This window comes from Dipteris shenzhenensis, chromosome 6 (genome assembly GCF_047967505.1).
Source record: "Dipteris shenzhenensis isolate YYH24624 ecotype China chromosome 6, Dip_SZ_1.0, whole genome shotgun sequence".
NCBI lineage: Eukaryota > Viridiplantae > Streptophyta > Polypodiopsida > Gleicheniales > Dipteridaceae > Dipteris > Dipteris shenzhenensis.
Window position 1 is genome coordinate 35743685 of NC_141601.1, and position 72089 is coordinate 35815773.

Below are 72089 nucleotides of genomic sequence, written 5' to 3' on the forward strand. Positions count from 1 at the left end.
ACTCAGCTAACTCATGTGGCATACTAACTGAGCCACTAACTAGAGTACATAAAGGTAGATGTCATCTAGCTATTACTCACGGGTGGTGTACCAACTGCATCTATAGCTAACAAGTCGGTGACATAAATGCACAAAGGTCACCCTAGCATATCATGAGTGGAGCTTGATATCTCAACACTTCTTGCTGCTGCTGTTGTGCTAGTACCCAAAGTTTTGTGTTGAGTACCAGGCTGGGAAGTTTTACCTATCTACCAGTATAGGGCATGGTGGCATATTGAACAGATAGAGATATATCCTACTCCCCCACTATCTCTACTTCAAGGCGTGTTGGTGCTAATCCAACCCAAGATTTTTGGTTTTGACTGAGCCACACAAGCCTTCAACCATTTTGTTGAGGAATGAGGAGCATGCCAACACAACATTTTCAAGCCTAAGTAGCATTTGATTCTTGCCCCTATCCATCAACCCCCTAAGTCCTCTATGCCCAAGCTCCCATCCTATTATGCAAACATATTGTGGGAGGTAGAGAAGTTTGTAAGTAGCCACACTACCAAGGCAGTGATAATATCGTTGATTTATGTATGGATCCCCTATGTGTTGTTAACCCAGTTCTCCCATCACCATATGGTTTTCCCCTTCAACAACTAATTCTGAACTCCATGTATGTAACGTTCACTACTGTTGTCATCTCGAGCACACACACTACACTTAATGGATTGCAAGAGCAAGTATATTCACATGAGTGCTACACATGGTTGGGTCATTTTCGAGCATCGAGCACCCTAAAGTTGGCCTATTGAGTGTGAACAAACTAGAGCATAAACAATGCCATCTTTTGCAAGATGATTAAGTTCAAGGCTTGTTCAAGCTTGATGTCATGCAGATCAGTTTTGCATACCATAGAATGCTTCTTGCCACTCTCAAACCAGGGTTAACCTTGCAATCTCTGTAGCCCTTCTCTCAGCCTCTACATGCAAATTGTTTTTAGTTGTATCATGCCCCAACCCTCCCAACCCTTTTTGTGAGGATATCCAGATATGATGGATGTTCTGTGACCTTAGCATCCTTATCAAAAGGAGCACCCCTAGACCTCTCGTCACATGAGCCCTCCTCAGCACCTCCTCACCACTCTGATCCATAGACCCTGCCCTCTCAATTGACATTGAAGTGACCTCACTTGAGCACTCATCCCATCTCCGATGCTTTTCTTGAATACCATAACAAAATAATAGAAAAGATAGGGAGAGATTACTCATGCATAGCTACTGAAGTGAGAGTGCATTCCAAGACCTAGCTCAATATACAAGTCTTTGATTAATCGGCATGCTTGTTGAGATGTTTAGATCATAGGCCTTAGAGTATTTTTGGATGATGAGAATAAATAGATAGGTGTCATCTCTCATATCCTTAAGGATTCCTCTTTGCTCAATGTGAAAATGCATTTTCATTTCATTAGCAAGATTTATTTTCCTTTCGATGATCATATCATGTTATCTTAGTCTCGGTCGATCGAGCATTAAATACTATTTTTGCTCTAGCGTCATGCACATCCGAAAAAAACACACTGCTAGGCATGTTATATGATCCAGCACTTATGGGACGGGTGTGCCACTTTGCATGTAAGTCAATTCCACCTAGTTGAAGGTGTGTGCAAAGTATTATGCCCATCGAATATGCTTTGCATTGTCGATTAAGCATGAAACACCGTTTTTGCCTTAGTGTCATGCACAACCATAAAAAAACACGGTCCTAGGTGTGTTAATCAAACAAGTACTTATCGAATGGGGGCTCCAGTTTGCAAACAAGTCTGTTTCAACTAGGTTGAGATGCGTGCAAAGTATTGTCACCATTGGATATGCTCTGCATGGTCGATTACACATTATACAACATTTTTCCGGTAGTGATATGCACATCCGTAAAAAAACACGCCCTTAGTATGTTATCTGACCAAGTATTTATCGGATGGGTGTGTCGCTTTGAGAACATTTCAATACCACCTAGGTTAAGGCATAGGAAAAGTATTGTGCCCATCAGATATGCTTTGCATGGTCGATTGAGCATTAAATACCATTTTTGCCTTAGTGTCATGCACATCCGTAAAAAACCATGCTGTTAGGTGTGTTATTCGATCAAGTATTTGTGCGATTGGAATGTCACTTTTGCATGTAATTCAATTCAACCTAGTTGAAGGTGTGTGCAAAGTATTGTGCCCATCAAATATGCTTTGCATTGTGGATCAAGCATAAAACATCGTTTTTGCCTTAGTGTCATGCACAACCATATAAAAACACGGTCTTAGGTGTGTTATTCAAACAAGTACTTATCGGATGGGGGCTCTACTTTGCACGCAAGTCCGTTTCAACTACTTTGAGGTGCGTGTTAAGTATTGTCAGCAACGGATATGCTTTGCATGGCCGATCACGCATTATACACCGTTTTTCCTCTAGTGATATGCACATCTCCAAAAAAACACGCCCTCAGGTGTGTTATCCGATCAAGTACTTATCAGATGGGTGTGCCTCTTTGAGAACATTTCAATACCAGCTAGGTTGAGGTGTAGGAAAAGTTTTGTGCCCATCGGATATGCTTTGCAGTGTCGATCGAGCATTAAATACCATTTTTGTCTTAGTGTCATGCACGTCCATAAAAAATCACGCTGCTAGGTATGTTATTCGATCAAGCACTTATGGGATGGGCGTGCCACTTTGCATGTAAGTCGATCCCACTGTGCAAAGTATTGTGCCCATCGAATATGCTTTGCATTGTCGATCAAGCATAAAACACTGTTTTTGCCTTAGTGTCATGCACAACCATGAAAAATCACGGTCCTAGGTGTGTTAATCAAACAAGTACTTATCAGATGGGGGCTCTAGTTTGCACGCAAGTCCGTTTCAACTAGATTGAGATGCATGCAAAGTATTGTCACCATCAGATATGCTCTGCATGGTCGATTACGCATTATACAACGTTTTTCCCGTAGTGATATGCATATCTGCAAAAAAACACGCCCTTAGGTATGTTATCTGACCAAGTACTTATCAGATGGGTGTGCCTCTTTGAGAACATTTCAATACCACCTAGTTTAAGGCATAGGAAAAGTATTGTGCCCATCGGATATGCTTTGCATAGTCGATCGAGCATTAAATACCAGTTTTTCCTGAGTGTCATGCACATCCATAAAAAAACACGGTGCTAGGTGTGTTATGTGATCAAGTACTTATGAGATGGGAATGCCACTTTGCATGTAAGTCAATTACACATATTTGAAGGTGTGTGCAAGGTATTGTGCCCATTGGATATGCTTTGCATTGTCGATCAAGCATAAAACTCCGTTTTTGCCTTAGTGTCATGCACAACCATATAAAAACACGGCCCTAGGAGTGTTATTCAAACAAGTACTTATCAGATGGGGGCTCAACTTTGCACCCAAGTCCCTTTCAACTACGTTGAGGTGCGTGCAAAGTATTGTCACCATCCGATATGCTTTGCATGGTCGATCACGCATTATACACCGTTTTTCCCTAGTGATATGCACATCCGCAAAAAAACATGCCCTTAGGTGTGTTATCTGACCAAGTACTTATCGGATGGGTGTGCCTCTTTGAGAACATTTCAATACCACCTAGGTTGAGGCGTAGGAAAAGTGTTGTGCCCATCGCATATCCTTTGCATGGTCGATCAAGCATTAAATACTATTTTTGCTCTAGTGTCATGGACATCTGTAAAAAAACACGCTGCTAGGTATGTTATCCGATCAAGCACTTATGGGATTGGAGTGCCACTTTGCATGTAAGTCAATTCCACCTAGTTGAAGTTGTGTGCAAAGTATTGTGCCCATCAGATATGCTTTGCAGTTTCAATCAAGCATAAAACACCATTTTTGCCTTAGTGTCATGCACAACCATGAAAAAACATGGTCCTAGGTGTGTTAATCAAAGAAGTACTTGTCGGATGGGGGCTCCACTTTGCACGCAAGTCCAATTCAACTACGTTGAGGTGCATGCAAAGTATTGTCACCATCAGATATGCTTTGCATGGTCGATCACGCATTATACGCCGTTTTTTCCCTATTGATATGCACATCTGCAAGAAAACACGCCCTTAGGAGTGTTATCTGACCAAGGACTTATCGGATGGGTGTGCGTCTTTGAGAACATTTCATACCACCTAGGTTGCAGTGTAGGAAAAGTGTTGTGCCCATCGAATATCCTTTGCATGGTCGATCGAGCATTAAATACTAATTTTTGCTCATGTCATGCACATCCGTAAAAAAACACACTGCTAGGTATGTTATCCGAAAAGCACTTATGGGATGGGTGTGCCACTTTGCATGTAAGTCAAATCCACCTAGTTGAAGGTGTGTGCAAAGTATTGTGCCCATCGGATATGCTTTGCATTGTTGATCAAGCATAAAACACCGTTTTTGCCTTAGTGTCAAGCACATTTGTAAAAAAACACAGTCCTAGGTGTGTTATTGGATCAAGTACTTCCGTTTGTGCCTCAATATCATGCACAACCATAAAAAAACACGCTTTTAGGTGTGTTATCTGACCAACTACTTATCAGATGGGTGTACCACTTTGCATGAAATGCAATACCACAATTTTTGAGACTCATGCAAAGTATTGTGCCCATCGGATATGCTTGCATTGTCGAACAAGCATCAAACACTGTTTTGGCCTTAGTGTCATGCACAACCGTCAAAAAACACGGTCCTAGATGTGTTATTCGACTAAGTACTTATGGGATGGGCACACCACTTTGCATGTAAGTCAATAATACCTAGGTTGAGATGTGTGCAAAGTATTGTGATGATCGGATATGCATTGCATTGTCGATTAAGCATAAAACAACGTTTTTGCCTTAGTGTCATGGACAACAACCAATAAAAAACATGGTCCTAGGTGTGATATTCTAAAAAGTACTTGTTAGATGGGGGAGCCACTTTGCAAGAAAGTCAATTTCAACTAGGTTGATGTGCGTGCATAGTATTGTGTCTATCGGTTATGCTTTGCATGGGGGATCACACATTATACACCGTTTTCCCCCTAGTGTTATGCACATCCGTCAAAGAACACGCTCTTAGGTGTATTATCATACCAAGTACTTATTGAATGAGCGTTCCACTTTACATGGAATACCATACCACCGCTTTTGAGGCACGTGCAAAGTATTGTGCCCATCGGATATGCTTTACATGGTAGATTGAGTATTAAATACCGTTTTTGCCTTGGTGTCATGTACAAAAAACACGATCCTAGGTGTATTTTTCAAACAAGTACTTATCGGATGGGGATGCCACTTTGCACACATGGTAGATTGAGTATTAAATACTGTTTTTGTCTTGGTGTCATATACAACTGTCAAAAAACACGATCCTAGGTGTATTTTTCAAACAAGTACTTACCCGATGGGGATGCCACTTTGCACACAAGTCAATACTGCCTAGGTTGAGGAACGTGCAAAGTCTTGTGTCCATTGGATATGCTTTGCATAGTCGATCGCACATTATACACCATTTTTTTCCTAGTGTTATGAACAATCGTCATAAAATACATTTGGAGGTGTGTTATCCGAACAAGTACTTATGGGATGGGTGCACCACTTTGTATGCAAGTCAATACGACCTAGGTTGAGGCGTGTACAAAGTTTTGTGCCCATCGAAGAAATGTAGATGCGATAATATTAGAAAATTCTTGGTATGTGTATATGTGTGTGTGTGTGGGGCAAACAATTTTGATACAACAAAGTAAACACCTAGTGCACAAATTATGCACTTCATACCTTGAATATTGTGTCAAAATAAAAGTTGAAATAAGCTTGTTGATGAGGATAAATACGCCCTTGAATAAAAGCACAGTTGTTGTATGACCACAATAGGATCGCTTTGACACCTGTGATTTTGCCCACATGTAAGTTTGCAAATAGTATAAAAAATCATATAATAATATATTAATAGTTTGCAAATGTGTATAGCAAGTGAGTAATGGGAAGTGGAAGTGGGAGTGAGGAGGGAGAAGTGGAATGGGAGAGGGAAGTAATAGGGGTGTATGATAATAAGTATAAAAAATAGTATAATAATATATTAATAGTTTCAAATGGCAAGTGAGTAATGGGAAGTGGAAGTGAGAGTGGGGAGGGAAGAATGGAATGGGAGAGGGGGGGGTAATAGGGGAGTAGGATAATAAGGGAGTGAAATGAGTGAGGGGAGTTAATAGGGGATGAAAAAGAGGAGGGTGAGATGGGGAAAAATGGGATTTTGGGAAATGGGAGGAGTATGGGACATGGTGGAAATGTGGGATGGGAGTGGTGGCAATGGGGGAGGAAGAAGAAATGGATGGGGGGAGGGCCAATGGAAGATTGGGATGAGGGATGGGAGTCCAATGGGAGAGGGGGAGTAATGGGAGCCAATGGGAGAGGGGAGAAATGAAAAGCCAATAGGAGAGAGGGGAGGAATGGAAAGCCAATAGGAGAGGAGGAGAAAAACCTAATTTTTCTTATATATAGTCTTCCTTCTTCATTCATTCTCCCCTCATTTCATTCATTGAAGCAAGAAAGCAAGGACGAGCAAGAAAGCAAGGAAGGAAGAGCAAGAAAGCAAGAAAAAGCAAACTTACAAACTTTCCAGGTACTTGCAAATTTTTTTGATTAATTCTTTATCTAGATTTTTTTTAAAAAATTTGAAGAGAGAGAAAGAAAGAAAGACAGAGAGGAACTAGAGAGAGAGAGAAAGTTTAGAGAGAAGGAGAGAAGCCTTGGAGGCCGCGGCCTCTAGGAGGAAGAGGGAAGTGGAGGGGGATGAGAGGGAGGAGCCAAAGAGGGAGGGAGAAGTGCGGGGGGGGGGGGGGGGGGTCGAGGGAAGGAGGGAATGGAGGGGCGGGGGGGGTCGAGGGAGGGAGGGGATGGAGGGGAGGGTTCCTGGCGGCTGCGACCGCCAGGATTGGAGGGAGGGGAGGGAGGGCGGGGGTCGAAGGAGGGAGGGGATAGAGGTGGGGGGGCGGGGAAGGAGGGGATGGAGGGGGGGGAGGGGAGAGAGGAGCGGGGGGCGGGGTCGAGGGAGGGAGGGGGGGGTTCTGGCGGCCGTGGCCACTAGGACCCTAGGGAGGGGAAGAAGGGGATGGAGGGGGGGGGAGGGGAGGGAGGGGCGGAGGGCAAGGTCGAGGGAGGGAGGGGGCAGGGGAGGGGAAGGAGGGGATGGAGGGGGGGGAGGGGAGGGAGGGGCAGGGGGCGAGGTCAAGGGAGGGAGGGGGCGGGGGGGTTCTGGCGACCGCAGCCACCAGGACCCCAGGGAGGGGAAGGAGGAGATGGAGGGGGGGGAGGGGCGGGGGGCACGGTCCAGGGAGGGAGCGGGGGGGGGGTTTTGGCGACTGTGGCCACCAGGACCCCAGGGAGGGGAAGGAGGGGATGGAGGGGGGGGGAGGGGAGGGAGGGGCGGGGTCAAGGGAGGAAGGGGGAAGGGGGGTTCTGGCGACTGCGGCCGCCAGGACCCCAGGAAGGGGAAGGAGGGGATGGAGGGGGGGGAGGGGAGGGAGGGGCAGGGGGCAGGGTCGAGGGAGGGAGGGCGCGGGGGGGTTCTGGCGGCCGCGGCCGCCAGAACCCCAGGGAGGGGAAGGAGGGGATGGAGGGGGGGGGAGGGGAGGGAGGGGCGGGGGGCAGGGTCGAGGGAGGGAGGGGGCGATCGGGGTTCTGGCAGTCACAGCTGCAGGACCCCAGGGAGGGGAAGGAGGGGATGGAGGGGGGATGGAGGGGGTGGAGGGGAGGGAGGGGGGGGAGGGGAGGGAGGGGTGGGGGGCGGGGTCGAGGGAGGGAGGGGGGGTTCTGCCGGCCATGGCAGCCAGGACCCCAGGGAGGGGAAGGAGGGGATGGAGGGGGGGAGGGGAGGGAGGGGCAGGGGGTGGGGTCGAGGGAGGGAGGGGGGGGTTCTAGTGGCAACGGCTGCCAGGACCCCAGGGAGGGGAAGGAGGGATGGAGGGGGGGGAGGGGAGCGAGGGGCTGCGGGTAGGGTCGAGGGAGGGAGGGGGCGAGGGGGGGTTTTGGCGGCCACGGTCGCCAAGACCCCATGGAGGGGGCGGGGTCGAGGGAGGGAGGGGGGTTCTGGCGGCCACAGCCGCCAGGACCCCAGGGAGGGGAAGGAGGGGATGGAGGGGGGGAGCAGAGGGAGGGGCAGGGGGCGGGGTCAAGGGAGGGAGGGGGTGGGGGGGGGTTCTAGAGGCCACGGCCGCCAGGACCCCAGGGAGGGGAAGGAGGGGATGGAGGGGGGGAGGGGTCGAGGGAGGGAGGGGGGGTTCTGGCGGCCGCGGCTGCCAGGACCCCAAGGAGGGGACGGAGGGGATGGGGGGGGAGGGGAGGGAGGGGTGGGGGCCGGGGTCAAGGGAGGGAGGGGGGTTCTGGCAGCCGCAGTCGTCAGGACCCCAGGGAGGGGAAGGAGAGGATGGAGGGGGGGAGGGGAGGGACGGGCAGGGGGCGGGGTCGAGGGAGGGAGGGGGTCGGGGGGGGATGGAGGGAGGGAGGGGATGGAGGGGGGGGCACCGCCAAGGCGGGAGGGAGGGGAGGCGAGGGAGAGAGAGAGGGGAGGGGAGGGAGAGAGAAAGGGAGAGGAGGGAGGGGAGAGGAGGGAGAGAGAGAGGGGAGGGGAGGGAGAGAGAAAGGGAGAGGAGGGAGGGGAGAGGAGGGAGCGGAAGGAGAGGAGAGAGAGAGAGAGAGAGAGAGAGAGAGAGAGAGAGAGAGAGAGAGAGAGAAGGCGGGGAGAGGAGGGAGCGGAAGGAGAGAGAGGGGAGAGGAGGGAGGGGAGGGAGAGAGAGAGTGAGGGGAGGGAGAGAGAAAGAGAGAGAGAGAGTGAGGGGGGGAAGGTATGGGAGCAAGAGAGAGAGTGAGGGAGAGAGAAAGCGAGGGAGTAGAGGGAGAGAGGTCGAATTCTTATAAGAGCGACAAATAAGATTTGACTTAGGAAAAGAATGAAAGGGACTTACGAGAAGAAAGTATCAAGAAGAATGTTGAACACAAATTTGAATTCTTACAACTAAGAGTAGAACTATCACGAGCTCTTCAACACAAATTTGAATTCTTACAACTAAAAGTAGAACTATCACGAGCAAGAGCGACAAATAAGATTTGACTTACAATCACGAGCAAGAGCGACAAATAAGATTTGACTTACGAGAAGAATGAAAGGGACTTACGAGAAGAAAGTATCAAGAAGAATGTTGAACACAAATTTGAATTCAAAAGGAACATACGAGAAGAAAGTATAAGAAGAATGTTGAACACAAATTTGAATTCAAATTTATAATGAATTCAAATTTCCCTCTCTTTTTTAAAAATTCAAATTTATGCGTGGGAGGAGTGGGCTAGTTTTTCTTATATATACTCTTCTTTCCATTCATTCATTCTTATTCTCTCCTCATTTCATTGAAGCAAGAAAGAGAAAGAATAAGCGGAGCCTTACTTTTTTCACTTTTTCCAGGTACTTGCATTCTTTTTCACTCATCTTGTAATTCTTTTTCTTTACTTACAATTCTTTTTCAATTAGTTTCTTGTTAAAGTTTTTGAGTTCTATTTCTTAAAATTCATCTTGTAATTCTTTTTCTTTACTTACAATTCTTTTTCAATTAGTTTATTGTTAAAGTTTTTGAGTTCTATTTGTATTAATTTCTTATTAAAATTTGTGTTCTAAATTTGAAAAGAGAGATAGAGAGAAAGAGAGAGCTAGAGAGAGAGAGGAGAGAGAGAGAGAGAGTGTGAGAGATAGCACTAGATTAAGAGAGAAAAGAAAGGAGGGAGAGAAAGTAGGAGAGAGAGAGAGAAAGAGAAAGAGAGAGAGAGAGAGAGAGAGAGAGAGAGAGAAAGAGAGAGAGAGATTAAGAGAGAGAAGAGGGGTGGAGGGAGAGACAAAAAACTCTTGGCGGCCATGGCAGCTAGAGGAGGGGGGTTTTTTAGAAGGCATTACAGTTCTTTTTAAATTAGTTTCTTATTTGAGTTTTTGAGTTCTATTTTAATTAGTTTCTTATTTATATTTGACTTTGTAAATTTGAGAAATGAGAGAGAATAGGGAGGGAGAGAAAGAGAGAGGAGAGAGGGAAAGAGAGAAATTAAGAGAGAGAAGAGGGGCTCTTGGCGGCCGTGGCCGCCAAAGGGAGAGAGAGAATAGAAATGAGAGAGAGAATGAGAAATGAGAGAGGAGTAGGGGGGGAGAGAAAGAGAGAGAGGAGAGAGGGAGAGAGAGAGAGAGAGATTCAGAGAGAGAAGAGGGGCTCCTTAAATGAGAGAGACGAGTAGGGAGGGAAAGAAAGAGAGAGGAGAGAGGGGGAGAGAGATTAAGAGAGAGGAGAGGGTCTCTTGGTGGCCATGGCTGCTAGAGGGAGGGCGGGAAGACTCAGAACCTGAGGCTGAAGATGATCAGGATGAACTCACATCAATCAAAAATCTTAATTTGCATCTTAATGAAGCAGTTACAGATGATGATGTGGGATATATCTGGAGTCAAAGGACGTGGTTTGTGAATGCCAAAGATGTGGAAGTTGCAGCTGTCTTTACTAATAGCCGAAACATTGATATATCCTATGCACTGCAAATATACGAGGCTTTGAGAGATGATAAGAAACCTGTGGCAAGCAATGTGGTCCTATGCCCAATAATGTTTTGTCCAATCAAAAATAGTTTTCTGGATCAAATAACATTTACAGGGCCTACACATTTCGAGGAGACCTTCAATCGATTCTTTAAAGACACTCTTAAAAATATTCCACATGAACAAGGCGAAGAGGCACAAGGTGAGAATATGCTAAAGGAAGCAAAGAAGGAATTCCTACTTCATTGCAAATTCCAACCCATTGATGGTCAACATTGGGCTTATGCTTGTAATCAGATCGCAAAGGAAGCAAAGGAGGTCAAAAGACTCACTTCAGAACAATTTGCAAAGATAAGTTCATTCCATTATTATCCTACAACAATATGTATATTCAAGCATGAGATCAAGTATTTGATTGAGTCCGAAAGACTTAATCATTATGTCCATGGAAAGCGTAAGATATCCTCAACATCAGAGGTCTTACAGAAGGCAAGGGTTATATGGATAACATTTGGTTCTTCAAATCCTGATTTGAAGCGAAGGTCACAAAAGCAGACGCTCACACACTCACGAACTTCTATACTTCTTTGAGTGCAGTTGTGCCTAGGGGAACTCAAGAGCGAGGAGAAAATATGACAAGCCTCAAGGTGGTGAGGGACAAATATGCCGACTACACTTCTATCATATTTTGTCCTATTGAAGTGTTCAATGAGATGCTTGAAACATGCATTGCTTGTGAGCGTGGACAGTTGACCTATGAAGCTCCTTTGTTTATCTCCAAAAAGTCAAAGGTAATGGATAAGAAGGAGTTGACAGCAAGGATGTGGAGGCCTATAAAGTACTTACCTGACAAGTATGCATCCATGGCAGCACAACAAATTTTAAAGAAAGAATGGTTTTTTGGAAAAAAAGACAAAGACCACTGCATGGAAGAATGCATCAATGTACAGGTGAGGCGTGATGCAGTGCATAGTGCCATTAAGTATTTGCTATCAGAGAAACAAATTCCACTTACTCATTGTAACATTGACTATAATGTGGTGAAGCATATAGCTTCTTTGTCAACACCCAAGGTAAAGCTATGGGCAAACAGGTGGATTAAAAAGGATGAAGATGGGTCATAAATAGTAACCTCTTACATGAGAAAAGAAATCCCACAACAGGTGGTTGCATATGTGGAAAGATTAATCAGTGAGATAAGGATGCCGACAGATATGCACCAAAGCTTTCAATTCAATGTAGAGGTTACGACAGAGTCTAGAAAGCTTGTGAACTTTAGGGGAGTCTCAGAAGATGACTTCATCAAGAATGAGTCAGCATGGGGTAAGCCACAACTATTCTTTGTCAATGAAGTTTCTAGCGATGATATCCATAACTTCATTGATAGAATAGTATATACCACCATTAGCAAAGTGGCAATTTGCAACATTGTCATTTTGTTGATAAAAAAGACAAAGAAGCCATGCAGGTTCGAGCATATTCATCAGATTTAAAGATCTATAGTGGTGTTTATGCAGCAAAGAGAGGCAAGAGAGAATGTGGCATAGCGATTCAATCTCTTGAATCATTCTTTTTGTGTATGCGGAGTCCCAACCCTGATCACTCCTTACAAAAGAACATAAGAGGAATTCAAATAGTTTGAGATTGATGCTAGAAGAGCAAGATATTCCCAGGTCCATACATTATCAAAAAAACAACTATGGAAGTCCTGCAAAAGGTGGGAGTCTCTTGCTTACCATGATGGAGAATTTGCTACCGACAGGTTGGGAGGTCACCTTCTGCAGGATGGGATATTTATTTGAGGATCTCCTCAGAAAAGGCAACTCCACAAATATTATTGAAAACAAGCATTTCATGGCTTATTTTCAGCTTCAAGCAGATCTAACCACAGGCTATGAAAAAGAGATAGACCACAAGGACACTGATGACATGGATGATTACCTTGAAGATCATAATGTCCTAGTTGATGATGATGAAAAGATGGACTTACATGACCCGTTCAGAGAGAGGTTGGTGGATGAAGACAAACATGGTGATGCCTTCTTTGATAATTATGGCTCACAAGGTTATGAAAAAAGGCCACTACGACAATACTTAGCGGTATGAACTCTCTATTTCTCAACTAAATACAATTTTTTAAATAAGATTTAAATTTAAAGATAATGAATCTAATCTCTCATATTTGTTTATAGGCAATAGAGGGAGAAGAAATGGATGAAGTCAATATGGAGGCACTCCCTTCTACTTCAGCAATGCAATCACCTCTAAATTTGATTGAAGAATCCCATGAGCACAAGAGCTTTAAAGACACCATGGAAAAGTAGAATGACTGCAAACATAGAATACAAGCTATGACAGAGACCCAATCTGCAAATTTAGCTGCATTGGATAAAATGGATAGCTCATTTGAAGTTAGGATTGTTTTGAAACGAGAACCTCAGTATTTGAGCTTTGGTAGAGAGGAGGTTTCAATCCTCTCCAATCCTTTAAAAGAGGTTAATGACAATGTTATCCTGGCCATTCTCAGATAACATTTGTTTATTTGTTGCTACTTCAATGAGCTAACATTTATTTATTTGTTTACAGTGTAGTTATATATAAGTTTCCTAGTGCAGAATGCAAATCAATTCTATGAGCTAACGTTTGTTTATTTCTTGGTGCAGTGTAGTTATTTCTCAGCTTCCTAGTGCAGTGCAGCATCATGTCTACATGCTCGATGCTCTCCTTTCTTCTATTCTTAGCTCTCCTCAAAAGACTATAGAAGATGTTTGTACCTGGTTAAGCCCTTTGAATTTAGATGGGGTGTGAGTCATCTTTATGCCTTATCATGAGGAGTAAGTATCAAATCTAACCTTATTTTTACTATTTCTTTGGCAAGTTTGTGTAAAACAATAATCATTTTTATTCTGGTCGTGTAGCTCACATTAGAGTCTGATCGCCTGGGACCTTGAACTCAACCGTTTGTGGCTTGTGAATTCAATGGAAGGCTATCATGCCAACTTCCTAAGGTAATTATTCTCTTAATATTTTTGTTACTTTCTTATTTTGTATCTCATGATCATGACATATTAATATATTTAATATGTCATGATGGACAATGCTGCATATCGGCTAGTATCTGCTATCAGAACAACCACGGAGCAACAAGACCAAGAAGAATTCAAAAGATGTCTGCCAGTGGAGCAAAAAGATGGGCACAGCTATGGGTGGAGAGTTGCCTACAACTGCATGTTGTTTCTTAGAGAGATTTTTGATTTGGAGTTACCAGTCAAAATGGAATCATATACAGAAGCCGATCTGCTAGCATTTCCGACTGAGAGTATTCAGCATCTAATTACTACCATTGGGAAACAACCTGAAAATATGACTACATTGCAGCATGTATCTTTATACTTGTATGCTTGTTCAAGCCTTTAATTGGGATGTGTAAATCTCATATTTTATATTTTACTCTAAGAGGAGAAGAGACTGAGTCTAATGAAAGCATGCTATCTTTATACTTCTATGATTATTTAAATCTTTTTTTTTATTTGGGATGTGTAAATCTCATAACTTTTTAAATTTTTCCTCCAAGAGGAGGAGATACTCACTCTAATGAAAGCATGTATGAAACCTTACTTTTTAAATTTTTGCTCCAAGAGGAGGAGAGACTCACTTTAATGAAAGCATGTATGAAACCTTTTCTGCTTGTTTAAGCCTTTATTTGGGATGTGTACATCACATAACTTTTTATATTTTTATAGTAGAAGGAGGATATAGAAGACATAGCAAGTGAAGAAGAATACGATGTAGACTACTCTCTCAATAAGATGAGTCATGAAAATATGAATCTATTGGAGCAGATTGGAAGTTCATTCACTGCTGTGTTGTTAATTTGACAACAACCTTATTTTTTTGAATTTGGTGAAGAAGAGATTTCAATCCTCTTGAATCCTAAGAAAGAGGTTAATGTCAAAGTCATTACAACCATCCTCAGGTTTGATGCAGCCTTTTCCTTGGCTTTATACTTTGCTTATTTTGATTAAACCCAAGAAGCTAATATTTTTTTTTTAAATATAGTAATGTTATAGCAAATTTTCTGCAAAATATACAAAGCGTTTCATATATGCTCGATCCTCATATTTTGGAAGTGCTTAGCAACAAAGAAGAAACCATAGAGGATGTTTGCAAGTGGTTGAAGCACGTTCCTATGAATGATGCACGAGTTATTTTTACAGCATATTATGAGAAGTAAGCAGCAAACCCTACTTGTTTTTTCTATTGCATTGCTAGAATTGTCTCAAACAGAGTAATTATTCTTTATTGATAATGCAGCTCACATTCGAGTCTGGTAGTCGTGGACATCTTTGCTAAGAAGTGCTTCTTTGCCAACTCAATGACATCCGTCCATGGCACTATGTTAGAGTAAGTATAGACTACACTTGTTGTCACTTCTTGACATGTAGATTGATATGCAATGCACATATTCACTGTTGTTATATGTTTTGATGTGCAGAGCAGCTCGAAAGTTAGTAGGTGCTATCGACACAGTAATGCGGCAATGTGACTTGGCACAACAAAGAGAGTATATAACATGTCAGGTATCACATCAAGAGAATAGCCACATCTATAATTGTGGATGGAGGGTGGGCTACAATTGCTTTTTGGTACTTGGTCAAATTTTTGAGATACAAAATGACACCACACTGTCAACATATATGGATTTGCATCTCTATGCATTTATAACATGTACCATTCGAGCAATCATTAAGGGCGACATTATGGACCCTCCCACAAGGCAAATAGATAATGGCTCAGAGGAGTGCGAAATGAATGCCATCAAAGAGTCAAAGGGGATGGAAGACCTCAACTCTACAAACATGGCTTCATTGGAAGAATTGGGAAGCTCTTTTAATGTTAGGGTTATGATTCAACATAGACCTCAGTATCTTGAATTTGGGGGAGAGGAGATTTCAATCCTCTCTAGAGCTTCAAATGAGGTCAATAACAACGTTATGATGGCCATTCTCAGGTTTGATACAAACTTTTTATCTGCTTGATAATTCAATATTTTGATTAAATCTAATAAGCTAATATTCATTTATTTGTTGGTGCAGCATAGTTATCTCACGATTTGGTAGAGGCATACAAAACCATGTGTATATGTTGGATTCCCTCCTTTCTCCTATACTTAGCGATAGCAGAAAGACGATAGCCGATGTTTGTAAATGGTTACAGCCTTTACATTTACATGGCGTGCGAGTCCTATTTATGGCATATCACGAGATGTAAGTATCATGGCAACCTTTATTTTCATCTTATACTGGCAACATTGCATTAAATAATAATGGTTCTTAATTATTCGTGTAGGGAACATTGGAGTCTGGTGGTTTGGGACCTTGAAGACAACTATTGTTGGTTTGTCAACTCAATTGCAGGCTTTCATGGCTCAGTGCAAACGTAAGTATTCTATTAATCTGTTGTTACTTCTATATTATGTACCTTATGTAATAGACACACTAAGTTTTTTTAATATGTCATGATGAGTAGGTCGATTGAGAAGTTGGTATCTGCTATCAGAGAAACAAGATAGTACAAAGACTCGGTAGACTTCCAAAAGCATTTAGTAGTAGAGCAGGAAGATGGACATAGTTGTGGGTGGAGAGTTGCCTACAACTTCATGTTGATTTTCAAAGAAATTTTCTCACTTAAGCCATAGATCTTATCGGAAGACTCTTTGGAGCTCAAATATTCAGAGGAGGATATACAATTGTTTAGGGCTGAAATCATTTGAGACCTAATTGCTGCCATTAGAATACAACGTGAAACTGAAGCAATATCAGAGCTTGCATTTGAGAAAGAGGAGACTGACTCTACTATGAAAGCACTGCACACTACAGAAGAAGTAGAGACTCAGTGTACACCTACAGCACCATAGCCTCCACTGGAAGCATCAGAAGAGTTGCCACAGCCTTCGCTTGCATTTAAGGAAGAGGATACTGAGTCTACTCTAAAAGCACTACATACTACAGAAGAAGAAGAGATTGAGTGTACATCTAGAGCACCACAGCCTCCATTGGAAGCATCAGAAGAGTTGCCACAGTCTCCACTAGAAGCATCAGAAGAGTTGTGATGCATGTATGATGTTGTGTTTGTATATATGCATGAGGAGCATATTCTCATGATGTTGTTTACTCCATGAATATTATGGCTGACATTTATTTGTTGCAATGTATGAATCATGATGTAGTTTTTGTTGATTATACACCAATTTCTGACTTATTACTTAAGTGGCATTTAGTCATGATATTTATATATTTATTTCATGCACACAATTTTATGATATGAATGTGTGATGATGTGATTATTAGGAAATATAACCTTCTGTGATGAGAATTTTGATATGAATATGTGATGATGTAATATTTGTAATATATTTCATGGCAAAGTATCAATTCCCAATGCTCCACTCACTTAAAGTACATCATTCCCAATGCTCTGCAAAATTTTATTCAGTTGGATGGTCTCCACTCACTTAAAGTAGAGCATTTCCAATGCTTCTCTCACTTTATTCCAACCCTTATTCTTATCATAGCAAACACATCGTGCCTTAGTGCACTTGTATTCTTCCATCGTAGTCCTTCCACAAACACTCTCTTATTTCTTACATCCTAGTCCTTCTGATTAACTTGTATTCGTCTTTCACTTTATGTCTTCCCTCACTTTCTATCACTCTTGAAGGAGGGGCAGCTCACTGTGCATCCCTTGCTATTGCTCCCTCACTCTCCTTCTTCTACTTTCCCTCTAAGACAATGACTAGTTACTACCTGACTTCATTTACTTAACTCAAATTCTGTCTTAGATCTCTTTTGTATGGACCAATGAAGGGAAAATCATTCGAGGAGGATATGTTATGCACATGGCTCCTTGATTTGAACTCAGCAGAAGAGGTGAATATCCTTAGCTTTCTTTTTCGCTTCTTTTAATCACGTACTTCTTATGCGAATGAGTTAAATTTTTGTACAGGATATGGTGGTGGCTAGAAGCTGTATTGAAAAAAATGGTGAAGATGAGGAAAGCCAAGAGAGAAAAGAAGAGTTGTTGAATGCTTACAAGTTGGTGGAAGATTCAAAACAAGTTGTGAGGAGAGTCCGTGAGGAGATTTGCGATGCCAGCCCTAGTTACGCATGGCCTGCAAGTTTAAAGTCTACTTGTTTTCATGAAGCCAATGCCATAGTAGGCACTTTCGAGGACATATAATCTCTCTAATGTCTTAATAGTCAAGTGATGGAAATTTAATTCCATAGACTTATGTGTTTTCTAAAGTAACTGTAATAGACAAGAAATGAAACTACAGTTCCACAAAGACTTTTTAGTTCTCTAATGTAAAGTTGTAATAGATAAGAGAGACAAAGATGACATCTTCAAGGTTGAGCTAATGGAAGGTATTTTTTAACACCATATGGCTTTGAGTTATATGATCTACTTCTTGTACAAATGTGTCATGCTTTTTTTTAAATGTACTCTAGTTTTTTTTCTAATTTCATTTTTTAAAATCTTACTTTTTATCTCTTTTAACAACATGAAGTCCTCTTTTTTTAATGTACTCTAGTTTTAATAACCTGTCACGTCATTTTTTCTAATTTGATTTTTTAAAATCTTACTTTTTGACTCAAAGTTTTGTTTTATAAGAGCCTCTTTTTTTTTAAATGCTTTATCCGAAATTATCTCACAAAATGAATTTGGACAGTGCACTAGTCCAAAATTAATGAAATAGGTGTTTGCAACAAGATTACGATAGGGTTGTGCATGATCTTACACTGGCTTTCACTAAGTTTTTAAAAAGCAGTCCTTGTCATGAGGGATTTCCAAACTAGAGTGGAAGTTTGGGAAACGGCCCATGATAATGCTATTGAGCAATTTAAGCAGCTTCAAGAGATGTTGAGGGGCTCTGATGAAGTTGCTACATGGAGTGAGAAAAGAGTGGAGCAGATAAAGGAGAACATTCGCAGCCTTAGGATGAGAGAGGAAGGAATCAAGAAGCAACTTCTTCATGCATAGAGCCAAACTGTGGTATTGATGGCCAAAATAGTTAAAGTGGATGCCTATCCTATTATGTAGTAGGGTCCAAAATGCATGGTCTGCCATACCCCTATCATGGATGGTTGAATGATCTGATGACCTACATGCTACCACCCTATGCATGTTTTTTTCTTTGGGGTGTTTGTGCATGTAAGCTTGGTATGTAGAGTATGCCATTTGCCATGGCCCAGATCAAATGTGCTTCCCTGCTACAGCTATCTACGATGAGAAAGTAGATGTTGCAAATCAATTTGCGATTTGGGCAAAATTTGCAAAAGACAAGGAGCTTGATTTGAAGAAGGCCAAGCCCAAGCCTCTTATTGCAAAGAAAAGGATCTTGAATTGAAGAAGGCCAAGAGACTACAAAGGAAAGGAGCTTGAAGGGAGGAACCAACCCCCTTCAAGAAAGGAGGAAGAAGGGCCGAGCCTGCCACTAGAGAGCTCAAAGCAAGGAAAGAGGAAGCGACATGAAGGCAGGGGCGGGGCCCTTGAAGGGAGAAACTAGCCCCCTTCAGGAAAGGATCAAGGAGGGCCAAGTATGCAATCAAGGAGCTCAAAAAGGTGACATGCTCAAAGCAATGTGGAACTAGCCTTTGAATGGAGGAACCAGCCCCCTTCAAGAAAGGAGCAATGAGGGCTGAGCCTACAATTAGGGAGCTAAAAAAGGTGACCTAATCAAAGCAATGTGGAACCAGCCCCCTGAAGGAAAGGAGTTTTTGAGATTGAATCTATGTAATTTGTATGTAAACTATTGAATTATTAATGTTCTCCAAAGTTACTTGGGCAATGTATCTACTTTAGGATAACACTTTGCAACAATGCAATTCGTTCTAGTATATAGCACTGGTTGGTTGCAACTCGGAGGTTTGTTGCACACTAGGATATTAACGGCCACCAAACGGTGGTTTGCTTCTATTATTACTAGGATATTAACTTAACTACCACCAGCATAGTGGTTGGTGGTGGTTGGCTAGACACTAGGACATTTACTGCCACTAGCATGGTGGTTTGCTTCTATTATTATTATTACAAGATGAATGGCATACAATTCATTCGTTTAGGAATTATGAATTTGTGGATTAGTTATGGGATTTTATATTTCTCAATGTAAGTGTAGTTGTTAAGATATATATATATATATATATACATATAATAATATATGTATATGTATATACATGCAATATTAAAATATTTCCAAAGTGATGTTTTCTCAGCTATGTGACTAGATAGATTTTTCATTTGGGATTTACAAAAACAATTACAAAAACAAGAACGGTGGTTAGTTAGTATATTTCTTTTCATTTCTAAATTTCACAATTAGAAAATAACAATATAATGCTTTTCATTTTTGAATTTCACAATTTCAATCAGTATAACTGCTGTGTGTCTTGAACCAATAGCGGGCTGGTTTAGGACATCACATTAAGTCCAATCCATCCCGGTCTAGAAATTCAGTGGTATATGACCCGAATAGTAGGAAATTAAATTTAACTAATTTAAGTACTAAGAAACATAGTAATTTCAACCATCGGGCTGGTTAACAACTAATGTCTGTTCAAGCACGTTGGTTCAGGACAATCATATAACTGGTGATTAAGCTAAACCAGCCAGGGTTGCATGATGTTCTAACCACTGGGCTGGTTTAGTAAAATACAAATATATTTCTTTTCTATTGGCAAAATATATTGTTGTTAATTTTTGCTCAACCACGCCATAGGGCTAATCAACAACTAATGTTTGTTCAACCACGCTAGTTTATGACAATCACATAATTGGTGTTTGAGGTGAAGCAGCCACAGTTGCATGATGTTCCAACCATCGGGATGGTTTAGGACAATCACATTAATTCCAAGCTTGGTTTAAGAAATGAAACAAGTAAACTATCCCAAAGTTCAATCACAAATAACCACCGGGCTTGTTTAGGCACCATTTACCTATGTTGTATCAAGCATGTGTATGATGTGCTTGTCAAACACCTTGCATCCCATTTGCTTTTTATAGATGTACTTTCTATTTGGAGAAACTCTTGAATTTTTGCGCCAAAATCTCATCACTCTAGCAATGACTTCTGCATGTAGGGTGTCTCTCCTTTTCTTGCATTCTATTGAAGCCCACAGACTTCTCGTCGAATTGGGATGATTGTGCATTGCTTCTGCTCTATGTTCAACCAATGGAGCCGTGACATTGGTCCTTCTAATTGACAACATCTTTGACATTATGCAGCCAAGCCATTTTTCCTTTGTTTCAGGGGACATTAACATAGCTAATGTCACCCTCTTTGCAACTAGTTGATCTAAGCTATGCACACTTTTCATTTTCTGTAGGCCATTTCTCAGGTTAGATAGCATCGCCTATTAGGTGTGCATCTCCCGAGGTGTTGGTAGAGTTGTTACTATACAAACTTTAGGGTATAGGCTAAAGATTGTGAAGACTCAAGACTGGTATTCACCTGAATGGCCTGATGTTGCTGCATCAAATGCTCCCACCAATCGTGAGACCATAGATCACGTTCTTTGGTCGAATGGTAATGATTGAATGCATGCGTCTACAATTGCTTCCTATTGATGCTCTACAAGGAGTCTTCTTTCTTATCGTCGTTTCTCCCTTTACAAATGTTGCAAAAGTGTCTTCCATTGCCGTTTCAATACCATGCCATTGCTTTCCTCGACCCGCAATCCATTCCTTGTGCCTTGACTAATATTTTCAACTTTCTTGTCTCGTAGCCTTTGTCTTCTTCTCTTGTAAGACATGGTGAGCTACATGTTGCCATTGATGCCATGGCCATGATTAGTCCAGAATAGACCTAGAGAAACTAGCTTGTGAAGCAAGCAAAGAATAGAATACAACTTACCCCAAAGAAGACAATGCCAAACCAGAGTTTGCGCAAGGTTACGTTGAGTTCCAGGGTGGGAAAAGTTTGCAAGTACTTAATATTCCAAGATTCGATGGGTGAAAGGTGTGGAAATTCAAATTTGTGGGGGTAGCAAAATTTTTAGCTGTTGGGTTTCCCCCCTCTGTCGCTGACGATGATACACATTAGCAAAATTGGATATCCCAAACAAGTACAATGTGGCCTAAAATTCTTCAAAACACAAATAGGCCAAAGAGCATGCTATCGGGTTTGATGCTGTCTACTATGAAATGCAATGACCTTTGGCATGCTTATGAGCCATATAGCAAGAAAGTGCATGGAAAAATAAACAATTTGAAATTGTAAATAGTGTTGGATTTATTAAAAGATCTTTGCACATGAACAAATTGCACATATAAATTTGTAAAATTTATCAAGGATTCTACCTTTTGTGGATTAAACGCATATGCAATAGACAAACATGCATATGCAATAGACAAAACTAATGCCTAGAATCACATTCGCTATCACTAAAAAGAGGTTTGCAGGTTTGGCCACATTGACAAGAAATTGTCATGGTCACATGATGAGAGATTCCAAATTATTGAGGGCAATGATAAGACGGATAAATAATTCATTGAGATAGAGGGAGAAGTCACATTTGTATATGAGAGGCTAGGAAACAAATATTAGAAAGTGCATGAATCATGCACTTAATGTTGAACAAAGGAGCCTTTATGCAAGTAATATAAGTCTTTGTTTAATAGACATGCTTGTTGAGATGGCTATGTCATAGGATTTTGAGATTGTTGGTTGACAAGAATAAACAAATAGTAGTCTCTCATCTTTCCTTAAGGCTTCCTCCTTACTATATGTAAAAAGGCATTTTCATTTCATTAGCAATATTTTTTTTTCCCACGATCATAACGTGTTGTCTTAGTCTCTAATTGTCTACATGCCTTTCCAAAGACTTCTTCTTTTCCAATAATTTGATAGTGAGATCACCTCACAAACACTACTTGCACTCAGGCTCCATTTGGGCCTTGGAATCATTTTTGTGAGCTAGTCAATACCTCAAGATTATCAAGCAACAAATGGCACAACACTGTGTATAATAAGTTACATATACACCAATTTGTTGCCATGCCAACTGTATGCCTACCTAATATTATACTACTCTAGTTTCTCTTAGTGGATAATTTTGCATTAGTTTCACCTAATATGAGCTTTGAGCTTATTGTTCAAAGTGCTGACATAGAAGACATGAAGCATGATCAAGACCCATGTATGGACATGGTGGCATGTGATTGTCTAAAATATATTGATTTGAGCTAGATTCTAGCAAGATAGATTGAGGATACGATGCCTAATAAAAAATTTAAGAGACTACAAGACATTAGCCATATAAAATTTAGTCGCTTTAAGGTGATATGACATGGATGTGTAGAAGTTCATAATATCTAAGTTAGGAGGCCAATGCTCAAAGGTTTGGAATATCCCAAATTTGGAATCAATGTGATAATTTCCTTGAGGAAAATAAGGGAACAATGTTTTTGGTAAAGAAGAACTATAAGTGGTTTAATAAAGCAAGATATTTCTCTAAAGATGAAGCTCAAACGTGACCAAAGTCAGTTTGTAGGGGGCTTGTTAGCATTTTACATAGATACAACATTATGTATTCTCTTTCATCTTCCATAGCTTAGGTTATTTGATTGATAATCTTCAAAGTTCAACATGAAAGTGTGTTTTTCAACACCCTTTTTTCATTTGGCTCATGAAAACATTGATAAGTACCTTAAAATTTGTTTAAAAGTCTCTTTGAGTGATCATAGACTTAGCAAAATGATAAAATATGAAAATCAAATGGTTGCTTGGATTTTTTACACAAGAATATTTTATGTGGATGTATTTGAAATGTTTGTTGACTATGAGAACATATTCCGATGCAAAATTTTGAACAACTCACCTCAAAACATGTTGGTACATGTTGGAATCTTTAAAAGTAAAGTTTGTCTAGATTTGAATAGTTCACCATAGTATATATTGGTCTCTTTAACTTTAGATATTGTTAATGAGATCCAAAAGAGTGAGATAACAATTTATTGTAATAACAAGTCCAAGGATGCTATGGATCACTAGTTGCTATTATGGAATGTTTTAGCAAATCTATGAATCAAATGCATGTGACTTGACAAATTGACCTCACATTAACAACCACAATGCACGTTTGCATACAATTTTTATTGTATGATGAAAAAGATATGTACAGGCCCACTTAGGGTTCCTTTCCAGAGCATTTTGATAAAGTTGACCATTTCACATGAGGATCTTAGACAATGTTAAGATTGTCTCCCAATGTAGCTTGAAGTACGAAAACCACTTTCATCCCTCTACTCATAAAATAAAGCCTAGATTTTCTCTAGCTTAGTAGTTGTGTGTGCCTCAATCATACAACGGCCCTCTCAGAAAGAAAAAGAGAAAATGGTAATGCATGTGACCCTGACAAATCGAGCTGACATTAACAACCACAATGCATGTTTGCATACAATTTTTGTCCCATGATGAAAAAGCTATGTACACATCCAATTATGGTGCTTTCCTAGAGCATTTTGACAAAGTGGAGCATTTCACATGAGGATCATAGACAATGGTAGGATTGCCTCCCAATGTAATTTGAAGTAAGGAATCCTCTACTCATAAAATAAAGCCTAGCTTTTAAGCTTTTCAAGAAAAAGAGAAAAAGGTGAGACAAGTGATTTGGGAAAGTGAACGCAAGGCCTAATCATGATTCTTAATGATGATTCTTAATAAGTGATAATTGATGATACTAATCATAGGGTCATGATTTTGGGCAAAGGCAAAAAATCTAAATATATGGGGTCAAGAAAAAGGTGGAACTAGAAACTTTACAAGTGGTAACCGCAAATGCTATTCAGAAGATAACTCATAACCATAAAGCCTATTTGCAAGAATGATTGGGATTATCATGGATCATTGGAATTCGTGGGTGAGGGACATGCATCAACTTTAGTGGATGAAGCAATAAAGCAGAAGGATTAATGAAAGACACATATGACATGGGCATGACAACCTATGTGTGGAGCATGTTAGAAGAACTATGGCCATTGCAATGCTGTTGTGGATGTAATGATCGAGCTAAAACCACTACAAGGAAGATGCTAAGAGGATGGGAAAATTTGGGCATGGAAATTGTTGAGAAGTGATCGATTTATATATATAGATCGACATAAATAAATAAATATATGTATATGTATATATGCATATACATACATACATACATACATACATGCATGCATGCATATATACATACACACATGCATACGTATGTACGTACATACATACATACATACATACATACATACATACATACACACATGCGTACATACATACATACATACATATATACATACACACACACACATGCATGCATGCATACATACATACATACATAATACATACATACATACATACATACATACATACATATATATATATACATATTCTATATATATATATATATATATATATAGAGAGAGAGAGAGAGAGAGAGAGAGAGAGAGATTATTTTTAGTCTTTGAAAGACCTAAGGGTCTATGAGTGGTTCAAGATGTAGCCTACAGATGCGTATGGGAAGGGGAAAGAGAGGGAGAGTAACACGGTAAGCGTACATGAAAAACCAAGTTTTAATGTGAGGAGAATGGAAACTTTGGAAATTAGCCTTAGAATTTAAAATTAGAAGACTTTCAAAGAGTCAAATTTCAAGGCATTGTAGTTATATGTTGGCTCAAAACCTGCAAAATTTCAATAAAAAACCTCTAAGATTTTCAAGTGGATGGTTTTCGGATGTGGACTAAAAAATGCTGTGTGCTTACTAGTAACCCCCTGACACTTCAAGGTTTTTGCATGTGGAAAGGAAAATCTTTTGTGTTTGTGGTAATATCCCTAACAATTCCACTAATATGTAATTGATATGGACCCTTCCACTAATATGTAATTGATTGGACACTTCCACTAAGAGCCTTTTCACATGGGAGGGGTGGTTTGCAAACGAACCTATCCCTTGTGAAGGCTTACTTGAGAGGAGGGGCTCGAGTAGCAAATAGGTTCTTTCTCCCAAACCACCATGTGTGAATCGAAATTGACATCCACATTCTTTGCAAACGTCCTTGGCAACAAAGAGATTGTAAGGCCTCGAGAGGGAAATTATTGCATTCCCCGCTAAATTACCGCCCGTGAACAAGCTATTGAGATGTAATTTCCCATTTTTCAACGTATGAGGGGACATACTACGTGAACAAGTATTGAGATGTAAATTCCCATTTTTCAATGTATGGGGGGACGTACTATGTAATTGAGATACTAATATGTAATTGATATAGATCAGGAATGAGAACCCCGCGTGAAAAGCACGTTCTCAAATCTCTCGCTTCACATCTTCACTTTGAATGTAATGCACCTCAAGCTCCTCATCCTGGTTCTCTCTTCCTCATCCTGCACCTTTCTTTTCTTCAATCTCTTCCATCCCTCATCCTTCACAGGTTGTGTTTGTTGGTCTCGAATCTCGGTTTCCTCCTTTGCCGTTTTGGTGATTCATTGTCAATATCGCTGATAGAGGGTGCGGCCATCTTTGTTTTGTTTCGTCTGAAGTACTACAGAAAGCTGCGCATCATGAGTACTGTTTTTCTCTTTGGTGACCTTGAATCCGTTGCTGCTGCAGTTTTGGTTCCTGCTCTTCATCTCGCTCTTCATCAACCGCTTCAATCTCCATTATTACTCTTGCACCTTCGCTTCTCATCCTCTTCAACCTCTCAGACATGGGATCAGATCAGTACGCTGGAACTCACACCGCACGTAGAAGCGCCGTTGTCTCTTTAGATCTGCCCGATAGCGTGCCCGTTGGCCGCAAACTTCGAATTGGGGGTTGGAAAGCGGCATTTTTCATCTTGGGTACTCCTCCTCGACTCTAATTACCCTCATCCTGCGAACAATACTCACCCCAAACTGAAAAGGACACCGGGAGCATGAAACAGAAGTTGCCAATTGCAAGAGTAGAAGATCCAATATTTTTCATTCACCTGTTTAAATCTGATTGCAGCAACTGAGGCGGCTGAGAGGTTGGCCTTCTACTCCGTTGCGGGAAATCTGGTCACGTACTTGCTCTCGGAGCTGTATCAACCTTTACCGAAATCAGTCAATTTCGTCACTAACTGGATTGGAGCTGCCTATGTATTCGGAATTCCTGGCGGCTTCGTCGCCGATTCTTATTTGGGTCGTTTTCTCACAATTGCGATCTTTTCTATTTGCTACATTTTGGTACGTCCAATTCCGAAGGAGTGTTTTTTAGTTTGAATTTAGTGAACCTATCGATGCTCAGATGCTGTTCTTTTAATCTTGAGCAGGGTCTAATTCTCATCACACTATCGGGGTCTGTTGGATCCCTCCGACCGCCTCCTTGCGATATTAACACGGGCAACTGCAAGCCTGCTTCAAGCTCTCAGCTCGGCGTTCTGTATGCTGGAATGTATATGATCGCTATTGGCACAGGAGGCATCAAGCCATGCGTCTCTGCGTTTGGGGCCGACCAGTTCGATGAAGCCCATGAAAAAGAGAAGCGAAATAAAGCCTCTTTCTTCAACTGGTTCGTCTTTTCCATAAACATAGGTACACTGTTTGCCATAACAGTAGTTATTTACATCCAAGATAATGTCGGATGGGGCCTGGGTTTCGGCCTTCCCCTGGCTGGGATGGCCATCTCCTTGGTTACATTACTGAGCGGCACGCCTCGTTACAGATATATGGCTCCCAATAGCAGTCCGCTTACCCGATTTGCCCAGATTTTAGTTGCAGCGATTAGAAAGCGGAACGTGAAAGTGCCTGTCGATTCAAGTCAGCTGTATGAAGTGCAGGATAAGGACTCAGCTATAATTGGTATTCGTAAAATAAGGCACACGAGGACGCTCAGGTTTGTTCTACCATCCCTCGACCTGAGTTTTAATTCGAGTTTATAGTTGAAAGCGTGCAAAGACTCGCTTTGTTGGGCCTGTATAAGTGTAAAGCTTATGCTCACAGGAGTCTTATATGTTTTCCTTGGATAGTTTCCTCGACAAAGCTGCTGTTTGTACGAATGAGCAAAGCGGCGAGGGCAGTCCTTGGAGATTATCCACCGTCACGCAGGTGGAAGAATTGAAGATTCTGATCAGGATTCTTCCCATACTGGCAACAACTGTGTTTCTCTGGACTGGCTATTCACAGTTGGTTACATTCTTTGTAAAGCAGGGCGCGACACTGAACCGCAAACTCGGCCCCCATTTCCTTATTCCACCTGCTTCTCTGCCTGTCTTTTCTGTCGTTAACGCCCTCATCGTTTTGCCATTGTATGATAGAGTCGTAGTCCCCTTCGCCCGTAAATTTACTGGCGAGGAACGAGGTTTTAAGCCACTGCAGCGCATGGGTTTCGGCCTCTTCGTTTCGATTCTTTCAATGATGGCGGCTGCCCTAGTGGAGAGAAGGCGGCTTCATGTTATCCGGGAGCATAGCCTTGAAGGGCAGCCCGGGCAACCGCTTCCGATGACCATTTTCTGGCTGGTGCCACAATACTTCCTCGTGGGCTTAGCTGAGATATTCACGTATGTTGGACAGTTAGAGTTCTTCTACGACGAAGTGTCTGACGGCATGAAGAGCATGAGCACGAGCCTATTCATCAGCGAAATAGGGATAGGGAGCTGGATCAGCTCGCTACTGGTGACTGCAGTCCAGCGAGTAACGGGCAGAGAAAAAGGGTGGATTTTGGATAACATCAATCGGAGCAGAATAGACTACTTCTACTGGCTCTTGGCGGTGTTGAGTGCGCTCAATTTTTTTCTATTCCTTGTGAGCTCGAGTCTGTACTGCTCAAAGAAGCCGGATCAAGCCACTGTCATTAACGTAGCCGAAGAACACAAATCTCTGGATCTCGTGCAGCAAGATGCCATGTAAAATTTGTTTCAATACATCTTTGTATTCTTTCGCAATTGATATATATAAACGAAAGAATGACTGTATATGTATATGAAATTAGATCATTGTCTTTCACAATTTCGTACACGAGCACATGCAAAGACATGTGATTTCTAGAATTAATTGGTCCTACTAACGTTAAATAGGTACCCATAATAGGGCTCCCCATTGAGAAAAAAAACCCTTTTAATTAATTAGTTGGTGTGACGGGGGAGGGGAGAGTGGTATATGATGCCTAAATAGTTTGGGGGGAGGAACAAGTGAGTACAAGTACTAGTGAGCATTGTGTCAACGCAAACAATTGTCAAGATGAATGGATAATTAATTTGCAACATATGATGGAAGCTCATGAGTAGAATCATTGGAAAGCTTGAATGCTATAATGCAACCTCTTGCAAATGCAATGACATTAGCAAATTGTGTATGTGAGCGTGCGCGTATGTGTGTGTGTGTGTGAGTGTGAAAGAGAGAGAGAGAGAGAGAGAGAGAGAGAGAGAGAGATATTTAATCAAAATAGAAGGGGACCACTTGGCAAGAAATGGTGTGGGACACTTTTTTTACAAAAGTATTAGTATAGAGTTGCCTAAAAGGGAAGGCAGTGCTAATAGAGAGAGATTTAACCAAAATAGAAGGAGGACACTTGGCAAGAATGGTGTGGGACACTTTTTTTACAAAAGTATTAGTATAGCGTTGCCTAGAAGGCAATACTAATAAAGGGGGGAGGGGGAGGGGCAATAATTAGTCTCATGCATGGGGAAGGGGAGAGCTTCTATATCTATCTATAGATACTTATTTTCTCCCTATTTTGAAGAATCCACGTGAGGCTTCAAAGGCTACAGCACATGGCAGTCAAAGGGGAGTCTTCTTCTCAGCAAACAGGGCTCCATGTGGCAAGAGGGGGGAGAGCTAGAAGATTGCCACGTCGAAGGATGGCCCAGAGGGCAGAATAATAGTACCAGACATGTGGCTCGAAAATAAAATTTTCACCTATAAGATGTGAGGGCATGCACTGTGCTATGGTTAGAACTATGTGACACGTGGTAGGGCTTGCGAAAGGAGAACAACACCTTGAGGCAGTTGGAAGAGTAGGCAGGTGGAGCATAGTCAGTGTGGCGCCTCTTTATTGGCTCCCGTGCAGTGTCTAACTTTGCGTACTACAACAAATGGTAGAGATATTACAGCAATTGGGGTGCAGGTCCCGAGATTGCTGCCTACATACAAGTGCAACCAGTACATACAGATTCAGACTGCTGCACACACAACAACCAATAAATGTGGAGCATGTCATTCGTGATCCGTCCCAGGAGAACACATGACAAAGTTTGAAATGGCTACATTGGACATGTGATAGAGAAACTTGGCAAGGTTTGGACCCACCAACATGGCAAAAATTTACACACTGTGCAAAGAGACCAAACAAATGATGTAGCAACGGTCACATGTGCTAGAGTAAATGTGGACACACACACACACACACACAAAGAGAGAGAGAGAGAGAGAGAGAGAGAGAGAGAGAGATTTTGTATTATGTATAAGATATTTGTTTATATTTTAACATTTCGTGTTAGTTATACACACACACACACACACACACACATATATATATATATATATGTACATATAAATATACATATATATATATATATATATATACATATATATACATATACATATACATACACACACACACACACACACACACACACACACACACACACATATATATGTGTGTGTGTGTGTGTGTGTGTGTGTATGTATGTGTATATATGTGTATATATATGTATATATATATGTGTGTATATATATGTACGTGTGTGTGTGTTTGTGTGTGTGTACTTTTTATTTTATTTTGATTTCTTTTTTGAGGCTTGAGAGAGAGAGAGAGAGAGAGAGAGAGAGAGAGAGAGAGAAGGTCACACATGGCACTCGAAGGGTGGTGCAATGTGGCACCCCTCATTAAGGGATGGATGTGCTGGCTGTCTTTGAGCTCACTTTGCTAGATCAAAGTGGAAAGGGCAAGCACGAGTCGATGAACATTCATTTGAGAGCAAACTTTACACCTTCAGGTAGGATGGAAGCATGTGGTATGTAATCCATGTTGCCTTCTTTTTCAGTCCATAGCATTTTGATGTGAGTAGAAAGTGTGCAAAGGGTTAATGATAACACCTACCGATATAGAGCAAGTATAGAGCTGATATATAATCATCTTTTTTGTGTATCTCTATCTCTATATTCTTTATTTGTGAGATTTCACTGAAAGGGTAATGATGCAACCTCTTTTATGAATATAAAGGTCAACACCTATCAACATATAATTGTCTCTTCCCTATACCTTTATCCCTATATTCCTTATTTGTGAGGTTGCACTCAAAGGGCAGTGCTCCTTCTCTTATAAAGGTAATGGATGACTAGAGTTGGAAGAGAGGTGACAAGTCCTAATGGGAAAGAATGATTGTTGTAACAGTGAGCCAGTTTTGTCTTTCACCTATTTGAGGATGCTTGCTAAATCAAATTAAGGTTAATCAAAAGCTGCCACAATCCTAACTTGGCTCGAGTTGACATGCCTCTAGCAAAACATCAGTCATGAGGGAGATAAGTAGGACTCTAGCAGAGGAGGATGCTCACTAAATCAAAATGAAGGTAAACCCAAAGTTGCCACAATTCTGATGCTCACTAAATCAAATTGAAGGTGAACCCAAATCTTGGCTTGGAACTATGCTTATTTTACTCAACATTTTAGCGAGTGAGTGATCGAGAGAGAGAGAGACTTGAAGGTGCAATGCTCGCTCTCCAATGAATGAACAAAATGAATGTTCATCTTGAAGGTCTAAGGGCTGATGGAGTAACTATAAGTAGAGGCAAGGATGAGCTGGAGCGAAGGTGAGGGGGGCTAAGAGAGCAGTTGTCTTGCAAGGAGGGGGTGAAGTTCATGAAGGGAGAAAGTCTAGAGGCCAGAGGGAAGGGGGACTATGAAGCTATGAGAGTAATTTAGAGAAATTTAAAGAGGAGAGGGTAGTGAGATAGCTTTAAAGAAGAGAGGAGAGAAAGAAGAGACAGAGGAGCCTAAGTACCATTTTTCCAATGGCAAAAGTAGAGAACTCAAAGGTGGTGGAGAGCTTTAAGATCATCTTGGATAGATATCAAGATTGTACTCACATCATCTTTCAAAACGGTTTTAGCATATAGGGAAGGAAAGATTACGTGAGAGGTCAGAGTTTCAATCCATGAGAAAAGAAAAGGTAATAAGAAACATTTTGCTTCTATGTGTAAGAAAAGTAAAGGTCATTCTATGGACCATGGCTTTCTTGATAGTAACAAACTCTTAGCATAACAAGCCTCTCTCTCTCTCTCTCTCTATTGCCCTCATTGTGGCTATCTTGACAACTGGTCATTTGATTTTGAGTCATACTCTCAACGAGTTAAAAGAATTTCTTACAAGTTTTCCTTTAATTTTAAGAATAATATTTTAAATTTTATTACAAATATCAATATCTTAGTTAAGCGTAAGCATTGCTTTTAGTTGGGAAAAAGGTTTTATGCATGTTTTAAAAGAAAACCTTAAAAGGAAATATACACGCACATATTTCTTTTCTTTTATGAGAAAGAGTTTCCATGCTACCAAAGAGGCGAGCGAGCCTCAATTTGAGAGTTTGTGTATGCATTCTCCTAAATTTGTGTGTGTGTGTGTGTGTGTGTTTGTCCTATCAAACAATCTATCCTACTACACTACTAGATTAGTTTCTAATGGCAAAGTAAACCAATTGCAAACATCCGCTCTTGCCCTTTTCAAATACTTGATGAGAGTAATCCATTGTTAACCAATCTCTTAATACTGCCTAAGTGGGAATCATTCATATCATACCGTTCCTTCTGACAAAGTAATGACGTGAAAGTCAATTTTTATACTCACATTCATGTCAAATCATTTGCAAAAAGTACAATAATATTGATGTCTAGTCTCCAATAGAATGATCAATCTTATTTAATAGTACTTGGAGATAATCCGATGTAGAGTACGCTTTGAAGTTGCCAAACACTGTCTTCATGCCTTAGAATTTTCAATGCAAGTCTGATGGAGAGGTATGCTGACTCACCTGCATCCATCCACAAACATAGCACGTTAGAACATGTACACTATGAATTGTGGGACTGTAGGATTCAATGCCGGCACACAATTGTTATTAGCGTCACTCAATCTAGATTAGCATAATCAAATCTTGGCATTTTACTATTCAATGGTAATGATTCAACACCCCCTGCTCCAAAATGTGTGCTTCCATATTGCTCCATCTAGATCCTTCATGCCTCCACATGCTGCAGACTGGGGTCCTCCCTCGCTGACTTCATTGCTTTCTTCCACTCACGCTTGTGAGCGGTGTGGGGCGGGCCCCTTGGTGGTTGACCTCCCTCGAGCCTGGCAATCTCCGCTAGTGCCTGCCTCTTAAGCGAAGATCTTTTATTGCCAAGTATCGTAACAATATTTGACTTGGCCCATTTATCTGTGAACTGGCGATTGGGGGGGTTAGGATACCTAGAGCGAACAGCAGCGAGGGTCTCATCAGCCAACGTCTTTGGCTAGTCTTTGAGGTGGATAAAGCAATCTCTGTAATTGTTAGCAATTACAGAGTGCATGAAGGCCATGATGTCCTTCCCCCGCGCATCCATCAAGATGCCTCCTGTCTGAGTGATGTCATAGAATATTGTACCATCACCCAGAGGCACGTCTAAATCATCTGAATCATCATCGTCCCCACTGCCACCCCTCCCAAAGCACTGTGCCATGCATCCCCCACCGCTCTCCCTGCTACTATGCCTGCTACCGTGTCGTATCGAGCTCGTACGCTGGCCACTCATAGTTGGACACTACACGGGACTACGCTGATGACTCGTAGCTGGAGAACCGAGTCTCGATTGCACAGGAGTATGTCGACAGCTCTGTGAGACAAAAGGACCTCCTGACAGCATGGGGGAAGGGGCATAAGACAACATGGCAGAAGGGGCATAAGACGGCATGGGGGAAGGGGCATAAGACGGCATGGGAGATGGGCCTCGGGGTTGTGTACCCAGCTAGGCTGTGCTGACTCCACTGGGGTGATCTCAGCTGGTGTGGAGTGGTTTGGAGTCTGTAGTGCCGACTCCTGGGGGGTGTTTAGAGTACCCGTCATATACCCGTATAACTCTGCAGGACTAGGAGGGTGCCCTAAAAGGTTATATAAGTCCCTCCCGAGGATCAGGTGAGTTGGAAGCGCTTCCTGGCCACATGATGAACTGGAAAAAAGAAAAAAAAATCTATTACTGATGAGGTGAGAAGAAAGGGGAAGGGAAGAGAGGATTACTATCGGAGTGCGTCTATAGACGCGTCTGATTAGCGCGTCTATTTTTGCGTATAACAGCGCGTCTATAGACGCGGCTGTCTATGTCTGCAAATAGGTTAGACGCACGTTTAGACGCACCTATAGATGCGATTTTAGATGCGCTCTGAGACACGCCTATAGACACGCTCCGATAGACAGACTTTTCTAAAAAGTAGAAAACGACATTGCGCCCGACACATAAACGTGACACTGATACCCAGATCATGTGTTTTTTGGATACGAGAAAGTACAAATCCAAAGAGAGCAAACTTTCAAAAAAGATCAACTACAAAAAGACTTACCTTGGATAGAGGTATGGAAGGTTCTTCTCCTTTTTCAAAGTTGCTTCTCCTCCTTGTTCACCCTCCTCTCCTTTAACCTTGGAAGTAAGTGTGGGTGCCTTCCTCTTAAGTGTAAGCTTGGAAGTAAGTGTGGGTGCCTTCCTCTTAAGCGTCGAAACTGTGGATCTGCTAATAGCGAAGCAAGCAAGCCACGCGAAGTATAAGTAATGTGAAGAAAAGCGAAGCGAGCGCACTAAAAGCAGGTTTAAAAGCCGCGTCTATAGGCGCGTCTAATAGTGCATCTATAGGCGCATCTAAATACATAGGGTAGACACGGTTTTAGATGCGCACCACAGAACAGACAGATGCAGTTTTAGACGCGCTTTTAGATGCGCACCACAGAACAAACAAATGCGCTTTTAGACGCGCCACAGAGTTTAAAATTAAATATTTGAAGAAGAGCAAAAATTTTTGGGTTGTTTGTTAGTAGGATGTCTTCATCTTCAACAAGTAGCTCCAGTGAGGATGAATCCCTCCGTATCCACCATCGCGAAATGTGGTTGGAGCAAAAAATCAAATGTATGTGTGATCGATGTCGAGGAAACATGTATCGTGCACGCAGGATTACACTCAATCACATCTCAAAGTATGGAGAATGGGATGCGACTGTAAACATGGTAAGGGTTTGTAAGTTAAGGTTGATGGAGATACCTATGGGTGTTCATATGTTTGAGTTATGATCCCGTTTTAATTTGATACAGGATGCAATGCCACACGCGCATATGTTGCCCTATGCTCGTCGTGAGGAGGCGAAGCGTCGGCGATATGAGGTGGGATCTTCAGGAGGGACCGTTATGGATGCATGGAGTAATGGTGATAGTAGCCCTCCGCCATTACCTCATGAAGCTGTGGAGGAGGAGGTGTTTGATGATATGGTGCGGGATTTATATGTCCATCAAGGGAGGGATGATAGCATGGAGCAGGATGATCTTTTTACTGCAGCATCGACTCCATTGTTTGAGGAGTGCACATTCTCTGTTCTACGTGCCTCCCTTGAGTTACTAAACTTGCAAACCATCTATGGATGGAGCAATGCAAGTTTGAATGCATTACTCAAGTAAGCTTTAAAGTCTATTTTGCAAACATGGTGAATTATGCTTGTGGGTCAATTACTCGAATGCTTTTCCTCATTTATGGTCTTCACGTGCAGGCTATTGTGTAAAATGCTTCCAAGGGAGAATAAATTACCGACCTCAAGAGATATGGCAAGGCAACATGTGGCCTCTCTTGGAGGATTAGATTACAAGCGCATCCATGCATGTGTCAATGATTCGTGGACTACATAAGGATGTAAGAGAGTGTCCTACTTGTGGAGAGGCAAGATATAGAGCAGATCTCAAAACTTTGGACGTGCCTCGTAAGGTTCTGTGACATTTTCCCATAATCCCTTGCATCCAACATATGTTCAAGTGCAAATCTATTGCAGAGCTCATGTCATGGCATTCCTCCCATCGATCAACCGATGGCAAGTGGAGAACTCCCGCGGACTCTCCTGCGTGGAAGCATATTGAAGACACATGGCCAAACTTTAAGGAAGAACCTAGGAGCTTGAGACTTGGATTGGGTATGGACGGTGTGAACCCATTTGGTCTCAAAAGCACGTCTTACAGTGTATGGCCAGTGATATTGGTGAATTATAATCTTCCACCTCTATGGCTATTAAGAAAGGACATGTTATGCTGTCCCTTCTAATTCCAGGGAAACATAAAGTTAAAAACCCTGATGTTTATTTGGAGCCTTTGATTGATGAGCTAGAGATACTTTGGAGAGGTATCGAGGTGCATGATGTGAGCAAGCCTCCCTCTCACGAGACTTCAACTGCAAAGCAGTCTTGATGTGGATGATGCATCACTTCCCAGGCTATGGCGAGTGTTCAGGTAAGCATTGCACTTCTAATTATGAATAGGCAAAGGATGTGGCACCCTAAACCCACCTTCAACTCTTAATTACATCTATTGTTCAGGTCTCACTACATCGGCGGGTTACCATGCATGTCCTGTTTGTGGTCCTTTGCTAGTTTCCTCACAAGCAGACGCATTGAATAAGGTCATCTATGAGAATCACCATCGATTTCTCCCACCTGATCATCCTAGATATGTTGCCCCTTGGAATGAAGTCCTCCCACAATCACTCACCACATGAGATTGGATGAGTGTTTAGGATGGTTCCATGACTCCTCCACCACTTGGCATGAGCCAGTAAGGGTTTGTAACTATTGTGTGCTATATTGGTTGGAAATAAAGATTGCCCGCTAACACCAACTTTTGTTTAGATACTGCATCTTTTATCGTTTACCATATTGGTCCCACCTCAAGATCAATCACCTGCTTGATCCCATGCATATCTTCAAGAATGTGGCATCTACCATTTGGGAGCATTTGAATGGGACACGAGATTCCGTAGGCATAGGGAAGGATCTACATACCACAGGGAGGATGCGTGAAGCTTGGTCACAAGAGAGACCAAATGGGCGTGTTTTTTTACCTCATGCACCGTGGATGTTATTAAAGCTAGAGATGGCGACGGTGAAGCGTGCTATTACTACAATTTGTACTCCCACTGGATGCATGAGGTGTTTGAAGGGAGCCTTTACAAAGAGCAAGAAAAGAGGTGTAGAGCAATTATATGGCTTGAAATCTCATGATTGGCACAAGATGCTCCAAGTAAGTATTTTATGTGCATAATATCTTTTTCCTTTCAAATTTGTGAGTGAATAATTATAAGCAACTAATCAACCACCTCCTTGTGGGTTCAGTTCATACTACCTACTAGCATTTCACGTAGTGCATCAAAGGACGTGAAAGATTGTATTTACAAGATGGGCGAGCTTATGAGGTACTTTACATGATACAAAATATGATGCGTATCAATGCTCCATGCAAGTTTGAATCCATATTGCTAATATGCTGTACTTTTTCATTTCTAGGTATGTGAGCTCAAAGGAAATAGATCCCACCACGCTTGAGAATGCTCGAGTTATGTCAGTGGAGGTGGTTTGTTTAGTGGAGGAGACATTTACATTTCCACGTTCTATTCTCACAAGCCAACTACATCTTATAGTGCATTTGGTGGATGAGATTGCTATATGCAGTACTATACATGCACGATGGTTGTTCTTCCTCGAGCGCTTCATGGGCTTCATGAGACAAAATGCAAGACCCGAAGGTAGCATGGCCGAGGGTTGGTTGGTACAAGAGTCACTTGTATATATTTTTGAGTTTCTTGTTGATGTGGATAGCTCTCTCCCACGACTATATTGGAGAGATGATGAAGACCTAAGGATGACCTCTATTGTGCCTCAAGGGAAAGGATGCAACAAAGTAATAGACACGGAGTTGCATAATAGTATCAACCTCTTTTGCGTGCTTAATAGTGATGTGATGAAAAGATGGGTGACAAGATACGAGGATGCAAAGGCAAGAAGACAAGAAGAAAGGGCCCTCTTTCGTACACACCACGGATCTCGTGTGCCATACCCTCAGTATCTAAGAGCACTTCCAAAGGATATTCATGTGGATTGGCTACTTGATGAAATGGAGAAAGCAGAGAAAGACGAGGGGATGCATATCACAATGGAAGAATGGGAGTATGCTAGGGGATGCATGAGCAAGGTCGGTATATAGAATGCTATGCATAAGTTAGGAGCTTTCAATAATTTAGATTGCTTATTTAATTGATTTTTTCTTGGTGTAGTGCACTATGTTCAATGCTATATGGTGTGAGGGCAAGCATTTTCGAACACAACAGATTGATGATAAGAGAAACACACAAGATTGCGGCGTCATTGCTAGCTTTGAGGGAGCCAACGGAGCCATGGATGATTATTGTGGCATAATCCAAGATATTATTAAGGTTGACTTTCGACGCTTCTTTGTGTATGTTTTGGATGTAAAGTGGTTTAACGACGTGGTGGAAAGAGGCCCTAATGCAACAATCAAACGCCATGCAAGTGGCTTTGTAACTATTGACTCCACAAAGTTTTGGCAAAGTAGGAAGGACACACTAGTACTACCGCAACAATGTGAACAGGTACTATGCACACATATAAAAATATTCGCTTTTAAATATTTGATGCAAGAAAAATAACATGATTGTATTTGTGTTTGAATTAGATTGTCTATCAACCAATGGTGGATAATAATAGATGGTGGCATGTCATACCTATTATGCCACGTTCCAAAGTGATATATAGTACATTTACTAATATGGAGCGTATGGAGGATGATCATGGCCATGGACGTGATGATGACCGTGATACGAGAGAGAAGGATGATCATGAGATAGGAGATATAGATATTGAGGCCATTACCCGTGAGGACGAGCCTACCATTGGTGATGCTGATTTCGATGAGCACATGAGTAGCACAAGTAGTAGTGGGTTGAATGTATTTGTAGATCTAAACACTTGTTTAGATTCTGAAGTAAATAGTTTGGCAAGGATTGATCTCATTGAGGATGAGATTGAACCGTAGCCCATCATTGATATTGGCAAAACTATTTTACATATTGTCTCATTCTCCTCACCTCACTTAATTCTTGTATATGTGGGCTTGCAAAAAAGCATTGATGTTTTTGTTAAAATTATGTGCTTTGGTAATCATGGGCAATGTTTGAAAAGTAATGATGTACACCAAAATCTCACTTTTTGTATTCTCTGGTTTGTGTCTATATATGCGTCTAAATACGTATCTGATTCCTAGTGTAAACGCGCAAATAAACACGCTAATACACACACAAATAGACGCGCTGATAAACACCATGTTAGACGGGCCAATATTTTCTCAGTTTAGACGCGCAAATAGACGTGTTAATACATGTGCAAATAGACGCGCTGATAAACGCAATGTTAGACGGGCTCGTATTTTCTCAGTTTAAACGCGCAAATAGACGCACTATTTAGACGCACAAATAGACGAGTTGTTAGACGCACTTTTAGATGCGCCCGTAATTCCTCTACTCAAGCAATGCCTATAGACGTGCCCGCTATTTTGCGCATCTACCAAGCGCGTCTATAGTTGCTTTGTGTTGTTGTGCCTCTTTTCCATAAAAATCCATTAGTAATATGCAAAAGAATTTTCCTTCAAAATACCACTTAAGGCCTTATAAAGGTTAACATGTTTCTTCAAGGGGAATCCCTTTTACTAATAATAAGTTAAGGAAAAGGTGATCCTTATGAAATGAGTACTCTCTTGAGGATTCAATTCCCTGCATCATAAACACCATTAGGTCAAGGCCATCCCATAGATCCATATCTTCTACTCTATATATTCCCTTGCAAGAGTATATGCCTATGATCTATATTTTTTGCTATTCATCAAGCCCTTTTTTTGGACTGAAAATACTTGAAAAATCACAGGTAGGTGGGTAGTCTAACTGGATAAAAGAAGGAAATTAATCCTTAATAAGAGGGAAGGACATACTCCCTTTATAACAATACTATCAGATGATATGTCTAGCCAGGGAAAAACTGTAAGGCTCGTTGTAAACTAATGGCTTTTAGAGGGCTTTTAGAGGCAGGAATTGTGAGAGGTTGTGGTGTAATGAAGTGATTGTTATCAGACCGTGTATATCTAGCTTTTCATAGCTTTCCATAGACTGGCTCTAACACTCAGCTCCCGCCTACGAGGCCGTGCAGGTCATGAATGCTTGGGGATGCTTGGGGCTGCCTGGTAAATCTACTTCTTCTGGTCTTGCAGCTAGACGCGTAGTTCTCATACTTTTATGGCTCTATGCTAGAGCATGCAACAAGTAAATGTAGTAAATCCAACCTGAGCTAAAAGCATTCGTTTCTACTGCAGAGATGCCCATTCAAAGTTACGCTCTAGTCTACTGGAATCGAAGTTATAAGCGAAGGGGAGGCCATATGAGTGCTCTACCATGTCCCAGGTGGCTGTCAATTGCAAGGCCTCAGTCACAGCATCTTCTTGTCAAACAGACAGCCGCTCGCTACGTGACTATAAGAGCTGCGCTGCCAGAGAAATCCACTAACTTGTTTCCAATAGGTATATATAGCCTGGATTTTTTAAGTGACTAACTCTAGCCAAGTATTGTGAGCTGATCTATAAGGCAACTCGTAATGCTATTTGTGCTCTACGGCTCGCTCCAACTTCTAAGTGCTACTACTGTTACCAAAGTATCAGGTGAATCAAAACATAACGCACATACCAGTAGAAGAAACAAGCGTACGTAACCCTAGGACCCCTATCCGTATATCAACTTGCTTAGCTTCTTATGAGGACAAAATGCTCTGGCCTATCGGCTCCCCTGTTCCAAGAATATGCAGATATGTCAAGCCCGTTGGCTCCTTTGTTTAACAATAATCAAGGCGTAACTTCCAGCAACCAACGTGGTTGATAACATCTATTCGATAGTTGAGTATACGTAGTTCTAGAATATATCTCAGAAGATCTTCACAACCTAGATATTCAAGGGGAATTGCTGCAGACTCCGCTAGTCTTGTTTGTTAAGGTAGAGGGAGATAGTACATAGCTTTCTTCCCCAAGTATCCATGGCGCGCATAACGAGAGCCCTCATAAAAAAACTTCGACGTAAATGAACTATGAATTAGGAACCAAATAGAGTCATTCAGTCACGTATAAACCAGCACTTCACGCTCCTAGTCGATAGCTCCAGTCGGTGGTAGTTACCCGAAGAGTTCCCGTGCCAAATATGGTTGTAGACCTGCTCCGATCCCTCAGCTTGTGTGAGACATCAGTTATTGACGTTGAGGGTCCGTCGTAGAAGTATGGGGGCAATCCTCGAGGTATCTCGACCCAGGGAATCCAGAAAGCAAGAGCATGCTTCAGGAGAGAAGCAGGGTTCCCTTCAGCTTGCCCGTCAATTATTAGTGGGAGAAATGGGGGGGATGACAGCTCATCTGGCTGTTGCGACTGTGTGCCAGCTTGTTGCTGTCCTTGGTCCTCAGAGTTTCTTCTTTACTTTTTATGATATCAGTACTTCACCAAAGTTCGAGTTGGAGGGAGAATGTACCGGTGTCCATTCTCTTTGTCACTGCCACTATTAATGGGGGATCCTTGGATTCTCTTTGTAGTTATCCTACTTTCTCGATACTTCTCCAACATAGATCTCGGAAGATCACAGATGTTGTGGACCACATATCCCATTTCACAGAGTGCCAAACTAGAGTCCATTAGTACAACATTGACCTTCATCCAACTGAAGTGGAGTATACCCAAGGTATTGGTATTTATGCAAGAAGTTAACCTCTCACTCAAGAGGAGCATTTCAACAAATACAAACAAAGTTGGTGAGTACTATTGAGATGAGGGAGTGTAAGGCATCATTGAGCCATACCAAGATTGTGAGTCCTAAAAAAAGTGGGACTTGGGATTTTTCCACTTTTCCTAATATGGTTTTAAATTATGCATAGTTTTCATATCTTCTAACTACATCCAAAAAATATATGGGCAAACTTACCTTCATTACGAAGGCAATTTGTATATAGGAGGTGAATAGGTACTCATAAATGTAGCATTTTTCAAAAAATTTCTTAGATTGATGCCATGTAGCTCAAGAAACATATGTAAGAGTTTCAAAAATGTCTTCTTTTTAGACCAAGATTGTGAGCCCTAAAAAAAGTGGGACTTGGTATTTTTGCACTTTTCCTAATATGGTCTTAAACTATGCATTCAGTCATAGTTTTCATATTTTTTGACTACATCCAAACAATATGTGACCAAACTTACCTTCATTAAGAAGCCAATTTGCATATTTAGGCCTTTCACAACCTTATTTGTCAAAGACATGTCATCTAATTCATGGGCATACCTCCAAAGTTCCAGGAATTCACATTCTTATTTCTTCGTTGTCAAGCATCTTTGCTATAGCTAAAAAAAAAGACATCTTCTTATTCATCTTGAATTTGAGAGAGAGAGAGAGAGAGAGAGGGAGAGAGGGAGAGAGAGAGAGAGAGAGAGAGAGAGGATAGTTATGTATTAAAGGCATCACACCATACAAGGCCCTCATTGGTTATATTTTCCTTTTCAAAGATGAGATTTACTTTAACAGTGCTCTTTTGACCCTTTGGATATTAAGGAATTCATCTAATTCCTCTTCTTCAAGATGTTGTAAAGACGAGCTATTTCTTGGGCAAAAATCCATCAATTATTTATTTTTATGTCTCAACATCTCTTGCTTCTATGCATGTTTCCATTGAAGCGACCTTACTCAACTCCTTAACTTTTTAATGGTTGTGTCCTTCCATACTCCACTTGATCTCCTCTTTATACTTTTCTTACCTTGTATGGGCCTCCATAGGTCGACTTGGGTGTTGATCTTTGAAGTCTTGGGTCATTCTCTTGGTTCTTCTTCCACAGAGGCTACATAGAGGGCAAGGGGGAAAGGGGCAAGGGGGGGGGGTGCATAGATAAAAGGGAGAGGCCGACATAGTGGGATCCAGAGGGAAAAAGAGGGAGGCACATGCCTTAAAAGGGGAGCCTAAATAGTGGAATTCAAAGGCTAAAGGGTGAGGTTTCACAGAGATAAAAGGGAGGGTGCAAGTTGAAAATTGTGGAGGAGAACTCCTCCTTACCTTGAAGTCCACAAATAAGTAATTCTCATTGTGTTGATAATCTTCCATTGCATATATGAATTATTTATATATATCTACTCATTGATTTTCATAAGCATAGAGTTGTTGAAACACACGTGACACCACCTTTGTCACGTGAATGTCAGGGGTAACCATGAAACGTTGACATGGAACCACCCACATGGAAACTATGTGACTAAAGAAAGGGGGGTGACCATGCAACTTTGACATGGAACCACCTACATGGAAACTATGTGGCAACCCAAGCGATTGATAGAGGTTTCACAATTTAAGTGGAGCATTGTGGTAAGGTATTTCTTTCTTGATCAGTGGGCTTCTTATGTGGTGGTATGATTCGTCTTAGCTAATGAGAGTCATCTTGATAACAAATACTAACTTTCCTTCACAATCTGAAAGATTAAAAGATATACATGATTAGAAAAGATTTCAATAAAAATTTGAGCTCTCTAAACAATATAATTTTAACATACCCCATGCTTTCATGTTGTAAAACTCCACCATTGCAGCTTGGACCCTACGTACATCCAAAAAAACATTAATATGCTCTGTGTACTCAAAGGTTCTTGGTCTTTGCTTTGCCCCTTTGGTAGTTGGTCCTCCTTTCTTTGTGCTATGTTGGACATTTGTCTTGTTTGTGCCTTCCAACATCATGCTTTCTAAGATGTGTATAAATCCACCCAACAAATCTTGAACAACAGAATTTGTTTCTTTCCTTGCATTTCTAATGTATATTGGTCTCGACAATAGAGGATTTTTAATGCCTTGACCTCGAAGTGCATTTACAAAGACATTCTACACAACTAAGTACTCTTTCCAATTAATGTCAGTAGCATCACATGCAGGGACAGCTTCCGAAGAATCTACAAGATTCTCTAAATCAGTTGCAACCTCTTGTAATATTGCATGTTGCAATGCACACCGACGAGGATCCCTAAGAATAGAAATGAATTCTTTCTTCTTAACTACACTCTTTATGGCACAAAGTTTGTTAGAGGAATTTCTTCCAATAACCTCCTCCATAAAATTTTTACAGAAATCATGATAACATTAGAAAAATAAATGACTCATTTGTAAGTAATGCTTCATAATTACAATTCATAATTACAAAATAGTCCAAATAGACATACCTTGTAGCTTTCACCCTGCGTTTCCTTGCTCCACCACCATATGTTAAGCTCTCCATTGGTTGCATGGGCTTGATCCTATGATTGTAACCTAGAGGGGTTCTTTTTATCCTTTCTAATCTCCTAGTCAATGTAGCAAGTGTTGAGATATCGAGCTCCACTCGCGATATGCCAGGGTGACCGTTGTGTATTTATGTCACCAACTTGTTAGCTAGAGATGCGGTTGGTACACCGCCCACGAATAATAGCTGGATGACAGCTATCCTTATCTACTCTAGTTTGTGGCTCAGTTAGTAAGCCACCTTAGTTAGTTGAGTTTGGTTTGAGACCCACATATAGGGTTCTTCTATTTTCTTTGTACTAGAGTTCTTTTGGCTTTTACAACTAAGAAGAGGAAAACTGTTTTCAGCCTCCACCTTTGTGTGTACTTCCCCATTGTGCTTGTGAGAAAGCCTCAAGTGAGACTCCTTCCCTCTCTCCCACTATCTTCACATGGTATCAGAGCCTTGTTCGTGGTAAGGAGCTCAAGAAAGCAAACTAAGTTCGCAGTGTCTTGGTAAGAGGACTAGTGTTGCTTTCCTTTTTCGAGTTTGGGAGCAAATCTCTGCAGGTAGCATAGCCGGAAGTGCAAAAGTGCACTGTCTCAGATTGAGACACCCTTCGCAGTGTGGCGAGAGGGCATTATATGGTGCGGGAGAGGGCGAAGTCCAAGTTGGTGACTTTATTTTTCTGATTCGAGGTCATTTCGGGGCCTGTTTTGGAGGTGGAAGTTCTCCGCAGGCACTCAGAAAAAGGCCCTGTTTTTGCTGTGCGACCACTGTTCTACAGGTTGGTGAAAAGTTGCCGCAGAAATTGCATCGTATGCCTGTGCGCAGAGATATTGGGAGTTGCAGAATCATCCTTATTGCCTGTTGATGCAAAATCGTCACTAGGAAGTGACTGTGTGGTGAAATACCACTTTCGTCAGTTTTGCAGATCTGCCCGTGTGAGGCAAAAGCTGTGTTTTTTGCAGTGACAGAATATTTTGCAGTGTTCTGTAATGGCATCTGATTCTCTTTCACAGATTGTCACTGAAAAGCTTGACAAGAACAACTTCCAGGCATGGAAGTTTAGAATGACGAATTTCTTGATGGGAAAAGGCTATTGGGAGTTCATTACAGGAAATGAAGAAGAACCTGTTCTTCCTAATGTTCCCAATCAACAAGAAATGCAGGCATTCAAAGGATGGCATGAGAGAGCCAGGAAAGTTATGTACTGGTTGTCTATCAGTATTTCGAACTCCATGATTGTGCATATTCAGGATGCAAGTATGCCAAAGGAGGCATGGGATACTTTGGCAAAAATGTACAGCACAAATACGCAAGCCAGGAAAATGCAGCTCAAACAGGAGTTGCACAATGTGCAGAGAGAAAATTTGAGCATAAACGACTACCACATGAAGGTGAAGAAAATTGCAGATGCACTTGCTTCCATTGGGTCACCAGTGGAAGATGATGATCTAGTTTTTGTGACCTTGAATGGTCTAGGAAAGGAGTATGCACAGTTCCGGACATCCATTGCCGTCCGTGAAAAATTTCCTGATTTTGAAGAGTTGTTTGCTCTTCTAATTTTTGAAGAGCAGAGAAATGGGGGTGCATCTTCTTCAGGAGGAACCTCAAAAGAAACTATCTTCTACGCAAATGCTGATAGAGGTAGAGGCAGAGGTAGAGGAGGCCGATCTGCAGGCCATGGTAGAAATCAGAATATGCAGCAAACTCAAGAAAACCAGTCCTATGCAGGAGGACATGGTAATTCTAGAGGCAGGGGGAGCCAAAGAGGCCGTGGTGGATGGCAGAGAGGCCAAAATGCAAACAGCAATGTTGAATGCTACTACTGTGGCAAAATGGGTCATATGGCTAAGGACGGCTATAAAAAGCAGAATGACATTATGAATGGAAAGTTGCAGCAAGGCAATTATGCATCTTTTAGTAGGCAGGGTGATGACAGAAATGAGCATCTATTTATGGTGCAGCATATGACCAATTCTGTGACAAGTGCAGAAGAATGAAATGATGTGTGGTATGTTGACTCAGGTGCATCAAACCACATGGCAGGTCATGCAGAATGGATGCAAGATGCAAGGAAAATGGAAAAGCCAGGATTTGTGGAGACTGGTGATGATACTGCACATCCTATTGTGCAGATTGGTAAAATTCCTTTGTCTATGCAGGATGGGAAAAAGAAATACCTGTCCGATGTATTTCATGTCCCGAACATCACCAAGAACCTGGTTTCTATTGGTCAGATGGTTGAGCAGGGCTTGCAGGTCAGATTTAATCCTCATAATGGATGCTTTGTTGAGGATATGAAAAATAATGGTCGCTTGATAGCAAAAGGAAAGAAGAAGGGCAGGATGTTTACGCTGGATGCGGACATGCCTGAATTGAGTGCAGTAATGTTTGCTTTGTCCCCGACCGGTGTAGTTGCAGATATTGATATCTGGCACAAATGCATTGGTCATGTTAATATACAACGACTTAAATCAATGCAAGCGCAAAATATTGTTGCAGGATTGCCTAAATTCAAGGTTGCAGAAATGCACAAGGTTTGTGAAGCCTGTCAATTTGGGAAACAGGCAAGGAAACCTTTTCCTAGGCATGCTCAAGAGAGTAAAAAGCCATTGGAATTAATCCACTCTGATGCGTGGACTACTAAAGCTGCATCTATTGGAGGTTGTCACTATTTTGTCACATTTATTAATGACTTCAGCAGAATACTTTGGGTGTATTTTATGAAAAAGAAAAGTGAAGTGTTTGGGCACTTCAAAGCTTTCAAAGCTATGGTTGAAAAAGAAACAGGCCTGCAAATAAAATGCCTAAGGTCAGATGGAGGGGGAGAGTACCTCTCAAATGAGTTTGCAAATTCTTGCAGGAGCATGGTATAAAGCAGCAATATTCATGCAGTCATACCCCACAGCAAAATGGAATTACAGAAAGGAAAAACAGGCATACTGGAGAGGTATCTCGGGCTATGCTAAATGAAAAAGATCTACCAGATTATTATTGGGCTGAAGCAGTTGCTACAGCAGTTTATATAATGAACAGGACTCCCACTGCAGCAATACATGGCATGATGCCAGAGGAGATGTATACTGGTAGGAAACCAGATATTTCTCATTTGAAAATTTTTGGTTGCATTGCCTATGTCCATGTGCCAGATGAGTTGAGGTCCAAGTTGGATCCAAAAGCTGAGAAGTGCATCTTTATTGGTTATTCTCTGCAGCAGAAAGTGTATAGATGTTATAACCATTCTACTCGTAAGTTTACAGTGAGCAGAGATGTTGTTTTTGATGAGATGAGCAGCTGGTATAAACCAGTAAATGTGATGATTGATGTAGATGCACAAAATGGTAATGCTGCATAGAATTCACAGTAGCAATCACAAAATATTAGTGGACCTAGAGTGTCCTCTAGCAGTGGTTCACATACTTTGCCATGGACAGGCAGATTGAGATCAGGAGAATCTCCTCAAAGAAATGCAGAGAGTGGTATGCAGGTATCACGAAAAGGAAAAGAGAAGGTAGATCAGCCCATGTTTGATGTAAATGCAGGTCACTCTTATGTGGATGGTGAATCCAGTGGCTCAGAGCAGAGCATTGATGATGAGTTGGGTATTCCTTTTGTTATTACACCTGGAGTAAGGAAGACCAGGGATGTTTTGAGAGCACCTGGAAGTGAGCCTATTTTGCGCAGGTCTACCAGGGTTAGGTATCCTGTAGATAGGCTGAAATATGATGGATTTATAGCCATTCACTATGCCTATATGGTCAAAGTGATACAGGAACCAGAACCCACTTCTTTTGAGCAAGCCATGGGAAATGCAAAATGGGAGAAAGCCATGAATGAAGAAATGGATGCCTTGGATGCAAATGCTACGTGGGAATTGGTGCCTTTGCCTAAAGACAAGAATGCAATTGGCTATAAGTGGGTTTATAAGATCAAGCACAATGCAGATGGTTTTGTGGATAGATACAAGGCAAGATTAGTTGTCAAGGGGTATGCACAAACATATGGCATTGATTATGAAGAAACTTTCAGCCCGGTTGCAAGGATGGCAACCGTAAGAGCAGCCATTGCTATGGCTGCATCAAAGGGATGGTCTTTACATCAGATGGATGTAAAGAATGCCTTCTTGCATGGTGATTTGCAAGAAGAGGTCTTTATGGAGCAGCCAGTAGGTTATGTTCATGCTATTCATCCTGAGTTTGTTTGCAGGTTGAAGAAAGCCTTGTATGGTTTGAAGCAAGCACCTAGAGCATGGTCTGACAAGATAGGATAGTATCTTGTCACTATTGGCTTTTAGATTTCCAAGGCAGATTTCTCACTCTATGTGAGAAAAACAGAGAAAGGGATTATGCTGCTTGTCATTTATGTTGATGATTTGATCATCACAGGTGATAGTGATGAAGATATCCTTCATGTGAAAATGCTATTGAGGCAAAAATTTGAGATGAAGGATTTGGGAGAGCTGCGTTATTTCTTGGGCATTGAGGTGATTAGATCACCAAGTGGGATACAGCTCTTGCAGAGGCAGTATGGATTGGACATGCGGTCCAAATATGGGATGACAGGCTGTAAGCCTATTTCAGTTCGTTTGGAGCAGAATGTGAAGCTGAGCGCAGATGTAGGTGAGATTCTAGAAGATCCTACTATGTACAGACGTATAGTAGGAAGTTTGATTTACATGACTATTACTAGGCCAGATTTGAGCTATGCTATTGGGTTGGTAAGTCAGTTTATGCACGCTCCAAGGATACCACATTTGGATGCGGCTAGATGCATACTCAGGTATGTGAAGTCCACATTGCAGTATGGACTATTTTATGAGGCTGGGATTTAGATACAGTTGCATGGATACACTGATGTTGATTGGGCTGGTAGTATTTCTGATAGACGATCTACCAGTGGATATGTGTTCTCTTTTGGGAGTGCTGCAGTCACTTGGAGCAGTAAGAAACAGCCTACAGTTGCCTTGTCGAGCACAGAGGTTGAGTACAGGGGTGCAGCAATGGCTGCATGTGAGGTAGCTTGGTTGCATAAGCTACTCTATGATATGCATCAGTCTATAGATGGGCCAGTTGTCATTTATTGTGACAACATGAGCAGCATACACTTGGCAAAGAACCCAGTCTTTCATGCTAGAACAAAGCACATTGAGGTGCATTATCACTATATGCGGGAGAAGGTTTTACTAGGTCTTATTGATCTATTTTATGTCAGCACAGAGGATCAGGTAGCTGACATATTCACGAAAGCATTGGGCGCAGAGAAGCTGCGCAAGTTCAGAGACCTGCTTGGTGTGCAGGAATTGGGATTGAGCTCGAGGGGGAGTGTTGAGATATCGAGCTCCACTCGCGATATGCCAGGGTGACCGTTGTGTATTTATGTCATCGACTTGTTAGCTGGAGATGCGGTTGGTACACCGCCCACAAATAATAGCTGGATGATAGCTATCCTTATCTACTCTAGTTTGTGGCTCAGTTAGTAAGCCACCTTAGTTAGTTGAGTTTGGTTTGAGACCCACATATAGGGTTCTTCTATTTTCTTTGTACTAGAGTTCTTTTGGCTTTTACAACTAAGAAGAGGAAAACTGTTTTCAGCCTCCACCTTTGTGTGTACTTCCCCATTGTGCTTGTGAGAAAGCCTCAAGTGAGACTCCTTCCCTCTCTCCCACTATCTTCACAGCAAGTGCTTGTTGGATACACCAAGCCTTTTTCAATAGTTTGTTCTTCTCATCTATCAATCTTGTGATTGTCTCTTGTGACCTCTCTTTTTCAATTTCTGAGTCAGCAAGTTTTTTTTGTCCTTGGGTTAGTTGTTCTTGGAGGTTATGCATGGTATCTCTAAGTATCTTTGTCTCTCCTTCCATTCTCAACAAGTGAACCTTCACCAAGTGTGCTTCAGCATTGGAATGGCCGATGCATTTACAATATCCTAGTAAGCCTTGAAGACCATTACCTACGTATTGAATCAAACTCGTCACATTTTCAAACAAAGGTGGAGCATTTGTCAAAGGATCCACTAGATACAGTCCACGAACACTCCATAAGTCAACATGCTTTGTTCCTTGTTGTCATAATTGATCTAGTGTATCTTTGCCGGCAACCTTATGGCCATAACATTAACGAGTTGTGGCATACTCTAGTGCAACTTTGATGTGCAAGGTGCTTTTTCGTGGCTTGTTAGTGCGATCTTCCAATGGAGCCATGAGAGGGATTTAGAAATAAGGCCTTGGATCAATTCAAAGAATAGAATAGCATCAATGGAAACAAGTTTGGGACAATGGAAAGATATAATAGGATCAATGGAAGCAAGTTTGGGACAAAATGATGAGAAGAAATTGGATTTGGGTGTTGCAAAGTGCTTACGATAGAAGGAGTATGAATGTGGGATTAGAAGACGTTTAGGTGACAAAGAATAGGATTTAGATGTTGAAAAGTGATTTGGCTGCATAGGCATGGTTTGGGGGAGAGTTTTGAAGAGTTTTGGGCCATTTTGGGTACTTTTGAAAATTTTTACATCTTTGGGCTAGGGTGTATCTGCGAGATACTTTTTGGGAATGTGGACCACCTAAAGGTTGTTAAGAGAGTTAACTTTTTGAGAGTGGGGGGGGCCTCCAACTAGGAGAGGGAGGTGCACTTTTGGGGACCACCAAGGACCTAGGGAGATGTACTTTTTTATCCCCATATGGGGTGATGGGACCCTTTGTAGACCTTATTAGTTGTTAATACATTTTGCTTATCCACTCCTTATGAGGCCCTTTTTGAGTCCAACATCCCCTTAATGCAGATTGACTAGATAACAAGAAGACATAAGGAGCTCCAAGTTGGAGAGGGTTAGTATTACTTTGATGAATAAAGCCCTCGAACATGCCAAAGATAAGGAAATTAGGGAAGATTTTAGTGTGTAATCCGAAAAGCACATTTGGTGGCTTACCACGTTTGAACTTCCTAAAGAGACACTCATTCTTAAAATGGGTAGATCTCCAATTCCAAGTGTCATAGATGCGCAAATGAAAGGAGAGTTGCTTCAAGTTGAAGGGTTCGGATCATTTAAAGTTGAATGGCACATGGTAGGAGATCTTAAGACATTGAAGTGTATGTTTGGAATGAAATTGAGTCCAAATGCAACATATCCGTGTCTTTATTATATGCACTCACACCAAACTCGAGGCAATAACATAGGAATACATAGAGGGAAAGAGCAAGTAAAAAGAGGAAAAGGCTTTGGGAGTGCTAAAGATGTAATGAATGACATCACAAATGATGAGGCTAACAAACGGATGTATTGGAGCAATGGAGTAATGAGCTACAATCAGGATGCTACACCCGATAGAGATCAGAACGATAAAAATTGGGATCCAAATTTAAACATTCCATTACAAAGAGTGCATTTCTGTGTGTTCCATGCGAAGATGTGGCTCATTGATAAATTGCTTTACTTGCACATTGTATATGCATGGAACATGAAACTGGAGGAGAGAGCAGCGTCATGTATAGCAAGGGTCGAAGCTTTCTCTCAAGCATGGGTCTACATGGGGGGAATGTAAAGCTAATCAAAGACGCACAATTGTTAGGAAAATCAGGAAATCTTCCAAATAAAGTGTCCATGGGAGGTCTAAGGCACGAAGGTTTTTGTTCAATCATGGAAAACATTGACTAAATTTGCATTGGAATTATTGGAAAAAGTTATGTGATTGCACGACTAATTTGAAAGTTGATCCTCATGTTAGAACCTTGAAAATACGTGTTTGGAAAGAATTGGATAATCTAGTAAAGATCTTGAAGAACCCTTCCATAGACAATGATGATGTGCAACTATATAAAGTCATCATGAAAGAGTTCATTGAAGCCATGATAGATGGATGGGGTGAATCACACATTACTCACTACATGGTGTGTTTGGTCTTTGCTATTTTCAAAATTTTAATTACAATCAATTTATCCTTGTTTACCTTGTGTTTTTTCTATGTATGCAGCACATTCTTTATGCTCATGGTCCATGGTTTCTTCGCCAATATGGTTCCTTGAATGCTTGGAGTGCCTAAGGGATGGAAAAGTCTCATTATAGAGCTCGAGGTGCTTATTTTAAGAGTATGCAACATGGAGGGGGGATTAATGGAAGTAATGCTCTTCGTGAGATGTTCTAGTGGTTCTATCATGGTATAGTCGGGTCCTCCTATGCAAGGGATAAAGCTTTGCAAACGGAGTTGGCCTAGGCAGTTCATCGAACTCAATTGAGTAAAATAAGGCATTCATGCATATCCTTGCGAGCTTCCCAAAAACATAGAAGTTAGATAGCAACCAAAAGTCGTGTTGGAAAGCATTGGATCGCTAAACCAAATGTACTTTGATGTTAATTAAAATTGCACATCAATATTTCTTGTGGACATTTGATTAATTGGCTCTTTTTTTTAAAAACAAGTGTTAAATTTTGTACTTTGCGGACCCAACAAGGGCAGGCCATGAGAAAAGGTTTGGGGAGCGACCTTACAGGAGTTCAAGGGGAATTTCAAAAACCCCTTAAGTTTTTTTCCCCAAAACAAACACCCCTCCTCTTTACGTAATTTTTTCCTAAAGTTGAATGAAAAAACTCAATGTTTTAATGAACTAAGTAATTTTTTGATAAATATCACTTGTTTACAATGCACGTGGTACACTAAAATTTTGTGAGGTTAACCCTCGAGGGGACTATTAGATATGCTCAATGCCCCACCCTGTTGGTAACCACCAGTGGTCCAAGGTGTTCAAGTTGTAAGGCCCCCATATGAGGAGAAGCCATGTGTGAGCCCAGGACACGAACAGTGGATGGGGATCCTGACTTGCATGTCAGATGAGGTCTATCAATAAGATTGTTGATGGTAGAAAGGTGATTGTCTAGGAGCCCCTTATTCTTGCTGGGGCTTGGGGGCCAGTTGGTCTCCAGTTGGGGGGTCCTAGGGGAGCTAGCGGACCCCCTAGTGGGGGTTCTAGGGAGAGAGCCCCTGAGGCGATGGTAAAGGGAATATTCCTTGAATATTCCATGGATGACTAGTTGATTCCACCAACTAGGTTGACTGGTTGGCTCCACTGACTAGGTTGACTAGTCGACTCCACCAACTATGATCCAACTGTTGAGATATTGAGCTCCACTCGTGATATGCCAAGGTGACCGTTGTGCATTTATGTCACCGACTTGTTAGCTGTAGATGTGGTTGGTACACTGTCCATGAATAATAGCTAAATGACAGCTATCTTTACGTACTCTAGTTAGTGGCTCAGTTAGTATGCCACCTAGGTTAGCTGAGTTTGGTTTGAGACCCACATATAGGGTTCATCTATTCCTTTTGTACCTAGAGAGAGAGTTCTTTTGGCTTACACAACTAAGAGGAAACCTGTTTGTAGCCTCCACCTTTGTGTGTATTCCCCCATTGTGTATGTGAGAAAGCTGCAAGTGAGACTCCTTACCTCTCTCCCACTCTCTTCACATGCTATTAGATCTCGGTTCATGGTAAGGAGCTCAAGAAAGCAAACCAAGTTCGCGGTGTCTTGGTAAGAGGACTAGTGTTGCTTTCCTTTTTGGAGTTTGGGAGCAAATCTCTGCAGGTAGCATAGCCAGAAAGTGCAAGAGTGCACTGTCTCAGATTGGGACACCCTTCACAGTGCAGCGAGAGGGCAGTATATGCTATTTTGGGGGCAGGTTCGAGGCTATTTTAGGGCCCATTTTGGTGGCAGAAGTTTTCCACAGGCACTCAGAAAGGTGCCCTGTTTTTGCTGTGCGACTACTATTCTGCAGGTCAGTGAAAAGTTGCTGCAAAAATTGCATCATATGCTTGTGCATAGAGATATTGGGAGTGACAGAATCATTCTTATTGCCTGTTGATGTAAAATCGTCACTAGGAAGTGACTATGTGGTCAAATACCGCTTTCGTCAGTTTTGCAGATTTGCCCTTGTGAGGTAGAAGTTGTGTTTTTTGCAGTAAGAGAATATTTTTGCAGTGTTCTGTAATGGTGTCTGATGCTCTTTCACAAATTGTCACTAAAAATCTTGACAAGAATAACTTACCAGCATGGAAGTTTAGAATGATGAATTTCCTTAAGGGAAAAGGCTATTGGGAGTTCATTACTGGAGCTAAACAAGAACCAGTTATTCCTAATGTTCCCAATCAACAAGAGTTGCAGGCATTTAAAGGCTGGCATGAGAGAGCGAGAAAAGTTATGTACTGGCTGTCTATCAGTATATGATTGTGCATATTCAGGATGCAAGCACGCCAAAGGAGCCGTGGGATGCTTTGACAAAAATGTATAGCACAAATATGCAAACCAGGAAAATGCAGCTCAAGCAGGAGTGGCATAATGTGCAGAGAGAAAATATGAGCATCAATGACTACCACATGAAGGTGAAGAAGATTGCAGATGCACTTGCTTCTCTTGGGTCGCCAGTGGAAGATGATGATCTAGTTTCTGTGACCTTGAATGGTCTAGGAAAGGATTATGCACAATTCTGGACATCCATTACCGTCCGTGAAAAATTTCTTGATTTTGAGGAGTTGATTGCTCTTCTAATTTCTGAAGAGCAGAGAAATGGTGGTGCATCTTCTTCAGGAGGAACTTCAAAAGAAGCTGTCTTCTACTCAAATGCTAGAAGAGGTAGAGGTAGACGTAGAGCAGGCCGATCTAGAGGCCATGACAGAAATCAAAATATGCAGCAAATTTAAGAAAACTAGTCCTATGGAGGAGGATGTGGTGACTTTAGAGGCAGAGGAAGCAAAAGAGGTCGTGGTGGATGGGAGAGAGGCCAAAATGCAAACAATAATGTTGAATGCTACTATTGTGGTAAATTGGGTCATATGGCTAAAGACTGCTACAAAAAGCAGAATGACATCAGAAATGGAAAATTGCAGCAAGGCAATTATGCATCTTGTAGTAGACAGGGTGATGATAGAAATGAGCAGCTGTTTATGGTGCAGCACATGACCAATTCTATGAAAAGTGCAGAACAAAGCAATGATGTGGTGTGGTATGTTGACTCAGGTGCATTAAACCACATGATAGGTCATGCGGAATGGATGCAGGATGCAAGGAAAATGGAAAGATTAGGATTTGTGGAGACTAATGATGATACTACACATCCTATTGTGCAGATTGGTAAAGTTCCTTTGTCTATGCACGATGGCAAAAAGAAATACCTGTTTGATGTATTTCATGTCCCGAATATCACCGAGAACCTGGTTTTTGTTGGTCAAATGGTTGAGCAAGGCTTGCAGGTCAAATTTAATCCTCATGGATGCTTTGTTGAGGATATGAAAAATAAAGGTCGCTTGATAGCAAAAGGGAAGAAGAAGGGTAGGATGTTTATGTTGGATGCGGATATGCCTGAATTGAGTACAATAATGTTTGCACATGGGACCGGTGTAGTTGTAGATATTGGTATCTGGCATAAATGCATTGGTCATGTTAATGTATAGTGACTTAAATTAATGCAGGCCCAAAATATTGTTGTAGGATTGCCTAAGTTCAAGGTTGTAGAAATGCATAAGGTATGTGAAACCTGTCAATTTGTAAAACAGGCAAGGAAACCATTTCCTAGACACGTTCAAGAGAGTAAGAGGCCATTGGAATTAATCCACTCTAATGTGTGGACTACTAAAGCTGCATCTATTGGAGGCTGTCATTATTTTGTCACTTTTATTGATGACTATAGCAGAAAAGTTTGGGTGTATTTTATTAAAAAGAAAAGTGAAGTTTTTGGACATTTCAAAGCCTTTAAAGCTATGGTTGAAAAAGAAACAGGCTTGCAAATAAAATGCCTAAGGTCAGATGGAGGGAGAGAGTACCTTTTAAATGAGTTTGCAAGGTTCCTACGGGAGCATGGGATAAAGCAGCAATATTCATGCAGTCATACCCCACAACAAAATGGACTTGCAGAAAGGAAAAACAAGCATATTGGAGAGGTATCTCGTGCCATGCTCAACAAAAAAGACCTGCTAGATTATTATTGGGTTGAAGCAGTTCCAACAACAGTCTACATAATGAATAGGACTCCCACTACAGCAATACATGGCATGACGCCAGAGGAGAGGTGTACTGGTAGGAAACCAGATATTTCTCATTTGAAAGTTTTTGGTTGCATTGCCTATGTTCATGTGCTAGATGAGTTGAGATCCAAGCTGGATCCAAAAGATGATAAGTGCATCTTTATTGATTATTCTCTGTAGCAGAAAGGGTATAGATGCTTAACCCTTCTACTCATAAGTTTACAGTGAGCAGAGATGTTGTTTTTTAAGAGATGAGCAACTGGTATAAAATAGTAAATGTGATTGATGATGTAGATGCACAAAATGGTAATGCTGCACAGAATTCACAGTAGAAATCACAAAATATTAGTGGATTTGTAGTGTCCTCTAGCAGTGGTTCACATACTTCACCATGGACCTCCCATGGACAGACAGATTGAGATCAGGAGAATCTCCTCAAAGCAATGCAGATAGTGGTATGCAAGTATCACGAAAAGATAAAGAGAAAGTAGATCATCCCATGGTTGATGTGAATGCTGGTCACTCTTATGTGGATGGTGAATTTGATGGCTTAGAACAGAGCGTTGATGATGAGTTGGGTATTCCTTTTATTGTTACACCTAGTAAGGAAGATAAGGGATGTTTTGAGAGCACCTGGTAGTGATCCTATTTTGTGCAGGTCTACCAGAGTTAAGTATCCTGTGGATAGGCTGAAATACGATGGATTTACAGCCATTCAATATGCCTATATGGTCAAGGTGATACAAGAACCAGAACCCACTTCTTTTGAGTAAGCCATGGGAAAAGAAAAATGGGAGAAAGCCATGGATGAAGAAATGGATGCCTTGGAAGCAAATGCTACATGGGAATTGGTGCCTTTGCCTAAAGACAAGAATGCAATTGGCTGCAAGTGGGTTTATAAGGTGAAGCACAATGCAGATTTTTTTGTGAATAGATACAAGGCAATATTAGTTGTCAAGGGGTATGCACGGACATATGGCATTGATTATGAAGAAACATTCAGTCGAGTTGCAAGGATGGCAATGGTAAGAGTAGCCATTGCTATGGCTACATTAAAAGGATGGTCTTTACATCAGATGGATGTAAAGAATGCCTTCTTGCATGGTGATTTGCAAGAAGAGGTCTATATGGAGCAGCCACCAGGTTATGTGCATGCTGTTCATCTTGAGTTTGTTTGCAGGTTGAAGAAAGCCTTGTATGGCTTGAAGCAAGCTCCCAGAGCATGATCTGACAAGATAGGACAGTATCTTGTCACTATTGGCTTTCAAATTTCCAAGGCAGATTTTTGACTTTATGTGAGAAGAACAGAGAAAGGCATTATGCTGCTTGTCATTTATGTTGATGATTTGATCATCACAGGTGATAATGATGAAGATATCCTTCATGTGAAAATGCTATTGAAGCAAAAGTTTGAGATGAAGGATTTGGGAGAGCTACATTATTTCTTGGGCATTGAGGTGATTAGATCCACAAGTGGGATATGGCTTTTGTAGAGGCAGTATGGATTGGACATGCTATCCAAATATGGGATGATAGGCTGTAAGCCTGTTTCAGGTCCTTTGGATCAGAATGTGAAGCTGAGTGCAGATGCAGGTGAGCTTCTGGAAGAGCCTACTATGTACAGAGGCATAGTAGGAAGTTTGAGTTATATGATTATTACCAGGCCAGATTTGAGCTATGCTATTGGGTTGGTAAGTCAATCTATGCAGGGTCCAAGGAAAGCGCATTTGGATGTAGTTGGATGCATACTGAGGTATGTGAAGTCCACATTGTAGTATGGACTATTTTATGAGATTGGGGTTCATATATAGTTGCATGGATACACTGATGCTGATTGGGCTGGTAGTATTTCTAATAGGCAATCTACGAGTGCATATGTGTTCTCTTTTCGGAGTGCTGCAGCCACTTGGAGTAGCAAGAAACAACCTACAGTTGCCTCGTCGAGCACAGAGGCTGAGTACAGGGGTGCAACAATGGGTGCATGTGAGGCAGCTTGGTTGCATAAGCTGCTTTATGATATGCATCAGTGTATAGATGGGCTAGTTGCCATTTATCGTGACAACATGAGCAGTACACACTTGGTAAATAACCCAGTCTATCATGCTAGAACAAAGCACATTGAGGTGCATTATCACTATGTGCAGGAGAAGGTTCTAGTAGGTTTTATGAATCTAGTTTATGTCAGCACAGAGGATCAAGTAGTTGACATATTTATGAAGGCATTGGGTGCAGAGAAGCTACGCAAGTTCAGAGACCTACTTGGTGTGTAGGAATTGGGATTGAGCTCGAGGGGGAGTGTTGAGATATCGAGCTCCACTCGTGATATCCCAAGGTGACCGTTGTGCATTTATGTCATCGACTTGTTAGCTGCAGATGCGGTTGGTACACCGTCCATGAATAATAGCTAGATGACATCTATCTTTACATACTCTAGTTAGTGGCTCAGTTAGTATGCCACCTAGGTTAGCTGAGTTTGGTTTGAGACTCACATATAGGGTTCAACTATTCCTTTTGTACCTAGAGAGAGAGTTCTTTTGGCTTACACAACTAAAAAGAGGAAAACTGTTTTCAACCTCCACCTTTGTGAGTATTCCCCCATTGTGTATGTGGGAAAGCTGCAGGTAAGACTCCTTACCTCTCTCCCACTCTCTTGACACTGACTACTGCCCTCATAGCTATAAAGAGGTGACCTCCCCAATCCATTGTATTAGGTCATTTCAGATCTTCCAGCTAGTAGCACTTCATCTAGTATCTGTCTAGATCACCATCTAAGCTCCAATGTGGGAGTGCACGGGTGGGAGGTGACCTCCCTAGTCCATTGTATTAGATCAGTTCAGATCAGATCAGATCTTCCAGCTAGTAGCAGTTCACCTAGTATCTATCTAGATCGCCATCTAAGCTCCACTATGGGAGTGCACGGGTGGACAGAGCCATCATCTGTACTACATCAATATTGAAGGAAAAGTTTTTTCCTCTCCAGTTTGCTATGTACTCTCTATTCTTTGTTCAGTTTGTGTTATGTTGTGCCATGTATTTTGACAGGGACGATGACAAATAGGGGGGGGGAAGGAGGGGGAAGAGGGGGAGGGGGGGGGACTAACTAATAATGATGCACAAAATAAATATACCCCTATATATATACAAATACTTTCATTTTCTTAGTACCACTAGTACTCTCTCATACTAGTACATTCCTTCCTGCCATCACATTTGCCATAGCCCCACCATCACCAACATGGTAAGAACAAAGCAGACTAGAAGACCAATTGATTCCATAACAAAGCTCCCAATCCCTCCTGATGTATACAATGCAATGATCAAAGAGAGAAGAAAGAGGAGGCAGGAGGAGGAGGAGGAGGAGGAGGAGAGGACAAAAGCCAATGAGCGAACAAATGATGATGGAAAGCAATCCAATCCTCAGAGTCAGCCCGAGGCACCTCAAGAGCTAGAAAATAGACCGGAAGAACAGGAGCGCAAAAGATGCAGATTGGAAGAATGGGCCAGAGGACAAGAAGATGCTAGGAAAATGCGGATTCAGTTGGCTCAACAACAAAGGGCACAAATGAAGAGCCAACAATGACGACCCACATGGCACAATGCTACTCAAGACTTTCCACATTCTAGAGAGGGTGGAAAATCTTTGCCAGAATTGCATCACATAGCAAAAGGAAAAGGCAAAGCTCACAGTAGGCAAGGTGGAGGTGGAGGTGGAGGTGGAGTCCCTAGAAGACACCACAGAAAGCCTGGAAGGAAGGCACTTCAAGAGATAAGAAAGTATCAAAGTAGTGTGAACCTTCCAATCCCAAGAGCTCCGTTTGCTCAATTGGTGAAAGAGATTATGCATTCCTATAGGGACGACTATCGTATTCAATCAATCACACTGGCTGCCATACAACAAGCAATAGAAGTGGCCATCGTAACTCTTCTTGAGGACACAAACTTGTGTGCAATCCATGCCAAGATGGTTACGATCATGGCAAAAGACATGCAGCTAGCAAGGTGGATCAGAGAAGACCCACAACTTAGGCCATAGATCAGATTTTTTGTTGTATTCACTATGGACACCAATTTTTGTTGTCAAAAGCAATTTTGCGCAAAGATGATTGTAAATATTTTTTGTAATATAATTTTTTGGAAGCTATTTTTCTTGTAGATTTTCAACTTTGAGCTTTCATTTTCAAGTGGAATCTTGTAGTGTATTATTTACTTCCATATCTGATGTATGTACATAATGTAATTGATTGTTGATGGTAAATAATCATGGTAGAATGTAATTAGTCACTAGTGTGTAATTAGTCAATAATCATGGTAGAATGTGATTAGACACTAGTATGTGATGGGGGATGCATCCCCCCAAAAAACAAAAATAAAAAAAAGCCCCCGAGGGTGTGATGGGTGTATTTGTTTCTTGTGTGTGTGATGGGTGTGTGTGTAAGTAATTGGGGATGCATCCACAAAAAAAACAAAAAAAAAAAGCCCCTAAGAGGCCCTGGAGTGCATAGGCATGATTTTGGGCCAGACGGGGCCTACGTGCGCATAGGCATGACTTTGGGCCAAACGAGGTCCCCGTCTGGCCCAAATTCGTGCCTGTGTGCACTTGGGCCTCTCATGAGCTATTTTTTATTTTTTTTAAATTGGGGGATGCATCCCCCATCACTTACACACACACCCATCACACACACAAGAAATACATTTAAAAAAACAAAAAAAAAGTGCCTATACCAACTCTCTCCTAAATGGGAAATGGTATAAGATTACCTCCATTTGTTGGTGACAAACTCGTTTGGATTGCCACTACTCTTACATTTTATTGTTCACTCTTGAGAAGTGGGCCCCACACCTGGAAGGGTAGGGGCCTAACACTCCCTTATTTTTTTAGGGTGCGGACTACACACACACACACACACACCTATTCCCTTGTTAGATTCTCTCACGATGTTGCTATTGAAATGATTGTCTAAGATACCTCTTTCTCTTACTCCATCATCATTAACCTTGGCTTGCCAAACTAAGAACATTAATTCATTCATATATTGACAAAATATCATGAACTTACAATGTGGGCAGCATCTTGTTCCTCCCATTCCTGACTGGGTTATATTGATGGAGCTTTTGAACTCATCAATTGCTGGAGGTGGTACCGATGATGAGGCCTCTGTAGTATTCTCAAGTCTCTGGCATTTCTGCACCCTCTCTGCCTCCAATCTTTCTTGGATCTCATGAAACTCCGTGTCTGTAAACTGATGCATTAGTAGAGTCATGCGTTTCCTCCCACACAGTTAAGATCGGATGCTCCAAAGTGTTTGCAGGTGCCAAATCTATGCACCTATCCAACCCCTCTTCTGGGTAACCTAAGTTATTACTACTCTCCCAAGCAAAGAGTGCCCCCAGTACTTTATCTTCTCTCAGTTTTCTAATATATTGAATGTCAATCAATAATAAATATTCTCTATTTTCAATCAAAATATATGGAAGGGTTTGCATCAAAACCTCATCCGTCATACCTTCTTCCTCCTCTTTTTGCTCTCCTTCCTCCTCTTCCTCTTTTGGCTAACCTGTGGGGGATGATGTCCCACTTGCTTTGGGAACCACAACCAACTTTGTCATCTACTCTATTTCTGCTATGTGCTTTCCCTTGTCCAAAGTTGCACTAGACCAATCTAGAGCAACGGTGGCTTCCGCAACCACATTAGGATTCTCCTCAACATCCACACCTTGCCCTGCTACTACTAGAAGAAGAGTTGGCTCTACATTGATGAATGGAGGTGCATCTGTGTCTTCCATTTCCAAAAGAATTACACAATAGGCTATTTCCAGGGATACAAAATGATTTCCTATAGGACCCGCTTGTAGATCCAACTCTTCAACCTTGGAAATCCTTCTAAAACTTTCTGGACTAAGGGATTTGCAAATTCTTTGCAACCTAAACTTGAAAGTGCTATCAACCTAGCAACAATCAATGAGGACATTCACAAGAACCCAATGTACTCTATCTATGTCTAGCCAGATCAGGTAAGGCTTGATTTTCTCTCTCACATAATCTACTGCATCTCTAAGAGATCTAGATGCTTGTGGAATGTGCCAATTGTTCAGATATCGAGCTCTACTCATGATATGCCAGGTTGACCATTGTGCATTTATGTCACTGACTTGTTAGCTGCAGATGCAGTTGGTACACTGCCCATGAATAATAGCTGGATGACAACTATCTTTATGTAGTCTAGTTAGTGGCTCAATTAGTATGCCACCTAAGTTGAGTTTGGTTTGAGACCCACATATAGGGTTCATCTATTCCTTTTTGTAAGAGAGAGAGTTTTTTGGCTTTCACAACTAAGAAGAGGAAAACTATTTTCAGCCTCCACCTTTGCGTGTATTCCCCCATTGTGTATGTGAGAAAGCTGCAAGTGAGACTCCTTACCTCTCTCCCACTCTCTTCACATGGTATCAGAGCTCAGGGTTTGTGGTAAGGAGCTCAAGGAAGCAAACCAAGTTCACAGTGTCTTAGTAAGAGGATCAATGTTGCTTTCCTTTTTCGAGTTTGGGAGCAAATCTCTGCAGGTAGCACAGCCGAAAAGTGCAAGAGTGCACTATCTCAGATTGAGACACCCTTCGCAGTGCGGCGAGAGGGGGTAGTATATGCTGCGGGTAGGGGCGAAGCCCTCAATGACATTATTTTTCTGATTTGAGACCATTTCACGGCCCGTTTTGGTGGCGGAAGTTTTTTCGCAGGCACTTAAAAAAGTGGCTTGTTTTGGCTGTGTGACCATTGTTTTGCACGTCCATGAAAAGTTGCCACAGAAATTGCATCGTATGCCTATGTGTAGAGATATTGGGAGTGACAATATCATTCTTATTTCCTGTTGATGCAAAATCGTCACTAGGAAGTGACTGTGTGGTCAAATACCACTTTTGTTAGTTTTGCAGATTTGCCTTGTGAGGCAGAAGTTCTGTTTTTTGCAGTGACAGAATATGTTGCAGTGTTCTGTAATGGCATCTGACTCTGTTTCACAGATTGTAACTGAAAAGCTTGACAAGAACAACTTCCAAGCATGGAAGTTTAGAATGATGAATTTCCTTATGGGAAAAAGCTATTGGGAGTTCATTACAGGAAATGAAGAAGAACCAGTTCTTTCTAATGTTCCCAATGAACAGGAAATGTAGCCATTTAAAGCCTGGCATGAGAGAGCTAGAAACGTTATGTACTGGCTATCTATCAGTATTTCAGATTCTATGATTGTGCATATTGAAGATGCAACCACGCCAAAGGAGGCACGGGATACTTTGGCAAAAATGTACAGCACAAATACGCAAGCTAGGAAAATGCAGCTCAAGCACGAGTTGCACAATGTGCAGAGAGAAAATATGAGCATCAATGACTACCACATGAAGGTGAAGAAGATTGCAGATGCACTTGCTTCCATTGGGTCACCAGTGGAAGATGATGATTTAGTTTCTGTGACCTTGAATGGTATAAGAAAGGATTATGCACAGTTCCGGACATCCATTGCCGTCCATGAAAAATTTCTTGATTTTGAGGAGTTGATTGCTCTTCTAATTTCTAAAGAGCAGAGAAATGGTGGTGCATCTTCTTCAGGAGGAACTTCAAAAGAAACTGTCTTCTACTCAAATGCTAGAAGAGGTAGAGGCAGAGGTAGAGCAGGCCGATCTAGAGGCCATGGCAAAAATCAAAATATGCAACAAATTGAAGAAAACTAGTCCTATGGAGGAGGATGTGGTAACCTTAGAGGCAGGGGGAGCCAAAGAAGTCATGGTGGATGGCAGAGAGGCCAAAATGCAAATAGCAATGTTGAATGCTACTATTGTGGTAAAATGGGTCAAATGGCTAAAGACTGCTACAAAAAGTAGAATGACATTATGAATGGAAAATTGCAGCAAAGCAATTATGCATCCTCTAGTAGACAGGGTGATGACAGAAATGAGCATTTGTTTATGGTGTAGCACATGACCAATTCTGTGACAAGTGCAGAAGAAAGCAATGATGTGTGGTATGTTGACTCAAGTGCATCAAACCACATGACAGGTCATGCAGAATGGATGCAGGACGCAAGGAAAATGGAAAAACCAAGATTTGGGGAGACTGGTGATGATACTGCACATCCTATTGTGCAGATTGGTAAAATTCCTTTGTCTATGCAGGATGGGAAAAAGAAATACCTGTCTGATGTATTTCATATTCCGAACATCACCAAGAACCTGGTTTCTATTGGTCAAATGGTTGAGCAGGGATTGTAGGTCAGATTTAATCCTCATGGATGCTTTGTTGAGGATATGAAAAATAAAGATCGCTTGATAGCAAAAGAGAAGAAGAAGGGTAGGATGTTTACGTTGGATGTAGACATGCCTGAATTAAGTGCAGCAATGTTTGCACATGGACCAGTGTAGCTGTAGATATTGATATCTAGCATAAATGCATTGGTCATGTTAATGTACAATGACTTAAATTAATGTAGGCCCAAAATATTGTTGCAGGATTGCCCAAGTTCAAGGTTGTAGAAATGCATAAGATATGTGAAGCCTGTCAATTTGGAAAACAGGCAAGGAAACCATTTCCTAGACATGTTCAAGAGAGTAAGAGGCCATTGGAATTAATCCACTCTGATGTGTGGACTACTAAAGCTGCATCTATTGGAGGTATTCACTTTTATTGATGACTACACCAGAAAAGTTTGGGTGTATTTTATGAAAATGATAAGTGAAGTGCTTGGGCATTTCAAAGCTTTTAAAGCTATGGTTCAAAAAGAAACAGGCTTGCAAATAAAATGCCTGAGGTCAAATGGAGGGGGAGAGTACCTCTCAAATGAGTTTGCAAGGTTCCTGCAGGAGCATGGCATAAAGCAGCAATTTTCATACAGTCATACCCCACAGTAAAATGGAATTGCAGAAAGGAAAAACAGGCATATTGGAGAGGTATCTCGTGCCATGCTCAACGAAAAAGACCTGCCAGATTTTTATTGGGCTGAAGTAGTTGCTACAACAGTCTACATAATGAACAAGACTCCCATTGCAGCAATACATGGCATGATGCCAAAGGAGAGGTATACTGGTAGGAAACCAGATATTTCTCATTTGAAAGTTTTTGGTTGCATTGCCTATGTTCATGTGCCAAATGAGTTGAGATCCAAGCTAGATCCAAAAGGTGAGAAGTGCATCTTTATTGGTTATTCTCTACAACAGAAAGGGTATAGATGCTATAATCCTTCTACTCGTAAGTTTACTGTGAGCAGAGATGTCTTTGATGAGATGTGCAGCTGGTATAAACCAGTAAATGCAGTTGATGATGTAGATGCACAAAATGGTAATGCTGCACAGAATTCATAGCAGCATTCACAAAATATTAGTGGACCTGTAGTGTCCTCTAGTTGTGGTTCACATACTTCGCCATGGACATAGGCAGATTGAGATCAAGAGAATCTCCTCAAAGCAATGCAGATAGTGGTATGTAAGTATCACGAAAAGGAAAAGAGAAAGTAGATCAGCCCATGGTTGATGTGAATGCAGGTCACTCTTATGTGGATGGTGAATCCAATGGCTCAGAACATAGCATTGATGATGAATTGGGTATTCCTTTTGTTGTTACACCTGGAGTAAGGAAGACCAGGGATGTTTTGAGAGCACTTGGTAGTGAGCCTATTTTGTGCAGGTCTACCAGAGTCAAGTATCCTGTGGATAGGCTGAAATATGATGGATTTATAGCCATTCACTATGCCTATATGGTCAAAGTGATACAAGAACCAGAACCCACTTCTTTTGAGCAAGCCAAAATGGGAGAAAGCCATGGATGAAGAAATGGATGCCTTGGAAGCAAATGCTACATGGGAATTGGTGCCTTTGCCTAAAGACAAGAATGCAATTGGCTTCATGGGTGGTGTACTAACCGCATCTGTAGCTAACAAGTCGGTGACATAAATGCACAACGGTCACCTTGGCATATCACGAGTGGAGCTCGATATCTCAGCTTACACATCTGTTTTTAAAATTTTCAAGTCTTCTATTTTGGAAAGTATAAGAAGTCTATAGTGCCCCTACACACACCTTGGTCTATGAGACATGCATGGCGAGAGCAAACCAATGTGCAAGAGAAATGCATGGAGGGTACCATTGTGTAAGGGGCACAATGACTTGGAAGAGTAAATCTCACTTGCAAACCTTTGAGATGAATGCTTTCAACAATGTCTACTTAGATGTTGAGAAACTGCAACAAGCAATGGTCAAATTCTATGGCATGAGAGAAGATGGTAAGAGGAAATAGCATTGCACTTTACTAAGTTCATTTCCTATATCATGTTTATCCTGACGATTTTTCTCTTTTGTTGTACAGATTGCAATGGAAAGCCCATATTTGTCATCAAAATGGATGAAGCTCAATTGGTGAAAGAACACGAGTTAGAGAGAGTCAGCATTTGCATTATGAATAAAGCCTTAGCCTTTATTCAAGGGGATGAAGAAGTCGAGCAAGATTTCTCAGTGCAATCAGAGAAAGATATATGGTGGCTTGCAACATTTGAGACTCCGAAAGAGTGCCATGAGACATTGAAGTGGGTTCTAGATAGAACAGGAATCCCATCGATGATCTGAAGACAAGAGGAAGGGCAAACATTGATAGTTGATGGCCATGGAACCTTTCAAGTTAAATGGCATCTTGCTAGTGATTTGAAAACCCTCAAGTGCTTGCATGGTTGTGATACAAGGGCAAATGCAATGAACACATGCCTTTATTGCATGTGTTCGCAATGTAAGCAAAAGGCTGGCTTACAATGGGAGAATGGCATTCTAGCTTGCAGCCAAATGCAAGCTCCCAATTGCGACAAGAAGGATCCAAAGTGGGATCCCATCTTGCCCATCTCACTTGAGAGAGTACACATATGTACTTTGCACGCAAAACTGCGCGTACTTGGATAAGTTGTATTTGCATCTTGTTTATGCTTGGAATTTAATTCTGCAAGAAGTATCCGCACGGTGCATTACAGAAGCTAAGAAGTTGCTGTCAGAGATGAAATTCCATAGAGGACATGTCAAACTTAAGGAGGATAAGAAAATGTATGGGGCAACATAGAATCTTCCTGCAAAAGTGTCCATGGGTGGAGGGAAGACAAGGAGATTCCTATCGAACCACAATCTTGACAAAATAAAACATACATTGTCTCAAAGTAGTTTGGGTTGGGAATACTAGAAAGCATTGTGTAAATGCATGACTAATAAGGCTTCTCATCCTCAAGTAGCAGCTTTGAGAGCTAAATGATGGACAAAGGTAGATGCATTGATAAAATTACTTCGCCAGATTCAAATCGATGAGATGTATTATGAAAGGTTCAGGATGGTTGTGAGAGATTTTATGCAATTAATGGTGAAAGCATGGGGGGAGTCGCACATTATGCATTACATGGTAATCTTGGCACCATCATAATATTTAGCACTTGCCTTACCCGTTTTTGTTTTGCTGAAATGATTCTCATCATGTTTGCATATTCTCTATGCACACGGACCATGGTTTGTACAAAATCGGGGTCCTTTGTGTATTTGGAATACACAAGGCATGGAGAAGTCACACTATAGAGCCAAGGCAGCCTACTTCAATAACTCAAGGCATGGTGGTGGTGTCACTCACAACAATGCATTTCATGAGATGTTCGACTAGTTTTTGATATGTTTACTAGGAAGGACTTTAAATTCTGAAAAGGCAAAGGCATCAAAACTTGCAAAAGCAGTTCAAATTGTATCAAAGAATAGAAGGCATAGTGCTTGGAAAGCATCCATAGGGAGTCAAGGAGTTACACGTTGGTTGCAAGCTAGAGTGAGAGAAGGGAGTAGATGGGTCCAACCACCAACAGAAGCTATGGTGTAATTGTATACAAATATGAAATAAATATATTGCTTATTTTGACCACAATTTGTGTACTCACTCTTTAATATCTTGCTTATTTTGACCACAATTTTTGTACTCACATGACGTTGGGGAAAGTGGGGACATGCTGAAGGAGGGGGGAGAGAAGGGAGGGGTGGGGGATGGCAGGGTAAGGGGAGGGGTGGAGTGGTAGCAAGGGTGGTGGGAGGGGGGATGGCGGGTATGGGGGAGGGTGACGGGTGTGGGCGGGGCAAGTAAGGGGAGGGCAATGGGGGGGGAGGGCGATGAGGGTGGGGGGGGTTGGAGGGGTCAGGGGGCATGATGAAACCCTAAACATAATTAAAAGGGATGTGAAAACATGATGGGCCTATATAAAACGTTTAAAAAAACCCTAACTCTCATTATTCAATGGCAAGAGTGAAGAACACTGCTAGACCCACTAAACGCCTCCTCCACCCTTCCTCCTCTAGCTCCACCACCTCCATGGCATCTGTGCACATGAACCTATCTTGGTCCGATGGCGCCTCCCCCGACTCTTGTGAGCCCTCCCCCAACTCTCCTGAGCATGAGCCTTCCCCTCAGCCTTCCCCCCAGCCTTGCCCTCAGCATGAGCCCCAAGAGCATGAGCCTTCCCCTTAGCCTTCCCCCTAGCCTTCCCCTCAGCCTCAGCCTCTGACCCTCAACCTCAGCCTTAGCCTTCCCCTCAGCCTCAGCCTCAGCCTTCCCCTTAGCCTTCCCCTCAACCTTCCCCTCAGCCTTCAAGTCCTTAGGGAGATCAGGCAAATGCAAAAGACCACCCACAACCTGATCCCCCCTGCTCCCTTCCAATGTGTGGTATGGGAGATAGCACATAGATACAAGGACGACGTGCAATTCAGCACAGGAGCTATGGGGGTGCTCCAAGAGGCTATGGAGCAAGTGACCACCACTTTGTTTGAGGATGCCAACTTGTGTGCCATCCATGCAAAGCGCATCACGGTCATGGACAAGGACATGGCTTTGGCGAAGCGCCTACGGAGTGACCCAAGTTTGAAGCCCTAGATTCTCTTGTAGCCCACTCTTAGGACTTATGCCACCCCCTGCCCTTGAAGGCACTATCTTGTATCTAAGGCCCAAGGGCCGATCTTTTTTAATAAAATATATCGACATTCTCTACACTATCGCATTGTTGTGTATTTTCCATTTCTATGACTACATTAACTGCTCATTTTAATGTAAGTTTTGAATTCTATCAAATCCTGAAGGAATTTCACCGTCACGCAGAAGGGAGAAGGGTCTGACACATCACCAAGACCCCAGAAAGCCCAAAACCCGCCACGGTGCAAATTGCTAGTTTGCCCAAATTTGCACCATGGCAGGTTTTGGGCTTTCTGGGGTCCTGGCAATGTGCCCGACACTTTTCCCTTATGCACGACGGTGAAATTCCTTCAGGATTTGCAAAAATGAACTTTCAATCATACCCAAAATTGGTGAAAATGATACTAAATTGGCTAGAAATGTATTAAATTAACACAATTAAAATGATGGAGAAAATATATCATCAAAGACTTAAACAAAATATAATGGAATTCATGATGAGCAATGATAGCTTCAAACAAATAATAAAGATAGTTAGTCATGTATCCATTGAAATATCCATTTAAATATATGTTTATATATACAAAAGGCCTCACAGGCTATCTTTCTTCTTGGCTAGCTTGAGTACATCGAGAATAGGGGTCTTTGAATCCCCTAGTGGATTCCTAGATATAAATCTAGCCACAACAACACTAACATCCTCCTCTCTTGTAGCCAAAGACATAGCCATTGCCATCAATGCCCTGCCATGAATGTTCGATCCAAAGGCATTGATAGCAGCTAGGCAGTGTACCAAAATGACTTTGTCAGCATTCCAAGTAATGTTGGAGTATTGGATAGCGCTTGCACTTCAGTAGCTCCGAAGGACCTCGAGGAGAAAATTTGCTATGAAAGACCACGATATGCTCTGCGACTTTGCCAAGGTAATGGGCCAAAGAATGATCTCGCCCAAATGCACTGCAAACATTACCCCATCGAGATGAGAATTCATCAAGCTCAAACGCATCCTACAACAATTCAACAAAAATTAGAAGACCAACAAAACAAATTGTAATGAAAGAACATCAAAATAAAAAATATTGTTTGAAGTTACCACTACAGTGTCGTCGGCTTCTATCCCTTCCTCATTTCCAATGTTGATGGAACCAGGTGCTATGTGATGTTCCATTTGGGAGGTGGACGCTTTCTCTTGATCTGTGTTGGAGGTGGAAGCTTTTGCATGAGAGGGTTGTGCATTGTATATGGACATGTCTACATCCCTCATTGAAACCAGCATCATCAAGAGAAAGTCTTCCATTGTCTGGTCTTCAATACCTAAAACCCCAGGATCTTTGACACTTGTCAACATCGAACCCCGATAGGACTCTGAGTGCCTCATCCTCTCGTAGTCCAAAAAGAATCTCTATGTCATGGAGGAATACGTACTCTTCTCCATCAATGATGAGGGGGGACAAGGACCATACTTTAGAGTCTCGGTCAGTGGTCTCCGATGCAAATTCTTGCTCTATTGGGGGCTCTTGAAGTAGGCTCAATGCTTGAGCTACTTCCATCTCCTCTATTGGATCATCAAGACTCTCTTCCATGCAGATGTCCGAGTCTAGTCTAGGGATGACCAGATCAGTAGTTCTATTAGAGGGGTTGCTAGATGATGAGGCTTTTTCCTCTAAATTTCCTTCTTGGAGAAGGAAGATGAATGTCATCTCCCATGAAAGGAATTTGGTGCCTGTATTTCCTATGATCCCCGTGTCTAGGATGTCTTGAACTTCGATTGTCCTAAACCCTTCTCTATAAGGTTGTCACAAAATCGGGCCAAGTGCTTTACAAACTTGGGTTCCTCTATGAACAAATACTTTATGTAATCTATGGGAACCCATCTCTTTGAAGAGTGGTCAAGTGTGTAGGCAAAATTTGAGAAATTATATTGCATGTAAAGGATGAGATCTGAGAAGTCATCCTTGGCTCGCATATATGTGCCTAGGACATCTAAATCCTATCAAACACTAAAAATAGCTCTTCCTCATGATCTGCAAATGCAGTTCATGAGATGAAGTCATGAAATGTAGTTCTAGCTGAATCCATGGCAAATACCAATTGATGGAGGGAGTAACTTTTGAGGACGGGAGTTTCTATGGCTCTCTAAATGTGAAAGTGAGAATGTGATGTAAAAAGGGCTCTTACCCCTTAATATATATCAAAACCCTAAAAATTAAAATTAATCATAAAATCCCCAAATTTTTTGAAAAACATTTACCATGAACTAAAAGGAGAAAACATTAAAAGAAATAACATTTTAATTTAATTCTCGATCATCTTTTGAAGCAATAACTAGGATTTGACAGACAAAAAATTAAATGCTACACTAGTCAAACACATTGTTAGCAATCTTCAAAGTTGCAGGAGGAATGAAATTGGCACTATGCATGCACTTCTCCTCACGGCAGATGATCTTACCACCATTTAAGGTAAAGTAGAAGGACTCTGACATGCCATCCTCCATGACTAATAGGTGTTCTTGCACATCCCTTAGAGTCCATTGTGATGTGACGTTCACATTCTTGGCATCTCCCTCTTCAACATCAATAGACAAACTTACCCTTGTATTGTCTTCATCATTAGAGTTTAGGGGAAGCCACCGGCCATTTGTTTCCTTCTAGTGCCTATACTGAAAATCTAAATACAACATTTGGCATGACAAATGGTATCTAATAACCACATTGTCTTTACATGTGTGACATTGAATCACATCACCCTTTTGGTCACCTGACCTAGTTCCCCAATTCATCCCAAGTAAATCTTCAAGAGCATTTTCATCTACACACTTGCAGGACGACCGTTTTGGGCGAACTGGGTCGGCTCTAACTGACTACTTCTGGTGGCTATATAAGAGCAAGCCTATGGAGCCCATTTCGTCACTGGCCATAGCAACCCTAATTCCTTAGCATCCAACCTCTGTCCTCTATTGTTTTTAGCTTGCCATCGAAGCTTCTTTCACAGGAGCGCACGGTTGGGAGGCAGCGCCATCTATTGTATCAGTTCTATAGTAATCAAATTTTTGATTCTCCATACTATCTGCTTTCTCTCTTGCGTACGAGATCCTGTTATCTATTCAGCACAGATGTTGTATTGTTTTCTTACATGGTATTAGATCCTAGACTCTAGCAAGAAGATTTAGTAGTGTGTTTCTGTTTGCGAGCAGATTGTGAGAGAT

At 41.6% G+C, this 72089-nt stretch overlaps 1 protein-coding gene across 1 annotated transcript; it reads left to right on the plus strand.

Moving 5' to 3' along the window:
* Positions 1–26353: 26353 nt before the first annotated feature.
* On the plus strand, positions 26354–28475 carry LOC147901116 (protein NRT1/ PTR FAMILY 8.2-like; the record flags this gene model as incomplete). The annotated part of the gene is made up of 4 exons (XM_087376433.1): positions 26354–26447; positions 26596–26813; positions 26900–27462; positions 27596–28475. Coding segments are annotated over 4 exons (1755 nt in total), but the record flags the coding sequence as incomplete, so codon positions are not given.
* Between the last annotated feature and the right edge of the window lie 43614 nt (positions 28476–72089).